Raw genomic sequence first — 71,708 nt, forward strand, 5'->3', positions numbered from 1 at the left:
GAGATTCCCAAAAATCGGGAGCGGCTGCTGTCAGTTTCCTAAGAAATCAAAAAGAGCCAGGCACCTAACCAGTCTTAGACACTGACTTCTAAGACTGGCAACGAGGTCAAGAGGCCATGCTCATGGCCCCGAAACGCAAGACCCCAGAGGAGAATGCAAATCAGTTCCCTCCCGAGGGCAGGAAGAGCCAACGAGAGGAACTTGTCTCTCAGAAGAGAGTCAGTCCCTTAGAAGTCCTGCAGGACTTCCGAAGGGAATCCCTTCCCTGCTTCTTCTGGTGTTTGAACCAATGGGATCGAGACACCAGGATGGGAACCCAACCGAGCACTGGTAAGCACTCAGGGAGTGCTTGTAGTGCTGGCAAGAAGAGCTGATACACCTGGGTGCCTTGGCCCTTTCTCTCGCACTGCTCCCGAACAGGGCCAGGGAGAGTACTCTCCAGACCAGATTGGGATACTCGACATTCCACAGAGTCTCGAGCACTCAAAGCGGCCTGCGTCTTAGAGGCAGAACCTCTAGGACTGGGAACGGGATCGCAAACCGAGGTCTGCCCGCCCACGGCTCCCAAACCACAAAATCCAGGGGTGTGCGAATCGGTTTCCTAACCCAAAGGTCAGGAAGAGCCAACGAGAGACTCACTGCCTCCTCAGGAGGAGGCAGTCCCTAGATGTCCAAGGGCATCAAGGGGAAAGAAGCAGCCTCCTTCAGCCGACGGAGATTTATCCGGTTCCCAGGAGCCCCTCAATCCTCCAAAGAGGAAGGGAAGAGGCAGCAGAAGATGAAATCTAAGATAAGTTGAAGATGACGGCGGCTACTTCCATTGGCCGACTTCCTTCACCTTCACTCCAACATCTTCTACAGGATGGTGGACACAAAACATCATAACCTCCAGGCCAGCTAGGCAGGATCACAACAGAAGTGGCCCAGGACCAACCACCAGGAGAAGCAGCAGGCACAATCAGGACAGCTGATGCAGGAGCTAAGGAACCGATTCAGAAGGCAGGAGCTACAGCAATGGCCAGGAACGTCACATGAAAGTCACCAGCAGCAACAGGAACGATCAGGATGGCTGCAGCAGGAGACCAGGAAGAGCCGCCCAGGGATTGTCGTCGAGTCAACAGGAGCATAACACAGGAAACAGCAGGAGCAGATGGACCAAAGATACGCCAGAGGCAGTGCCATAGCATACATGAAGGCCAGCAATGACAGCGATTGATCCACATTGGTGGGAACAGAGTCGGAACAATCCCAACGTGGAACTATGCCATTCCAACCAGGTACTGTGGTCAACCCTGAAGCAACACTAAATGAACATCTGGGACTCCTTTATGCAAAGATATCCCAACTGAGATATCCAGCCAACTACTGCTGTGCCTGTGATGCTCACTGTCAACCTGAGAGAAAAAGCAAAGATGATTAGTAGAGGGAGACTCCTCTCACTACAAGAGCAACTGCCCTACGCAGGAAGAGGAGGCCCTTTAGAAGAGGTCGCCCGACCACCCGCGCCCCCCCCGCCTTGCAGTCTTCACCCGATGAGTGAGCAAAGAGGGCGAAGCCTACAGGGAGACAGAAGGAAGGAGGGGAGGCCACCAAGGGCACTGTAGAAGCAAAACTTACAGACAACGCCCGCAACTCTCTATAGTGCAGGCAGCGAAAACAACACTCAGCACAAGTAGAAAGCATGTAGTCATGTCCTTGTACACGGAGGGCGGGAGCCCAAGGAGGGGAACGAACTCTTACATCCTGTTCTGAACGTACAGGGGAACACCTTCAATATCTAAATAAAGGTCTACTGGGAGAGAAGCATTACCACTCAGTTACACCCCTCTAAATATGCCCTTGGCCATCAAACCCAAGACCCAGATGCAGGGGAACGATGGCTTATACAAGGCTATCACAAATCGTGGGTTTGAATTAATAAATATCAAACACATGCAATATATACACAAAAATACAGAAAGATCCCACCGGGATAATAAAGAGCTTAACGACAGTCAGGCAAAGATCCAAAAACACGTCTGCAATGCATGACGGCCGAAAGCAAACTGGAATGTTTACACCCGGGCAAGCGGGTATTCCCGCCTGCCTGATGGTAGTTACTGCCTAATCACCTTGTTTAAAAGTTTAATGGCTGTGTCCAGCTTCGCTGTAAGTAATTCCTAGCAGAAAGGACAGATGGTTTGTATATCGTGTCGTAACAAAATCAATTTCCGGACAGATGGTTTGTATATCGTGTCGTAACAAAATCAATTTCCAAGGTAATAGTCCATGCGGAGCTTCTGCTTAGATTTAATGTGATGTATCCTAACATAACCAGACCTTACCTTCTTGACCTGATTAAGGACGCTGTGCCCTGACCTGGCCGAAAGAGGGGAAGGGGCCAAAGGTCCATCCCCATCATCCCAAGTAACCTAGGCTAACCTTTAATAGGCCTAGAGTGTTGTGTCCTGACCTAACCAGAAATTACCTTTCTAACCTAACTTAGGGTGTCATGCCCTGAACTGGCTCGGGGGGAGGCTTCGCCAACTTCCCCAAAGTAACACATCAGATACAGGCCGGCGCAACCAAATTTAGAAGGCGAAATTACCAGCATCTAACCCTGTCTCCCTAGGCTACTCTTCATGGATAATGTTTGTTTCCAATCTGGGTAATTCTAAGTAGTAGCTCTGTGCCTGTTTTTACCTTGGAAACTGGTTTTTTCTACACTTTTAGGGCTTCTGATACTGGCGGTGAGTTTGTTTGTTGTCGGCCAACTGTTATTTGCCCCCTAACTCTACTCAATAGTAAAGGGGGACTGTGGGAATTCGGGGTTTTGGGTGGGGGAGAACACAGAAATGGAGCAGACATGTTTACGTCAGGGAGGCACCCTCTGAAGGGAAAAATGAGAGGGAGCCATTTGCCAACAGGATGGAGCTAAATGCATTTCACCGTGTTTAGTACTGGCATCGGGGGGATGGAATGTCCCTTCGCCGTGTTTAGTACTGGCATCGGGGGGATGGAATGTCCCTTCGCCGTGTTTAGTACTGGCATCGGGGGGATGGAATGTCCCTTCGCCGTGTTTAGTACTGGCATCGGGGGGATGGAATGTCCCTTCGCCATGTTTAGTACTGGCCCGGGGGGGGGGGTTTTACCCATATGTTATCAAGTTATTGTACTTGCCGGATGGGATATGAACCGTTCCAAACAGACGTACCCATGCTCTGTCTTGTGAAGATCACATATGGAAACCCCAATCGGTACATCCCTAGGCTAGCCCATTCGATTTTTTAATTATATCTTTCGAACCTTCATAAACAAATGTAAAAATATTCTGTACACATAATTCCTGCAAACTAATATTTATCACAATAAAAAATGATAATTCTAAGCCGTAGTTCCGCGGTGACCTAGACTATGGCAATTGACATTTTCCTATGTTACTCTACTTGCTATACAAGAATTTAAAGTAATATTTTGTCAGCCGGCTGTAACTAAACCGTAATTGACTTTTGAAGACTACACGACAGGGTAGAACTAAGCTGGCATTCCGCAGCGAGCCTCCATCCCCCTCCATAGCTAATATGGCAAAATTGTAGGTATTATTTTAGAAAGAAGAACCAGCCCAAAATGACATGAAAATATGTTTTTCTAGGTGATTTTGATGTGTTTTGCACGAATATCACCTTCATTTTCCTCGGAAATTAACGGTTTTAGACTTTACTCGGAGCACCTACAGTTTCCCGGGCCCACTCGACTGCCGACCAAAATCGGCGGAAGAACGCGGCCTTATTGTAACCCCTGTGGCTAGCGCGGCGCAGCGCAACATTACCTCTTGCCAGAAAATGTCGTGGCTTGCCAAGAATCTTTAAATATGCGGATAAGGCGCGGCGCCGTTCCATGCCACGGCCTTACTGACAGCACACAAACAGGACGACATGTTGGTTTTGGTGTTCTTCCGCTGATTTCGGTCGGCGGTCGAGTGGGCCCGGGAAACTGTAGGTGCTCCGAATAAAGTCTAAAACCGTTAATTTCCGAGGAAAATGAAGGTGATATTCGTGCAAAACACATCAAAATCACCTAGAAAAACATATTTTCGTGTCATTTTGGGCTGGTTCCTCTTTCTAAAAATTTACCAAATTGTAACCAGTAAACACCCCTAGGGTGCTGTCAAAATATTACTTCAAATTCTTGTAAGTTAAGTTAAGTATACCTTAGTTTTACCAGACCACTGAGCTGATTAACAGCTCTCCTAGGGCTGGCCCGAAGGATTAGACTTATTTTACGTGGCTAAGAACCAATCGGTTACTTAGCAACGGGACCTACAGCTTATTGTGGAATCCGAACCACATTATAGCGAGAAATGAATTGCTATCACCAGAAATAAATTCCTCTAACTCTTCATCAGCCGGTGGCGGGAATTGAACTCCTGCCCATCGAATGACGGTCCAAAGCTCAACCGACTCGGCCAACAAAGGGCTTCAAATTCTTGTAAAGCAAGTAAAATAACATAAGAAACGTCAATTGCCATTGTATAGCTTACCGCGGAACTGCGGCTTGGAATTACCTATTATGTTAATAAATGAGGATTTTTTTTAATTTTGCGAAATGCACTCTGGGGCATTTGATCCCCCAGGGGCTAGTACTAAACACGGCGAAATAAATTTCACCCCCTACGGTCTGGGCCTAGTTCTAAACACGGCGAAACTGTAGATGAATCACTGTTTCGCCATATTTAGTACTATCCTGCATGTGGAACTGGAGTTCGGAAGGGAAACGAACTTTTGCCCTCTTCACACTACCCATTAGGTTTAATTTAGCCCATCCTACTCCGAAAGCCTATTTCCCTAAAAATGTCTACCATAATTACCACAACACCAATGACTACTTCGCTCGTATCCGGTTAGTTGCTTGAACGTCCGTCGCAATTAGGCCTAGTTAATTTTTATAGTTGGCTGCGGTTCACAGAAATCGCCGTAGATTAGTAGTTGTAACATAAAGGATCCGCATATGAAACGGCTCCCTCTCTTATCCTTTGGCCTGTTGAATGTACATTACAAAAAATACTGCTAGGGGCATAAAGTCACTCATTATTATACTTTTAGTTGTGTGCAGGGCTTTGTGGCTCGAGATGACGCTGTATTATGTCTACGCGCGCTTTCCATAGTTTTTTTTTACGATGCGTGTTTTATCCCTGCAGATATGACACGGATTTCAGTTGTTATCCAATGTTTTTTTTAATTTTAATAAACTTTAAGTGACTTTGCTTATTAAAATTTATCTCTTTATAGATGACGCCTACATATTTAGTTTACTGATACGGATGTATGGCTTTCTCAGCCAGAGCTTCCGGGCTAACACAATTCTTAAATCTCATTACAATAGTTTTATGTACTTTGCTAAATCGTTTGTTAGATTTTAAGATCTATAAGGTTATGTCCAGAGCTTTTATTGAATAGAATGTAGAATTTAGGCCAAAGACCAAGCGCTGGAACCTATAAGGTTATTCAGCGCTGAAAGGGAAATTGATTGTCAGTAAGGAGGTTTGAAAGGTGTAACAGGAGGAAAACTCGGAGTTACACAAGGAAACAGTTTTTTAAAGAGAGCGGAAAGTCAAATGGAAGAAAGAGAATATTACCGGAGGTATGCTAAAAGAAATGAGAGTCGTTGCAGCTAGGGGCCGAAGGGGCGCTGCAAAGACCCTTAAGTAATGTCCACATTGCACCATGTGGGGTGCATTAACAGCACTACCTCCTTAGGGGGAAGATCTTTTATTCTCATTAATTCTTTTAAAGGAGAATCAGACTTCTAGAGATCATACAATTCACCCTGGTGATTTCCCATGAAGTTCGCCGACAGCTATAACTTACTAAGTCTACTTTTTATTTTATTGCAAATGCCTCATTATATGATCCCCGAATCCATTTTTCTCCGAGTTTTTTTTTTAGTGTATTTAGAAACAAAGCTGATGTAGATTCCTGTTCCCTGTTGCAGCTGCTTTTGTTTCCTCATCTTTGACTTCGGGCGTCTCCTGATTTATGATGGATTCCCTACCTTCCTCATTTTCCTTCTGTTTAACTTGCCCTTGGTTAACGACTACGCTGTTTAGCATTCCTTTTCTAATTGGGCTCATTTCTGCCTTATTGGGCCTTTCCACGCTTTTGTTTTAAACATCACCCACTAGATTTTTATTTAGGGTTTGTATGTCTTCTATGATGCCCCATTGGTTACTGATTGTCACCTTGCTTTCAGCTATTTCTTCAATTCTCTCTTTTATCTTCGTATGATATGCAGTCTTTCCGTAATGCTTGTAGTTCTTCTCCCACTGGTTTCTATACTCTTTTTTTATTTTCTCTGTATTCCATCAAACACCATACTTTCCAAGTTCTTGATGTTCGTAGATTTTTCTTCTATCTCCTTTCTCATAGCACTTTCATCCTCCTGGCTTGTTGCCCATTTGTTCCTTATATCCTCTCTTACATTTTACACATATACTAAGGTTCTGGTTATTACTGTCACCCCAGTCTCTATCTTCTGTCTCTTTTACTTCCTCACAACATCTGCAGAGCCAATATACGCATTTTTCGTAGGTTCCTGGTTCTCAAGTGCTCACTCCACAAACACAGTTGCGGGCACACAACACAGTTCGTGTGAGTTGTAGAGCTTTTTAATTATTGATACTTTTACTTTTCAGCTCTTCTCTTTTATACTGTTATATTATTTAAACTGCCACTGAATTCCCTTGTTTTTTACAATTTTAAACGTCTTTACTTTATATGATAGTACATTAGACTGTTTATTTTAATCCTTGACCATTACCCTTTTCTACAACAAAGATCACCCAGAAGTTTGAGATGTTTCTAAATAAATAGTAACTAAATATTGTTAATAAATTTCTACTTTACTTTTAACCTTCCCCCTTTCATTTTTTACTGAGGCAGTACCATATTACTGGCTTTGACAACCAGCGCTTCCCAGGTTAAAAAAATTCTTAATTTTTAGGTCTAGTGTTATGTATTCCTCCAGTTTTTTGTCAGGGGATTTCAGGGTCTAAAGTAATGTCCTATTCTTTTGTTTTTTTGTAGGGTTTTACTGCTGAATAAATGTTCGGGGCTGTCCTCCACTTTGCAGATATCACAAATTTCGTCCTTTATTTACCCCGGAAGTTAGCCTTGAAGTCCAACATATTCAGCCTGACTCTCATTATCATACATGCATCATTTGTTTCAGGTTCCCTGATGCAATCAGTTTCCCAAAGTTTTCTGTGAGCCTCGTCTTCATTTCTTTCCTCTTCTCTTCCAATGTCTCTTCAACACCTTGCTTATTTTTTTATCTTTATTGCCTTTTCAATGCTTTTTCGACGTACTCTCTTATTCCAGTAAAATCTCTATGCTCTATTTAGTACATATGGTTCCTGGTTATGGTTACTGTTATTTTGGTTTATGAAGAGCTCTTCTTCCGTTTATTTGTGTTAGGAATGTTAGACTAATACGGCTGTGATCGCGAACACTATAGAACGAGGAACGAAAGTACTTCTGCAGTTTAATGGCTTGGTATCGTAATAATTCAAGCTTGCAGCCAATTGCTGTATTATTCCATGCTTACTAAGTTTCTGTAGAAAGTACGGGTGGTGAAACTGATACCTTAGCCAAGGTCCATAGGTAGCCTAACAGGCAAAGAGATGGTTAACTTACGGTCCCTAGCCTGTCTTACAGTGCAGTTCTGTTAAAACCAGCCTTGGATGAATTCTTTAACGTAAGGGCGTGTGATGACCATCAGCCTTGTTTTCCTTGTTAATTCATGCCTTGGATTTATTTTACCTTGATTTTTGTAGCCTGGCTAGGCTATCCTATGCTAAGCTTAGTCTAGAGTAGGCTGTAAGCACATTTAATTTTGGTACTCTGCTTAACCTGAGGGCTATCCGAAGCGTAGTCGGACGGTAGAACGTAAATTATAAAAACTACAGGGTAACTCCCCACAGATTATTACCTTGGAAGTTGATTTTTCCTATAACCTACTTTTAGTCTTGCTGATGATGGAGGTGGTGTTGTTTATTGTCAGTCAAATATTAATAGGCTAACTTCATATCTACCCAACATGGTTGGGTACCCTTTGGGAACGCAGGTTTCTGGGAGGGGGAAATCGTTGGGAGAAGGACTGGACTGTCATGTTGTTATGGAATGGGTCCGCACATGCACAAGTCATTAGGGAGCTATGTGTTCAAGAAGGGATTGGCTAAGGAAACCTGTTATAAAAGGAACTATACCAACCTAACGTACCCTAACCTAACTTAACATAGCAGGCTGTGTTACTTAGGCGTGCCCCAGTGAAGGAAACTCCACTTTTTACCAAAAGCTCCCTTACAACACTGCACATGTGTGATAGCATTCCAGGATGGCCAGCATACAAAAACATATCAGTTTTGATGTTAATTACAGGTTAATTACAGTCGACCCCAAAAGATAACAGTAAATTGTTAATAAGCAACCAAAATACTATAGGAAAAGTCAGTTTCCAAGTTAATACTCGATGCAGAGCAACCCCACAGTTCTACCCATAAATTTAGCCTCAAGTATTCTATTAGTACATTTACTTATCTTGTGGTTCATAGGCCTAGGATAGATAGTCTTATACATAGCCAGGTTACAAAAATTAAAGTCATATTAGTCTAAGGCATGAATTAAGAAAACCAGACTGGTGACTAAAATTCGGCTATGCCAGCTCACAGTAATGCCATGAGGCTATTAGAGCTAGGGACAATTTGTCTAATAATTAACCATGTATTTTCATACTACTCATCTTGTGGTTTACATATATTTGACCATTTTTGGAGCAAACCACTGGCTTTTAGGTTCCCTAATTCCTTTATTATATATAGTAATAATTGATGGGGAACCCCAAAGGGAAAACTGGGTTATTTAAGAGAGGTATTCAGATAAAAAATTAAAAACTGCATGAACAGGGATGATCTAGGAAGCATAAACCACAATTCAGGAAAATAGAAGGTTCATGGTCTTAATTAGTATGTCTCTAATACATGTTAAAATACAAACACTTCTCAAGGCCAGTTATTGGGATGCATCTCAGCATTACAGTACTGCACTCTGCTTATTCAGAATCTAACCTAACCTTGGGTGTCCTATCTTTGCCTCATAAAAGTGAAGTACAGAAATTCATCTCAACCTAAACTCACACAGGGTTCTCACTGGCAAGTCGTCGGGCATCCCCTGTTCCCGTCATAACTTTGCACAGAACATGTTCCTTTCTTTCAGGGTGTGAAGTACCTCTTGTCGTAATACTAATCATTCAGCTCAGTCAGAAGCAGCTTATATCACAGGAGGAAAGGGATTCATTAGTGAGAGGGATTATGGAACTTCCATTTGGATATAGTTGTTTAGTCATGATTTTGTAAATAAAGCTAGTGCCCTCACCATTAGCAAATGCAAGTAATACAGCCTTTGTTAAACTGAACATAGTGTATTGAAAACTGGGAGGAGTCAAGATACATCTGTGTACATTAGCATGAAAATGTATCTAGTTTTAATTGGTTGAAAATGATAGGTAATTATCATGTAACAGAAAAACAAAAATACTCCCATAAGTGCTAATGAATAGATCATCTGCTACAAACTTTTGTCACCCCAACTTCTTAAGAATTTACAGACCAGAACACCTCATAACAAGAACAATTGATCTAGAAAATAATGCAAATCTTCATATTTTTATCCTCAATACACAACTTACACACGTGCCTCCATTTTCCTATGAAAAAACATTGTGATCACAATTTGACCATTTTTAATACCAACTCAGTGCCGGTTAGGAATTAATTCATTGCAGCATTACTGAGCCAGATTTTCAAGGCATTCAAACAAACCACTAGGTATTTTGGGATATCTTAGGTTAGCATAATTTGTTTAAGGTGCATTATTTACAGTACTGATCATAGCTAACCTAAGGTATGGAGTCACATGCCATACCAAGGCTAGCCTATATCTGTTATACAGGGAATCATTGATAGTTTAACTATTAGACTAAAAGCTGCCACTAACATTCAGGTATAGTACCTGTGCAGGTTTGCCTGCAAAGTCAACCTGTACAGGCACACCTAAACATTGTTGTGAACAGCCTGCACAGTTTTTTCTGTCTGCGCAGGCAACCTGAGTAAATAGTTCATCTCAATTGATATGCCTGCGTCAAAATGACCTGCGCAGGCGTGCCTGACTGTTAGCATGGGGAAGTCACCTGTTTTGCTCAGTTCTCTCCCGTCCTAGAGTGGGGAGTTTGTTTATTGAATATAAGTGATTATACCTAAATTACTGATGTATCAGATTTGTTTTTTTAATAACTGATTGAAATTATTATACAGTGTTTATAATTTTGCAGTTTTTCTACAGGAAAAATAATTGTGTATAAGGAAGGCAGAAAGTGACAGGGTCATTCCAGATTGGTTTGAGATTTCACTGAAATCTATAAGAATGAGGCTTGTCTTGGGCAAGTAATGTATATAAACCATATATGCAAGGTAGTTTTAAATTAGGTCAATTATTCAATATACAGTAGCAAAGTACTGTAATGTAAAACAAGGATGGGCCTACTTTTGTTGATTCATGATTGTACATCATGTACATATTTCAGTTTTAAAATTATATTCATGATACAAAACAACAGTAGACTATGTACAGTGTTTATTCATTATTAACATCGTATCTTAACAGTGAATAATAACCATGCCTTCACTGGACGTCTTTTTTTAAGTGTTTATTATTTTTCGTTGCTATCAGTGAGCCAGTTTTTGCCAGAACATCATCTTTTGTCACAATGGCTGCTTCAGGGAACTGAGTAAAAGAAACTGTATTGTTAGTGGTGGAGCTATACTTGCACAAGTCTACCTGTGCAGGCAGACCTTCACAGGTATACCTGAATGTTAGTGGCAGCCTGAAAAGGTCGGTTATCCAAAGGCAGTCATATTAAAATCTAATATGTAGCAAAACTGAGCCAATTAGGTGAGGAGCTCTTTTTCCCCAAAAATGCTTAATATACCTATTTACACCCTTAGCTCATTATTGATGTGGTAATATTGGTTAGGGCAGGTGTAAATGATGATGAAGGATGGTTGTATATATAGTAATTTCTAACTAGATAAATGAACCACTTGGTTATCTTGCATTTTATGTATTTTGACCATTACATTCAGTGCAAACCACTTGATCTTGTGTATTCTCATCCCCACATATGTAATAATTATGGGAGAACTCCCATGGGAAACATGTAAAATAGCAAAATTAAACTTAGGAAATGATTGAAGTCTTTTAAAGTACTTAAATCTATAATTTTGGAACTTTGTATCCCCTTGGCCCGACTAAAAAAAAAGGAAATATTATCACCATATTTTAAATAAATTCACAAAAATTACCATCATTCAGCCCATGGTGATATTAAATTGTGCTGTCAAGAAATTGAAGTATTGTACACAAATTAAAGTGGGTTATGTGTAACTTTACCATTGCTAGATTGTATATGTGAATTGTTTGGTGTATCTTGAAACTATAGAGATGTAATATTTTTTCTTCTTTGTTTACATCTCTAGATAGCAGCACCTTTTAATATGCAGTGTATATTCATCCTGTGATGCATTCAAAATAAATATATACATAAGGCCTGGATTTTGGATATCTTTTATTTTAGAGTACAGTATATTTCACATAAAATACAATTTACGGGTATAAATTGTATCCATTTTATGAACAATACCCATTTTATTCTGTAATGATGTAATTTTGCTCATGCTTTAAACAATACCCATTTCATTCTATAGTGGCATAATTTTGCTCAGTGCTTCTCAGTTTGAACATTGTATTCCATAAGTATGGCAACTTCATTACTGTAATGAATACCTGTACTACATTTATGAATTGTAGTGGAAAGTAACAAAACAGAAATTTGTGGTTTTAACATCCAAAATGCTCCAGTTTCAGTTGTAATGAAGATATCCAGCTTTTCCCGAGAATCCCTGGACTCAGGAAACAATTACTGGCTTCACATGTAACCACCAGGTTGCCAGTTATTCCTCCAAAGAGAAATATCAGTTGCAAACAATGCATGGTTCCCTGTTTTTAATTTTTCTAGGTTTATATATACAAAGATGAGTTTGGTCCCTTGAGTGGTGTCAAACACAAACGCACACCCAGGCACTTTGTTTAGATGTTGTTTCAACATTGATCATAACAGGTATCCAGTGACAGCAGTTTTTACCCAATATAAGACAGAATAAGATGTATTGAATGAAAAAGTAACAATATTTATTCTACTGCTGTACTGTACTAAGGTAATAACTATTTCAGGAAACTGTTAAAAAAATTGTTGTTTACCATCCCTAAGGAAATATGAAGTATTCTTATACTTCAAGGAGTATAAGACTCTATAGAAATTTTATGTGGGGTATGATGCAATATAGATTTAAGGACACTTTGTGATAGGATATTAAACTAAAAAGGAAAAGAAAAACTTAAACTTTGCCATATTGCAATAATGTACAGTACCTTGAATTTGTATTTGATATTTACTCACTTTTTAATTACTCACTTTTTAATTTTTCTTGATTTCTCAAAATTCTTCATTAAAGAAAAAAATAATGTGAAAAGTCATGAACATTTTTTCCGTATAAGTAACTTAACAAGTAATTATATAGGTATAGTTTCTAACTCGCACAGCAGCTTAAATTTTGAAATTTGCAGTAGCGCTTCTATTGTTTTAGTGTAGGTGACTAACCCTGCCCACTTTCAGGGAGGAATAGGTACAGCACAGCTGAAGAGCTCAATTCGTTTCTGCTGGTTAACGACTGAACTCCTGTTATATGAGCAGCTTGATTTTGGATTTTTGTCGCTGGATGGTTGTATTTGATCTCCATTTTGGTGAAGTATTCATCTTTTTGGTAGCCTTCATGCTATTTATAGATACTTTAGGGGTTTTTTTGGACCTGTTTTTTCACTGATTAAGACATTTATTTATGGACTGTGTCTGACTCTAGTGCATCCAGTATTCGTTTTTGCAGTCTATGCAATAGTAGACTGACAAAAGCCTCATACGATTCACATACTATCAGTATTAATTGTAGGGGACAGATTTGCACAATTGATTTGACTTGTGATGAATGCAGGGACTGGGATCAGGGAAAATGGAAGGTGTTAAAAGCTCATTTAGACAAGCTTGAGAGAGACAGGAAAAGAAAGGCAGATGCTAGAGCCGAAGCTAGGAATTTAGCTAGCCTAGAATCTACTCCTAAATTGGGTGTAGCCGATTTGCCTGTTGTGTCTTTTCCTGTAACTGTCCTTCCTCTCATAACCAGCCCTCCGACTATTCCACCTAAACGTTTACCTGGCTTCCATGCTTCCGACCCCAATCCCATTTCCAGTCTTGAAGCCTATTTTGACCAGACATTCTGCCTGATTATGAATACTGTTGCCCAATTAGAGGCATCCATCAAGGTTCTCATGGACAAAGTGAGTGAAAAAGGTGCAAGTGCAGCGTCAGTGGAGGAGGTGGCTGCTTGTCCCGCTGACACTCCTAGACGAAGGTCCCTGCCAGACTCCCCTAAACCTAGGAGGAGGCATACTGGAAGTCCAAGGGAGGTCAGTGGGGTTTGCCCACAGGTAGTCGCCCCCTCAGTCGAGCCTGTTGTCCGGTCCCAGGTCTCGGTGGACACCCATTGGAAAGGCATCCAAAAGGATGTACATCAATTATCCTCTAGTGCTTCAGATTCCAGTCAGGACAAGAGGCGGTGATGGCACTTTCCTGATGAGTCTCGGCCTTTAAAGAGGTGGGTAGCAGTTGCAGATCGCTCATCTCCGCTCCCCTGTAAGCGGTTCAAGGAACCTGAGCACAGCCCCCAGCCTTCATGTAGCTACCGGGACAGTCCGGAGCGCTTTTCTCCTGAGTGTCCCGTTGAAGAGCGCCAGTATTTGGCGCCAAATCACCTATCCAGTTCCCGGAAGTGTCCATTGTCTTCCTCTAAGCATCCATTGTTTGTAGAACGACCATCTGCTTCTCCCAAGTGCCCAGCAGCTCTTGAGCTCCCAGCAGTTCCTGAGTGCCCATCACCAGCTTCTGAATGCTTGGTGCCATCTCCAGTTCGCTTGGTGCCAGCTGCCAAGCACCCGGCGCCATGTTCCAAGCACCCTGCACCACGTTCCAGGCACCCAGCGCCACCTCTTCAGTTGTCTGCTTCAGTTTCTCTCGCGCCCATGGTGCAGGACTCTTCGCTGGCGCCCATTCAGCACCAACTCATTGACATTCTGGGCCTTTTATAGAAGACGCCTGCAGTAGCAAAGGACCCTCCGGACTTGGCTCCTCCAATTTCATCAGATGATGAAGTTCTCAACCAGGAACCTTCTCCCACAGCTTATGCACCTCTCCCCAGATATTTCTTGGTCTCTTTTCTGACTTTCTTCACTCCAGCTGCCCCAACTTCTCTTGCTTCTACCTTTATGATGAGGAATCAGCTTGATGAGAGTTCCAGGCTTCCCATGATGGTTCTGTCCTCCTCGTCCAGGAAAGCCTTGAGTGAGATCGGAGTGTGGCTCTTGGAGAAGAGGGAACAAGGCAAGGCTGTCTTCTGTTCTCCCTCTCGACTTTCACGAAGGAGGTACTTCTCTTACGCCACTGGAGAAGTTCCTTCTGTGGGAGTCACTGCCTCCTCCCAGGGGGACTTCTCTGGCCTTACTGATTCGTTGTGCAGAACGCCTTTCGCACCAGTGAAGATCTTGTTCTTGTCGACGCAGCTTGACCATCTAGTGAGGAATATTTTTAAAGTGTTTGAAGTGTTAAGCTTTTTAGATTGGACCATAGGAGCACTTGCAAAGAAGATTGGAGACTGTTGTGATCTTGCATGGGACTTGTCTTCAGCCTGGCTGGGTGTCCATTCTTACACGGACAAAGCCCTGGAATTGGTTTGCTTTGTTTTCTCTGGGGGCGCTAAAGAAGAGGGAACTTTGGTGTTCATTCGCCACCAAGGGATCACTACCACCCAGAAATCTGCTCTCCTTTCTTCACTGCTGGATCATCATCATCTTTTTCCTTTGGCCACAGTACAGGAGATAGACTCAGACCTCAGAAAAAGTCCACCCAAGATCTGGTTCAGTCAGCCAAACATCCCAAGGAGTCAACCTCGTTTGTCACCAAGATGGTCTCTCCTCTCCAACTCCAACAGCAGTCCTTTCATGACAGTAGAGCAAGGTTCAAGTCCAGCCTCGTTCAAACTTGCGCTTGGTTAGATCAGTTAAAAAGACCAATTCCTCTTCTCGAAAGTGAAAATTCAGTCCGCATAACAATGGGAGCCAGACTTCTCCATTTTTGGGAGAAATGGGAGGTCAGAGGTGTAGAACCATGGGTTTTGAAGGTTTTGAGAGAGGGCTACTCCATTCCATTCAGGGAGAAGTCTCCCTTAGTGTCGATGCCCATCACACTGACAGCCTACTCAGTGGGTTCAGAGAGGTATTCAGCCTTTTTGGAAGAGGTCTCTTCCCTTCTCAGGAAGAGAGCTGTAGAGATGGTTGAGGATGTCAACACAGGGTATTTACAACTGTATGTTTGTGGTCCCCAAGTCATCGGGGCTTGGAGACTTGTCCTTGACGTCAGTGCCTTGAATTTCTTCATTCAAAAGACAAGATTGAAGGTGAAAATGAACCAATCAGTCTTATCCTCCATTCACCAGGGCGATTGGATGATAACCATTGATATGCAGGATGCACATTTCCATATCCCCATGCGTCTGGACTCCAGGAAGTATCTCAGGTTCGTGTTCCAGGGCAGAGTTTTTCAGTTTCGAGCTCTGTGCTTCGGCCTCTCTGCAGCTCCTCAAGTCTTTACTCATGTTTTTGCCCCTCTCATGAAGTGGCTCCACCTCTTGGGCATCACCATCTCCCTATATCTAGACGATTGGCTTCTTTGCTCTCCATCAAGGGAAAAATGCATGGAGGACCTACGGAAGACGCTCCTCCTCAGCCAGGAGCTGGGTTTACTTGTCATCTTACAAAAGTCACAATTGACTCCACTTCAGATGGCTTGAAGTTTTCTCTCTCCCGTCCTGTTCAACCAACAGGTGGATGAGTCTCTTGGGAACCCTCGCATCCATCGAGGGTACTGCAATTCTTCCTGAAGGCCAGTTGGAACAGAAAAACGCATCCAGACTCGTTCATCTTTCCAATAACTAGAAATCAAGGACTTGCAGTGGTGGCTATCAGAAAGAAGGCTTTTAGAAGGGAAGTCACTCCTTCCTTTGAGCTCCAGCCTAGCCTTGTACTCAAACGCATCAGATCTGGGTTGGGGAGCTCTTGTGGAAGACTTGGAAGTTTCCGGGATTTGGTCCCCAGAAGAGAGGAAACTTCACATCAACGTAAGGGAATTGAAGGCAATGCATTTAGGCCTTCAATCATTTGCAAAAGCGACTTTCAGCAAAGCAGTAGCGGTCCACTCAGACAACACCACCGCTCTGTCTTACATCAAGAATCAGGGAGGCACTCACTCTTTCTCCCTCTTTGAAGCAACGAAGGACCTTCTTTTTGAGTGAAGAAGAATCAGACCAAGATAGTCACAAAATCATTCAGGGCAAGTTGAATGTTCTAGTGGATGAGCTAAGTCGTCGCAGACAGGTCCTTCCCACAGGGTGGACTCTAAACCCATAGTTCTACACCAACCTGTAGAAACTGTGGGGAATACCCTCTATAGACCTGTTTGCAACGTTGAGAAACCACCGCCTCCTGATGTTTTGCTCTCCAGCTCCAGACCCTCTGACATGGGCGACAGATGCCATGCTCTAGGATTGGTCAAACTTGGACCTGTATGCCTTCCTGCCATTCAGCATGGTCAGGGAAGTTTTAAACAAGATTTTAAAGCCATCGTAATAAATCTATGACCCTCGGAAGGAGTGGTTCCCGGTCCTCTTCAAGCTTCTAGTAGGCTTTCCAAGACTCCTGCCATAGAGACCGAGTCTCCTCAGACAGCCGCATTTCTGACGATTCCACCAAGGACTATTCCCCTCTTGCTCTGACAGGCTTCAGACTGTCAGGAGACTTGTTAAAGGGAAGGGCTTTTCAAGACCAGCTGCAGAGGCGACTGCAAAGTTTAGACGTCAGTCTTCTTGTAGGGTCTATCAGGCCAAGTGGGCTGTCTTCCATGTCTTTTCTTCTTCTCAAACCACTGTAACACAAATTGCAGATTTTCTGCAATTTTTGGGACTTCTAGAGGTTTGTCTTCTTCTACTATCAAAGCATACAGAGCCATGCTGGGCTCTTGACTTTAGACACGGAGGCCTGGATCTGTCGTCTAATCAGGATATTAGCAATTTAATTAAGTCCTTCGACACAGTTAAGCAGAGGAAGACAGACTCAGTTGCCTGAAACCTGGACATAGTCCTTAATGGCTTTTGGGCCATCCTTTTGAGCCCCTTTGTTCCATTTCTTTCAGAGATTTAACAAGGAAAACTTTTTCTTGTTGCTTTGGCTACGACCAAAAGAGTCAGCAAGCTGCAGGCCACAGATAAGAGTTAGATTCTCTCAAGGGGATGCAGTCTGCTCATTTACTCTTGGTTTTCTGGATAAGAACGAGACTCCCTCCAAGCCCTGGCCCTGTTCTTTCATCATCAAGAATTTGATGGAAATTCTTGGCCCAGAAGAAGAAGAGAGAGATCTTTGCCCTGTAAGGACATTGAGGTATTACCTGAATAGGACTGAGAGGATCAGAGGCACCTCTAGCAACCTTTGGTGCTCTGTAAAAATCCTTCCCAACCACTTTCCAAGAATGTATTGTCATTATTTTTAAGAGACATTATCTCTGAGTCACACTCGAGAATTTGGGAGGACTGTTTGCTTGCTTTTAAAGTTAAAGCCCATGAGATTAGGGTTGTTGCTACCTCGTTGGCTCTTAGACATAACTTGTCTATCTCTGCGATTCTACAGTCCACCTATTAGAAGTGTAAATCAATATTTGCAACACATTATTTATGTGAAGTGGAGACAGTGTTCAAAAACTGCAGTACCCTGGGTCAGTTCTCTGTGGCTGGCATGGTGTTGGGGGAGGATGCATAGGGGTTATTCCTTCTATGCTGTATCTCTTCACCTTGATATAGGGTGTCGAGTCTTGGGGAGCCTGGGAGTACTGTGTACCTGGAGCACCCGCCAGATTTTTAGTGGACGGGTAGTGGTTTTTATTTTATGTGTAGGTGGCAGCTTTGTCTGGTTTTATTTATTGTGGTACTGCACCCAGGGCAAGGACACTTATTGATGCTTTGCTAGCCATCAGAATATTCCATTGCTGCAAAGCTCCCACCTAAGTAGCGGCACTCCATGGCTATACCACCACACCACTACAGGTTAAGATAGCTCTCTTACCAGGTAAGGTTACAACAAGCATCTTACCAATGCTAGCTACCTTTCTATTTCAAATTCATTACCATTCTTGAATGGTTTGGGGTAGAATATGTCCATGTATCCCACCTCCTATCAATATGGGATTCAGCTATATAATTACTGTACTTGGTAAGTTACTTATATGAAAATGTTATTTTCATGATAAAATTAAGTTTCATATATACAGTAAATACCAAGTAATTATAAAATCATAGCCCTCCCTCCTCCCCTCTCATGGACATAGGACACAAACGAGCTGGGCTCTTCAGCTGTTTTATAGCTATTCTTCCCTGAAAATGGGCGGGGCTAGTCACCTCCACTAAAACAATAGAAGCGCTACCGCGAATTTCAAAATTTAAGCTCCTGCATGAGTAAGAAAAAGTAATTATGTATTTAATTGCCAGGTGAATGGAGTGGTTTTATGGACTTGGGACCATTATAATTGATGGTATGGTTGTCATAGGTTGGCATCGGTTTAAACGCAAAGTAGTACATCTACTGATTGGATTTGTGAGGCAAAAACTTGGGGATAATGTATCACCTACAATACAAGATATAAAGGTAAGGCTATAGCAACCAACTTTCTATATAGTGTCACCATTGGCTTTTACTCATGTGCCTTACTACAAGAACATTGTGACAATATCTATAAACAGTATTTCTGCAATCAAAATACTGTATATTTAACAAATAAAAATAACACTAGTTCAAATATTTTTTTTTACAAAAAACAAAGATAATGTAGGTACTATATTGCAATAATTTTATTTACTGATTGTCAAAAGATTAGTATAGTTGTGCAGTATTTAATGACTGTGAAAAACATGTTAGGAAAATTTTTTTAATCACAATGTGAAAAACATGTTAGGAAAATTTTTTTAATCACAATGGAATATTTTGTGGAATGTTTTGCTTATTTTGAAAACTTTCTGAAGTACATTACTTTGCTTAATTTTTTGCTGTATTTTGTTATCTTTCCAAAGTAAATGTTTATATGTAAGATTAATGATTAAGATAATATAACTCCATCCTATTTGAACACATGCTGTAAATGTAGTGAGCTCTAGTTGAAAAAAATGGTTAAGTGTCATAGGCGTACAGGGTTTAAAGTAGAGCATACATGCGAGATTATTTCTTGCCATCTGTTCACTTTCTTTGTTATTAGATTTTTAAAATTTTATGAGGACCCTTAAACATTTGTAGGATTTGATTCTGCAGAATTGTAAGGGATAGGATATTTTTCTAGAGTAATTTCATTACATGGGACATGTAAGCCATTCCATCTTTTCTCAACAGGTGATGTACCAAAGTCCAAACTACATATTGATTAATAAACGATATGATGTCTTAATCAATAGCGATTCACCAGAAGATGAGGTAAGAGTTTGTTGACTTGTAATGCACTGCCTGTTTTCAACAATGTTCCTGATAATTAATGAGGTTTTGAGATTAAGTATATTGAATGATATGAAAAGATAATATATTGTAAAGTCATTTTCCATACTTACGGCAGTATATTGAACTGTTTGCAAAGATAACTTTTTTAGAGTTTATGGTAATCAGGCTGTTGATATTGTCATGAAGGTTTTCTCGTGTAGAATGTGGAAATTATGTTCAACAGTTGGTAATGTTTTAGAACTCCTGTTCAGTCTGTGGACAGTATGTTGAACAATTTGCAAAAATTATCTCTGAATTTGGACAGTATATTGAACAACTTGCTATTTTATTTTCAAACTTCTTGAAGAATTTTAACAGTATACATTGAACAGTTTCGTAACAGTATTTTATTGTAAAGCCTTTTACTTATGTTTTGGATAAGATTTTTAACAGTTTGCAAGGCTCTTAGCCTTTTTTTGTCTTTATGTGCTGTATAGAATTTGAAATTTAGATATTGTAGTGCACTTTTAATGCTGAGTAACCTAGCATTTAGTGCAGTGCTTGGTTTGTAATCTTGAGTGTATTTTTCCACATCTGTAACTTCAGGGCTTTACAAACAGTGTCATATAGAGTACTATACATATGTAGATTTTTTGTATGATTACTAACTCAATTTACAGGTGACTGTACAAACTCAGTTGCGACGTATTTTTCCTGACTTGGCTAACCCAAGGCTTGGTCATGAATTTATGTTTGCTCATCGTCTAGATTATGCTACCAGTGGGCTGATGTGCATTTCGGTTCATAAGAAAGCTGCTGGAGCTATTACCAAGTGCTTTGTTCATAAGCGTGTTGATAAATACTACTTAGCTCTTGTAAGAGGCCATGTATCAAAAGAGATGCTTGATGTTTACCTTCCAATTGGTGAGTAATTTTTTTGAGATTTGACCTGTGTAGTACTTAGTATTACTGTATTTGGAATTAATCTTATCTATTGTTTAGGTTAACTTATATCTTTGCACCATTATGTGCGATTGGCATACAAAATAGAAAAAATATCGCTTGGCAAACCAGCTAGGACTGTCTCTGTAATCACCTGTTTCCCACCAGGTGTTGCTGGAAATTTTATGTTCTTGTCAGAATTCTTCATGCTGTATCTTTATGCAGACGGTGTGAATTGGCGTCAGTAATAATTTGATAATTTCTGGCTAATTTTCCCTTGTACGGTATTTTGCCTTTTTTATGTTTTAGCATTATGTCACCTACAACAAGCAGAGATGAAAGCATTAGGCTATATAGGAAAGTTTGTGGAAATCGTATGTTTTGGTTTTACAGGATGACCATGTAGCCAATGTTAGCCTTGCTGTTGATGCAGGAGTGTGGTTTTCTTTATGTGAAGATAATGAGTGATTTGATGAGAGGATAACAATTTTGTGAAGTATTGGAAGATTCTAGAGGCCAATAGTTTACTTAGACAGTTCGCTGGCCTGTAGACCTCAAGAACCTTTACACTGTCTTAGGATGTATTGGAGCAGATTAGGGGCCATTCTGAGAAACATTTGATGCCAGGGAGTTGAAAGGTAAACAACCTACAGCTTTTGCAGTTTGGAATGGTCTTACACAAGCAGATAATCTAGTCAGAGACAATAGGATTACAGTCTTTCCTGACAATTCAACTTCTCAACTCTTACCTAAGATGACAAAGAAACTTCTTTCTCCTTTGGACAGAGTCCAGCAACATGATTCCTTTACCTTGTTTTGTTCTAGGGAAAAACATTGTTATTGAAGACCAACTCAGCTGAAAGGGCAAGGTCTTCAGTCAGATAGTCTCCTCTTCTTCAGGTTTGCCAGAACCTCTGGGGAGACCCAAACACCAGTTTGTTCATTACTGCCCAAAATACTTCGCTCCCAGGATCCTCAGGCATGGGTAGTTGATACCTTCCTTCAGAATGGTCAAATCTAGACCTTTATACTTTTCCTCTGTTTGCTGTTTTGAGGAAATACTCAAGGTATGAGCTTTACAGAACACAAGGATGATTTTGATAGCTTGTTGGTGGCCCCAAAGGGAATGGTTACCCCTACTTTCTTTCCTGGTGGTAGATGTTCCTCGTCTTCTTCCATTCAGGAAAGCCCTTTTCAGACAGTCTTATTTGAGAAAATTCCATCAAACCTCTGCTTGCTTCATCTGATCACATGGGGATTGTCATTGTCTGTTACAAGCTAAGGGCATTTCTAGCAATCCTTAAGTCTAGAAGGCCCTCCACTGCTCGACTTGTGTATCAATAACAGTGGTCAGTTTATTGATCTTTGTGTTGGTCCAGAGTAATATCCAGCACCCATTCACTAGATAGCCTGTTCAAGTCCTGCCAATATCTCAGGTATGTAAAGCAGTTTTCTGTCAGCAGTCAAAGGATACTGCTTTACATTGCATTCAGTTCTGCATCATGCTGACTGGAATATCGCCCACAATTTAAAGTTTGAAGAGGTTTTCTATCTTTTGCGCTGGAAATTTCAACCCTCCTATCATGGTTTACGATGAAATTTAAGACGCAGTCACCTTTCTTTTGGCTCTTGCTGTGGCAATGTGTGTTAGTGAGCTTCAAGCCCTTTCTTGTATGTAGGCTTTGTTCTAGTGGCAACTTCTCTCTTTTCTTTCCTTGCTTAGGAGAAAAGATATGTAAATGAAAGCCTTCCCGTATTTGTGACCGTGCCTGATTTAACTGATTTGGTAAGCAATGCTGAAGTGGCTGTCTTATGTCCAGTTAGAACTCTCAAGGGTTTATATTAGTGAGCTTCAAGCCCTTTCTTGTATGTGGGCTTTGTTCTAGTGGGAACCTCCCTTTTCTTTCATTGCTTAGAGAAAAGATTAGAAGTGAAAGCCCTTCCCATATTTGTGGCAGTGCTTAATTTAATTGCTTTGGTAGGCAAGGAAGAAGTAGTTTTATGTCCAGTTAGAACTCTTAAGTGTTTACCTGGACAGACATAAAACTTTAAGAGGAGGAGTCAGTGCACATAGAGTTTATTTTTACCAACTTTGAAATAATCCTCATGGCTTCCTTACCACAAGCACATCTTTATATCCTTTAACACCTTTTGCTAGAGAAGGATGTCATGCAGCTCAGGGGAGGTGTAGCTGTTGTTGACCCATATTTGCGAAATGTTAAAATTGAGCATGAGGTGTAAAGCCCTTAGTCCTATCGTTGCAGCAGGGACACTTTCTCCTGAACAAGATATGATAGTAACCTTGCTTTCTGTCTTATCGTTAGTTAGGAAATCCCACTATTGAATTTGGGAGCATGAAGGTACATTGGTGTATAGGAATGCACCTTCATATATGAAGGTGGTAGTTTTCTTTAGTTCTGGACTGTCGGTTATGGGCTTTCGACTCAGGCACAGGAGTCACAAGTACCCTACAAGGTAGAGTCCCTTTTTCCCTGTAAGGATCCTCTGACAAGTCTCGCTACTAAGTCCTTACAATCTGTTGTGGTTCCATCTGATGACAGTACTTGCCAAAAAGGATCACACAACAGGCAGGAATGTTGAGAAGCTATTTTCCCCTCATTAAAAAGCTTTTAGTTCGCTTGGCTGAACATTGTTTCTCTGGCCGCACTAACCCAGCATCCTCATTCAGTGTAGTACTGTAGTCAGCTAACTTTAACAGTAGGCAAGATTCATTCCAAATAATAATAATTTTGTTCATGACACTTACCTGACAGATATATATATAGCTGTATTCTCCGAAAGGGACTGACAGAAATTCAAAACTTACGACACACGCAGATGGGCCAGGTGGTTAGTACCCATTCCCGCCGCTGGGAGGCGGGCATCAGGAACCATTCCCATTTCTATTCAGATTTTTCTGTCGCGGTATTGTCAACACCTGTTGTCAATACCTCCGCCCCTTTCGTTTAAACTTTTCCACTAAGTATTCTGATTGTCTTTTGGTTTTTGACGTTGGCTTTGTGGATAGGCATACGCTTCTTTGGACTGTTTTGATTTTGGTTTTGGCTTTTCCTTGAACAAGATTTCTGGATCTAGTTCTGCTAGTTTCAGGGTGTGTGTTGTGAAGGAGTGTAGGTGAGGCTACAGCTTGTTGACCCTCACACAGTGCATGAGATGTAGAGGGCATGTCTGTATGTTGGATGATCGCTGCAAGGAGTGTGAATCGTTGCCTGATTCTGATTGGAAGGCTTACGATTCTTATGTTCGCAAAGCTAGAGCGTGATCGTAAGGAGGTCTTCTCCAGGAGTGTGTCGGTAGGTGGGAGTCAGGGCATTAATTTATCTCCTGTTAACCCTACTAATGCTTCTCCTTTCCTGTAGAGTCGCCTTCTAACCCTGTGATTATGTCTGCGGAAGGTAATGCCCTTGCGCAGATTTTGAACTCCATTCGTACTTTGGAGTCTAAGGTGTTGGCGATCAAAGTGCAGTGAAGTGTAGTGATCCCCAGTGTTGTGGAGGGGCGCCAGATCGGCCCTATAATGCCTCTGGGCTAGACCTCTGCCGAACTCCCAGGACTTGGGAATGGGCATGTCGAAAGCCGCAGAGGGTTACGGGGACCCCCACCGATCTGGCGCCCCTTCGCAGGCCTTGTTGACGTCTCCCAGGCTGCCATGATCGCGCTCGCGCACGGATCCTTAAGATTGCTTTTTCGTCCTCCGAGGCGCCCTCTCCCACTTAAGGGGTCACGTTCGGTTGGACTCTTCGTCCTTTCAAGAGGAGCCGCGTTGAAGAGGACGCTTTCTCCTTTTCTCGTGCCTTGGAATCTTCTCCACTGGCTGCGAGATTTGCCGCAGAAGAGGACCAGATTTCTTCGGAGGAGGACGTTGCTGAACGCCCCAGCCGCACTCAAGAAGAGAGCCCCTGTCGCTTTGGATAGAAGGAGGAGGACGTCTCTTCCCCTCTTCTTCTCATAAGAGCAGCCCTTCTCCTGAGAGGGCTTCCTCTCCCTTCAAGCGTCTTATCCAAGATATGCAGCGGCAGTTAGCTTCCTTCGCTGCTAAGGAGAAGGAGCCTCGTGGCGCCGCAAGGATTTGTCGCTGCCAGTTAAAAAAGATCTAAGAGGTCTCCCTCTCCTTCTCTTCGCTCGTCTCTCCCCCTGCGGTTTCTCGTAGTCGCCCTCATCGTTCTCTGCGGATCATCAGCTCTCCTTGCCCCGTCGTGACTCGCTGGTTGATCAGGACGCCCTCTTGCAGCTAGGCTTGCCGCTAGTAAGAGTTCGCGCCAAGACGCTCTTCTTGCCTCTCCTCCTGCTTCTCGCTCGTTTTGACGCTCGCAGGACGCTCCCCAGACGCTTCGTTATTCCCGATCCCTGCATGACGCTCTTCAGGACTCTCGTCAAGAAGCTCGCGGCGCTCGCCAGGACTCGCCAGGGCGCCGGCAGCTTGTGAGACAGGACGCTCTTCAGGACGCCGGCTGCTTTATGAAGCAGGACGCCATCAGGGCGCTGTCGCCAGACGCTCCTCAGGGCGCTCGTCAGGGCGCCGGCAGGGCGCTCCTGTACGAAAGTTGTTCCGAATTTTCTGCGGCTTCTTCCCACGAAAGAGGTCTCTGGGCCGAATGGGACCCAAAGGTCTTTTGTCTCTCTAGCCCCGGAAGACTCTCCTGTCGCTCCTGTCGAAGAGGCTGATTTGTCTCAGGAGTCGGACTCTGCAGAACAAGAACAGCCCCCTCTTTCGTCTTTCTCCGACTACCGGGTTTTGGCTAGCATGCTTAAGGAGCTTTTTCTGATAAATTTCAGCCTTCTGCTCCTCTTCCCCTCCTTCGCAGTTAGCTTCTTCGAAGGTGAGGAAATCGCCCGGCTTCCTACAAATGAAGACTTCTCTGGCTACTAGAAAAGCTCTCAAGAGAGTCAATGCGTGGATGGAAGATAGGAAGTCTCAAGGGAAATCTTCCTTCGCTCTCCCCCCGTCTAGATTGTGCGGGAAAGCTGGAATGTGGTATGAGACGGGAGAGGAAATTGGCTCAAGAGTTCCTTCTTCCTCTCAAGGTGATTTTGCGAGCCTCGTTGATGCGTCAAGGAGGTCTCTTCTTTCTTCGGCGAAGGTGTCTTGGACTCTTTCTGAGACCGACCACCATCTGAAAGGCCTTTTCAAGTCTATGGAGGTTTTTAACTTTCTGGACTGGTGCTTGGGGCCTTGGACTTAAGGACTCGTAGGTCAGGATTCTATTTCTCTGGGGGAGCTGTCCAGTGTACTGTCGTGCATGGACAAGGCCGTCAGGGATGGCGCTGATGAACTGGCTTCACATTTTGGTACAACCCTCCTAAAGAAGAGGGCTTTGTACTGCAATTTCGCTGCCAAGTCAGTTTCTCCTGTTCAGAGGGCTGAGTTACTTTTTGCCCTCTTTCTAGCCATCTCTTCCCCAGCCGCTTGTCAAGGATCTCGCCTCCAGCCTTAAGGAGAAGGCTACTCAGGATCTCCTTGCTCAGTCTTCCAGACGCCCTAGTGTCCCTTCTACGTCTTACGCAGGACTTCCCCGAAGAGACAGAAGCCCTTTCGTGGGAGATCTTCCTCCTCTAGACCCTTTTCGCGAGGAAGAGGTCTCTCCAGAGGCGGAGCCCCTTCTTCCCAAAGGGGCAAGAAGTGACTTTCTCACCTCCAGACACCAGTAGGAGCCAGGCTTCTCCTGTTTTTCGGAAGCCTGGAAAGTAAGAGGGGCGGATTCCTGGTCCTCAATGTAATCAAAAAAAGGTTACAGGATCCCGTTCCTCAAAACCCCCTGTCCTCTACTCCCAGAGATCTGTCGCCTTCTTACCATCCGGAGAAGCAACAGATCCTTTTAGATCTGCTGGAAGAAATGATCCAGAAGAGGGCCATAGAGCGAGTCCTGGATCTGGAGTCTCCAGGTTTTTACAATCATCTCTTCCTGGTTCCAAAACAGTCAGGGGGGTGGAGACCAGTCCTGGACGTCAGCAGACTGAACAACTTTGTCGTCAAAGAGAAGTTCAAAATGGAGACGCCCCAGTCGGTTATCAATGCACTGCGACCAGGCGATTGGATGGTCTCTCTCACCTACAGGGCGCGTATTTTCATGTCCCCATTCATCCTCAGTCGAGAAAGTATTTGAGGTTTGTCCTTGGGGGAAGAGTGTACCAGTTCAGAGCTCTCTGTTTCGGACTGAGTACAGCTCCTATGGTATTCACAGTCCTGATGAGGAACGTTGCCCGGCATAAGGATATCGCTCTATCTAGACGACTGGCTCATCCGAGCCACATCGGAACAAAGGTGTCTGGAGGACTTGCATTCAACTTTGAAACTGACAAAGTCCCTGGGACTTCTTGTGAATTTAGAGAAGTCGCATCTGATCCCTCTCAGTCCATTCTTTATCTGGGGATTCGGATGGATTCAGCGGGTTTTGAGCCTTTCCATCCCAGGAACGTCAGCAGCACTGCTTCAAGTAAAAGTTTCAGCCTTCCTGGGGAAAGAAACATGCTCGGTGAGGGAATGGATGAGTCTGCTGGGGACCATTTCATCACTGGAGAAGTTTGTTTCCCTGGGGAGGTTGCATCTCAGACCCTACAGTTCTTTCTTGGGACAACTGGAAGAACAAGGAGGACTTAGACGAGTCTCTCAGGATCTCTCTCTCTGTCAAGGACCATCTTCGGTGGTGGCTCGATCCTTTAAAGTTGGCAGAAGGGTCTCTCTCTATCTTCAGAGCCCCGACCTAGTGTTGTTTTCCGGCGCGTCCATGTCGGGATGGGGAGCAACACTAGGGGAGGAAGTGTCAGGCACCTGGAAAGGGGAACAGGTGTCCTGGCACATAAATCTAAAAGAACTGAAAGCGATTTTCCTGGCTCTTCAGTTCTTGAAGATCAAGTTGCAGGTCGGGTGATTCAAGTCAACTCCGACAACGCCATCGCCCTGGCGTGCCTCAAGAAACAGGAGGTACTCATTCTCGGTCCCTGTTCTTGATCGCCAAGGAGATCCTGCTATGGGCACATTCTCGCCAGGTGACGATTCTCACTGCGTTTTGTAGCAGGGGTCGAGAATATGCACGCCCGACCTTCTCGAGTCGACAACATCAGCTTCTGCCAACAGAATGGACTCTGAACGCAGAAGTGTGTCAGGATCTTTGGAAGCTTTGGGGACGCCCCTGGTGGACGTTTTACGACTTCAAGGACCACAAGGCTGCCCCTTTACTGCTCTCCAGTTCTCGACCCGGAGCCCTAGCAATAGATGCCTTTCTCTGGGACTGGAAGGGTCTAGATCTGTACCTTTCCCATTCAAGATTCTGGGGGAAGTCGTCAGAAAGTTTGTAGCCTCAGAAGGGACGAATGACTTTAATCGCTCCTTTTTGGCCTTCAGCAGAATGGTTCCCAGAGGTCATGTCTCTCGTGGTGGACTTTCCAAGAACGCTTCCTTTGAGAACAGATCTTCTCAAACAACCCCACTTCGAGAGGTACCACAAAAATCTTCCCGCTCTGAGTCTAACTGCATACAGACTATCGGAGTTGCTCAGGCGAGAGGTTTTTCTAGACCAGTGGCTAAGGCGATCGCTAACGCCAGGAGAGCCTCTTCCAGCGCAGTGTACCAGTCCAAGTGGATCATTTTCAGGAAGTGGTGTAAACTTAAGGGAATTTCCTCCACCACGACCTCTCTTTCCCAGATAGCGGACTTCCTTTTTTATCTGAGAAAGGATTTGAACCTGGCAGTCCCTACCATCAAAGGCTAGGAGTATGCTGTCAACGGTCTTCAGGCATAGAGGCCTGAACTTATCGGACAATAAAGACCTTCATGATCTTCTTAGGTCTTTTGAGACGTCTAAGGTAGCCTCCCCTAAGTTACCTTCGTGGAATTTAGATGTGTTCTAAAATTCCTGATGTCGAAAGAGAGGTTTGAACCTTTAAATTCTGCTTCCTTCAAAGATGACAACCAAAGAAAGCTATTTTCCTAACTGCTCTGGCGACGGCGAAGAGAGTTTAGTGAACTTCAAGCGTTCAGCAAGATTATAGGTTTCAGAGGCCCTGATGCTGTCTGTTCTCTGAGCCCTATTTTCTTGCTAAGAATGAGAACCCGTCTTCCCTTGGCCCAGGTCCTTCCAAATTAAGGGCTTGACAACATCACTGGACAAGAACCTGAGAGAACCCTGTGTCCTGTCAGGGCTCTAAAATTTTATTTGCAGAGGACCCAGGATTGTAGAGGTCCTTCTAGCAATCTTGGTGCTCCGTTAAGAGGCCTGATATACCTCTCGAAAAATGCCCTGGCGTCTTTCTGAAGCACCATCATAGACGCCCATTCCAGTGTGCTAGACGAAGATTTGAGAACTTTGAAGGTTAAGGCTCACGCAGTGAGAGCCATTGCTCCTCAGGGGCCTTCCAGAAAAACCAGTCTCTCAATGACATTCTGGGTGCCACTTTTGGCTACAATTCGGTCTTTTGCTTCTCATTATCTCACAGAAGTGAAGACGTCCTGCGAGAATTGCTGTGCGGCTGGGACCTTACGTTTCCGCAAATACGATCTTGGGACAGAAAGCGACTCCACATCCTCTCCTTTAGTTTTGTTTTGGTGTGTTTTTAAATATTTTATGTGTTGTTTTTATGGTCGTTGGGTCTCCCCAGTGGTGGTCGCCCCAGTCCTTAGTTTATGTTAATCTTTTTGACGTAACTAGGCTTGGTCAGGTGGTTGTTAGTTTGTCGCTTACCCTCAAAGTAAGGTCATATGGTCTAGTCACATTGTGGTCGCCCCCGTTGACAGATCATCTAGATTCCACCAGCTTTATAGGTCTCACTACCTCGCTGGAGTTTTCTAGTAAAGCAGAAGCAGGCTTGGGTGACAGTAATCACGAAGTCAGCAATGCTAACAGGTAAGGAACCAAGGCGCTAATCGCCTACATAGTTTTGTTTCAAATCCTATTCTGTCTCTTCCCACACCCAATGGTGGGATTCAGCTATATATATATCTGTCAGGTAAGTGTCATGAACAAAAATGATATTTTTATGATAAAATAAAGTTTGTTCATACTTACCTGGCAGATACATATAATCATAGTACCGCCTCCTCCCCTCAGGAGACAGTAGTTCTAGTTTCTAGAAAATCTGAATAGAAAAATGGGAATGGTTCTGATGCCCGGCTTCCAGCGGCGGGAATGGGTACTAACCACCTGGCCCATCTCATGTGCCGTAAGCTTTGAATTTCTGTCGGTCCTTTCGGAGAATACAGCTATATATATATCTGCCAGGTAAGTATGAACAAACTTTATTTTATCATAAAAATATCATTTTCATGATAAAATTTATTATTTGGATACTTACCTGTTAAAGTGGGGAACCCAACCAGTCTCCCACATCTTAGTGGGTGGTCATGAAGAATTCTGACAAGAATGTAAACATTCCAATGCCTCCTGGTTGGAAACGGGTGATTACAGAGACAGTCCTAGCGGGTTAGCCAAGCTATATTATTTTTATTTTGGATGCTGATTGCACCTAATGCCACTAAGATATAAGCTATTATTATTATTATTATTAAAGTAGTTTAACCAGACCACTAACTTCAACAGCAGGTAAGTATCCAAATAATTTTATTATAAAAATTATCATTTTGAAGTGGATCAGGATGATCTAAGTAATGATGTTTAGATATTCATTTTGATTAAGATGTATTAGTTGGATGTTTCGATTAATCTAGCAGGAAGGAGTGTTGTCATGCAAGTTACAAATCTGTGTACTTGATGAAAGTTTCCATGACACAGATGGCTAAACTTTTACAGCACACATGGCTAGCAGTAATTCTGTCAGCCTGGACCCAGTTACAGAGGCTCTTGCATGGAGCCTGTCAGCAAGAATGTAGTCAGGAAAAACCTTGAAAGATCAAGTTCAATAGCCACCAAGCCGTGCAACATGGATCTGCACTGGAAGAAGCAGGTACCAGACACATTTTGGTCAGTTTGGACTCATCTCTTCAAGTTGGACCACAACAGATGTATGACCTGGTCATCAAGGTTGGAAATGGGATGAACCTCCCTGCTGCAGTGAAGAGCATCAAGGGATAGTCCCATATCAATAAACAGGAGTACATATATTTGCAGACCGGATACAATTTTCACTTCAACTGAGGCCACATAAAATTAGGAGAGGACTACAGAAAGGATTCCCAAATGAACAACCTTCAGATTGATTCTTAGGCCTCTTATTTAACTTGTCCTCATTAAATAAAATTCACAATGTCAGGATTAATACAACAATAAGAAGAATAAAAGTAATAGGTTGCAGACATTTTTAAAATATGGAAGAGTGCTATAGAGAAGAGGACTGAAAGTTAATACTGTATGCAGTAATCAAAGCTTATGGAGAGTGTTAAGGAAGCAATCGAAAATATACTGTCAGTAGGGTGGCCACATGGGTGTTGTGCGATAGGTTTAGGGATGAATTCAAAGTTTAAGTTGAGTAAGGGGATTTTATGCCCAAAATCTCCTATGACGAACAGGTGAAGAAGAGAGAGAGGTGATGCGTGATATAGTGCAAGGACAGACTTGAGAAGAAGTAGAACATTTCTGTTACCTTGAGGGCATAATGGACTGTGAAAGAGGTATTGAAAAGGTTTCAAGAAAATATCAGTATGAATGAAGTGTTGAGAGATTGCTAGATTACAGTATAAAAATCTCCCATTTGTTAACAGAGAAAAAACTTATGATGCAAATACATAGGCATTATTATAAAAGATGGAAGAGATTTTGAAGAGGTTTGATTACTGGAAGCTGAGACTCATTGCTTTAATGGTGTCATAGTATAAATAAAAATGTTGCAAAGAGATGTAGTGACCAGAGGCTTGCAAACACACCAGTCTCAAAGATTCAGATGATTTAGGCTTGTGATGAGGAAGCAAAGAGAACATTATGTAGCAGAAAGAAGATTGTCAGGAAAGCCCAGAAAACCTTAGAGAAAGGTATAGGGGGAAGATAGAGACCATATTAGTATTTAAGCAGAAAGTACAGAAAACAGAAGAGTGGAGATTTGTCTTGCATCTTATCACATTGATGGGAATCTTTGTTAACTTTTACATTATTAAAGCATGTCAGCAAGTTACACTGGCTGTTGGGTGAAATAACCCAAATGAAATGATGGTTGTTGTGATCATCTTTGACAGGAGACTAGTGAAAATTCAGGCTCTGGATAGAGAGAGTAACATGAAAGCACCTTTTTCAATTACTAATCTGAAAGATTTGGTATGAAAGACAATGCTCATGACCCTCTTTCTTTAGTAGAAGACAAAGCTACATCTTTGTGAAGAATATCATCCTGTTTTGGCTAAGGCAAGTGATCCCCAGAGCCTGCAAGTTAGATCCACAGGATTAAGATCTTACATGGGTTGATATGCAAGAGATTGAATCTTTGTGTATGTTTTTAGTATTTAGATTGAATTTCTTGTTTGAATTGTTAATGCAGGTTGTTGGAGATAAGTCAGCATTCTTAGTAGTGCTACTAGTTGTGGGCTGTGAGATAGTTCACTGTCTCCTAATATCACCTTTATATTACTACTTAACCTTAAGAGCATTGCAAACAGGGCCATTCTGCATCCAGCACATGTATCACATGCTTATAGTAAGTTGATTTGACTTATGGTGCTATGTTCAGAGTAGGTATTGATAGTAGAATACCACAACTCTAACAAGCTCCTAGATAACTCTGCATAGCTATGAAAAGTTTTATGACATAATTGAAGTTGATGCCAAAGTCTTTATTAACATACTGGTACCATATTATTGCTGGATGATGTTTGGATGAAAATAGTAAGTAAAGAGCTTAGGAATTATCTTTTTCCCAAGCAGTCATCTACCTCTTATGAAAGGAGGAGGATTCAGTTGGTACACTTTTGTGGTCTACAAGTAGTGCGACATGAATCTTTCCTCGTAGTGGAGTTCATCATGATCATCTTGTTGCTTATTCACTCATTTAATCAGTATTCTGCTCTTGGTATGTGTCCATACCAGATATTGAAGTCAGTAAAATAAAAGAGGTCTGTATGTATGATACAGAAGTCTAAGTTTCTTTTTTTTTTTTACTTTTGTAAATTTAAATGAATATTGTCACCTAAAGTTTAAATTTTTCATTGACAAAATCTTCTGTATCTCACTTATAATGATTGATTGATTATAGATTTTAGGCATAAATGCCAAGCACTGGGGCAACTAAGGCCATTCAGCACTGAAACGGAAATTGACAGTGAAAAGTTTTTAATGGTGCAACAGGAGAAAAACCTCGCAGATGCACTGTGAATCAATTGTTAGGAGAGGGTGGACAGTAAGATGGAAGAGAATATGAATGGAGGTACAGTAAAAGGAATGAAAGAGGCTGCAGCAAGGGGCCAAAGGGATGCTGCAAAGAACCTTAAGTAATGCCTACATTGCACCGCATGAGGTGCACTGACAGCAATACCCCCCCCTACAGGGACATCATTTATAATGAGAAAAATATAATTAATGATGTGGTGCATCTGTTGCTTGGTGCAGTTTTTTTTACTACTGTATATTCTCTCTTATTTCATTCCTGGTGATCCTTGAGTTATTCTTGTTATTATTTACCATCATGGAGGATTGCTAAGGATCCTAGTAATGGTTAGAAAAGACAAATATTCTTTGCGGCACTCTTTTGTACAGGTAATGATATTCGTGAAGAATGGGAAGGGATTAGGATGGCAACACCATTGAGTCCTTATGCTGGTCGATGTAAAGCAGCTCACACTCGTCTCTTGGTGCTTCAGAAAGGGCTATATAACAGTAAGTTGTTAGCTTTATGAAGACTGGATTCTAATTACAAGATGTATTAGATACATTTTGGGGGATTTTGCTGAAACTTTAATATTCAGAAATCATGGTTACTTGTTAAATATTTGGTTTTAGATATTATTCTATGAAAATTTAGTATTGATCATTTCATTTTTTTCTCTCCAAGTGTAATTAGTTTTGGGACTTTGAAGAATGTTGAGATTGTAACTTAGCCACGCTTGTCATCAAAAGCAGCTGCTCTGTGTATTCATGTTTATGTGGAAAATAACTTGGTTTGGTTTAGCTATTCAACTCTCACAGTTGCTGTATTTATCATTCTTACACAGGCAGGTTTAATCTGCACATGTAAGGTTTCTGCAACTTTTTAATAGATTATGAATTTTACTAATTAAATCATTGAATATGATTCACAGATTTTTAATACACAGATCAATAGTAATCTCTTTGATATAAGGAAATAAGTGCAAAAAAACTTTTTATTCTAATAAATTACCTGAAATTCATGAAAAAAATGTTTGATAACATAGTAACTCTGTGGTAGTATCTGCAAAAACTTTAATTTTAGTGTTTTGCAAATAGATTTTGTCAGTGTTTTAGTGGTTTTCATGCCCAATCCATCTGTTTTTAGATTATCCAGCAACAAAGCTTCTACTAAAGCCAATCACTGGAAGGAGGCATCAGCTTCGTGTTCACCTCTCAGAATCTGGCCACACAATTGTTGGAGACTTCACTTACTCAAATCGTCGTGATCTCTTTCCTTATCGAATGTTTCTTCATGCCTATAGGCTTGTTGTACCAACTGAATATGAACATATTGATGTGAGGACAGATGATCCTTTCACAGAAAATGATCCTCGAAATAAATGGACTGTTGTCGAGACACTGAATGCTTTAAATGAGGAAACTTTTACAAAGTTAAAGTTAGGTAGAAAATGGTATAAAAGGTGAAATTATCTAAAGTCTTAGATGTTCTTTGATACATCTAAAATATATTAGGTAGAAAATGGTATAAAAGGTGAAATTATCTAAAGTCTTAGATGTTCTTTGATACATCTAAAATATTACTTGCTTTGAAATCTTGTTATGCATGTTATTGTGATGCTTTCTTGATGCATTTTTCTGTACATACTGTAACAAATGTTGAATATATACAGTTTGTGTATATATTTATATAATTAATGAATAAAACAGAGTGATGCTTCTTGTTGAAATCATCATAATAATGATAAAAAATTTATAGATATATTTGCTTATATGCCACTAAAAATGAGCTTTTTACCTTTACAAGATACAGTGCTCAAGACTATCATCTGTGATACAATGAATTGTTAATGTTGTTAATCTATTTATTAAACTTTTTTATTCTTCTCTCTTTTTTTCCCCATGCATATATTAGCCCCACAAATGGTCAGTTCAAGTGTTTTATGATTTTTTTTTTGTGTGCTCTTTCTCAAAGACCTTGTAGCTTTTGCTACTTCTGTGGTTGCCACCTTGTCACTTTCATATTTCTGAATCCCTGGTTGCTCCTTTCCTTTTCAATAAGTACCCAAGCCATTTCAATATCTTGTATGTAAATCTCTCACAAGTTTGTAAATGTTTAATCTTTTAGTTATTTCCTCATTTGCAACACTACCCCCTGTGCACACAGCCATGAATCTCTGCCTTTTGTGGTCATACCTCTTCAGAGTTTAAATTTTTTCCCAGTGTTCTTGTCTCTGCTGCACAGGTTATCACAGGTTTTAAAACACCAAATATTTTGCTTTTTATTTACTAATGATTTGCTCTTATTCACCAGTAATCCAGCAGTCTATTCCTCTGTATCCAGGCTGTTGGTACTCTCAAATACTGCTCTTTCTTCTTTGCTTCCTATCCAGTAACCATGATATAGTTTTCCAGTACCAATTATGGAAATATCTAGTAATTCTACAAATCTACCTTTGAAGTACTAATGAAACGATCATGTCAAAGGGCTAAGATGAATTATGTTAGGATAAAGTAGTGTTGAAATACATTATCAAATAATATATACGGTATTTGCTTTGAAATTTCAGTTTGTTTGACATTTATCTTCTTTGTCACTGCTATTCTAAAAATATACTATAGATACCCTAAAGGTCATACAGAGTAACAAGGAAGATGAAGACGCAAATACTGTGCTAGCCTTGTGACAGCTGCATGTAAAAACACTTGCCAGAGGAAAATTTTGGTGGAAGTATTCACAGTTAAATCTTCCTGGTAAGGCAAGTTTTATTACTACTTTGTATCTGGAAATCCATCTGTCCTCACTTGTGTCTAGTGTTTTCCATATGAGGCTACAAAGTGAACTGTTGAATACCACAGATGCGCACTGTTTTATACTGTGAAATAAGCAGGACATCAGGTGTTTTCACAGTAGCCTAGTTAAACTACCTGGTGATTTTTCAAGACGTAGGAAAATAACATTGGTCAGACCTCAAAGTGTTCCTATGTGATAATGGGTCAACAGCAAACAATCATATAATCAATCAACTTGATGAAATTGTCATGCAGTACCATTTGTGCATTTGCTGGGTTACATTTACAGTATTTATTTTTGCTTAATGCAACAATGCTACCTTAGGTTTTACAGGTCTATGTATATACAATCTTATTTGATATCATCACTTTCTCATGATCTTAAATGGAAAAATAAAGTCTGCAGTTGTATGTAGTATGTTGCTATATATAGGAAGCTTTCGCCAACTTGATCAGTTGGCCTCTTCAGCCTGAACCTTCAGGCTGAAGAGGCCAACTGATCAAGTTGGCAAAAGCTTCCTGTATATAGCAATATACTACATACTTACTACTGCAGACTTTATTTTTCCATATACAGTCTAGTTCAGTGCAGTTGCATTCTGATGTAAAACAAGGTCAAGAGTCCAATCAGAACTATTAGAAGACATTGCAGCATAAAGAATACAACAAATTTTTGAAGAAAATTGTATTTTCCTTTGGTACACAAACCAGAGCCTTTCATAATTTGGATGAATCTTACATACTGTTAGATTAGTTTACATCTTCACTCAAAGTAAACAGAAGGATGATGCTTGGCTGACCCGAATGGACTGTCAATAATCACCTGGTTCCCACCAAGTGGTGTTTGAATGTTTACATCCTTATCGGAATTCTCTCTGCCATATCCTTGAGCATATGTTGTGAATTGGAGGTACAGTAATCATTTTCATTTTTTCTGGCTGATTTTCTCCAGTACAGTATTATGCTGGTTTTCGGTTTTTGCATTATGTCATCTATGGCAAGGAGAGATAAAAGCTTTAGGCTTTGTAGGAACAAGTTTTGTTCCAACCAAATGTATTTGGTTGTGCATGATGATCAGAGTGTGTGTGTGTTACCTGTAGGAGTAATAAGTGTGATTTCTGGATCGGGGTCCCGTGTCAGCCGGTGAAAAAGTCCATTCAGCACTTATTTCTAGGGTAATCCTGTTGCTAGATACCAGAGAAAGCTAAATGAAATGCTGGAGTTACTACCCAGAGCGAGCTCCACTAGATGGAGTCGTGTATGGAAAAGGGTGAACTACAAAAACACGGAACCTTATCCTATAGAGATTCCCAATGTCAAAAGTCCCAACGAGAGAGGTGCCGATACAAGCCCATGCACTACTCGGGACTGTATACAAGGCAACACTAGCGCATTCCATTTTTAGCAAATACGTTTTCGTTCACACGTAATTTCGTTGTGATCCTTATTTTGTGCTCTATTTTGGATTTTTATGGCATCCTCGCAAGGTTCTTCTTCAAAACTTGAGTACCAGTGTTTTATTGTTTTTAGGCGATTGAGGCTCCTTATTTTCCTTTAGTTTAATAATTAAAAGGGATTTATAACGCCTGTCTCGATCTCCTCTCACGGCGTCTCTTGACCTCCCTTGGTCTTGGGTCGGCATGTTTGTTTTGTGTTATTTATTAGTATCCCTTTTTATTTGGGATATTTTACCAATTAATGATCCCTAACTTTAGTGGGTTTGTTTAATTTTATGTTTGTTCTGTACCCAGTTACTACGAGAAGTGCTGTTTAGCGTTTAGGCTACTTTAGCTACCCCCTTGGGCCCATTCGCTTTTTTATCATGGCTTCATTCTCGAGAGTGACATTTAATGTTTAGGCTACGAGCTACCCTTGGGCCCATTCGCCTTTATCATGGCTTCATTAAAGAGTGATGTTTAGCGTTTAGGCTATTTCGAGCTACCCCCGGGCCCATTCGCTTTTTATCGTGGCTTCATTACTTAGAAGTGCTGTTGAGCATTTAGGCTACGAGCTTCCCTCTCGAGCCCATTCGCTATTATCATGGCCTCATTATGCTTTATTTTGTCCCTCACTTCTTTAGCCTTTGGGGATCTTATTTTCATTGGTACTGTTACGGTTTTTACTTTGTTTTTACTTTGTTTTTATAATTTTGTTTATTTTGTGAATTTTGTGTTCCCTTCCTGGTCAAGTGCTGTCTTGCTGTTTAGGCTACGTGGTTCCCCCTCGGGCCTATTCGCTTCTTATTTTGGCTTTATTTTGCCTTGTTTTAGACTCACTTCTCTAAGCGTATGGGAACATGATTTTCATTGGTACATTTAATTTTTGACCTTGTGCTTGGATGCTTCTGAATTTTGTTAATTTGGGGTACTTTCATTTAACTGGAGGTCGGTCATATCCCTTCACGTTCATGTCCTGTTGGGCCTGCCTATCCTCCTACATGTACCTTATAGAAAATTTTTGTTTTATTATGAATTATTTGAGTTATTGGTTAGCCTTTACCCCCTAGGCTTCCTTCCTTTACATCGCCTCAGTTAGGTTAGCCTAGGGGTTGGCTGTAACACTTTTTCCCTTCGGGGAAAAATCGTTAAGGGAGGGACGATCTCGATCTGTACGTATGAGTTTCATGTCTGTGATCTCGTTCGGTACATGTGTGTTTTATGTCTGGTGCTTCCCTTTGTTTGGTTTTGACTTGGATATATTGCCTCGTCCACCCTCTCCCCTGTTTCTGGCTTTTCACTTAGGCTAATATTCCTAATAAGTTAAGCTGGAATAGCGAGGGTTTACCTCAGTAGCCTATCCTAGTTCAATCCTTCTTTGGGTTGCTTACCAATGGTGACCGGGAGTGCTCTCCCACCCTGTTCACACTTCTTTACCGACTATATATATATTTTTTGTGGTATTGAGAATCCCCTTCTCTCCCTTTTATCCTTTGCTCTTCTCTCCCCTTGGTTTGTTAACTTTCCAAGGCTTGAGAGCAATTTATCCTTATTTTATGTTGTAGCCTACATCCCCTCCCTCTGCATTGATTGATTGTCCCTCGGTGTGTCTTGAGTTGGCACTCCACCTGGACCTGGAGGTGACCAGGAGTGCTCTCCCACTCCTGTTCACAGACAATCTTTCTTTGCTCTCCTGGCCGTAGAGGTTTTTGCCCTTCCTCTCCTTTCTCTCGCTCTTGTCGTGCAACACAGCTTACATAGTGAGGGGATCTATGAGAATCTCTGGGCGCCCGGGAGTGCTGTCCCACCCCTGGTCGCTACTTTGGGTTACCAACCTCCTGGCCTATCCTTCCCCCTTCCTTTTACGTCGACTGTTTCCTTCGTGGTGCTTCCTACATGTTCGCACCTCACTGTTGGGATCTCATACGAGGCCAGTTAGCGTTTTCCACCTAACAACTGTCTTCTGTTTTATTTACTTTCAACAGTTCCCCCTCCTTTTGCTACTACCTGTTAGGTGTTCTGAGAAGTTATCTTGTTGGGCGCTCTCCTTGCTTACTGCTCCAGGGTTTTAGTGTTTTAGCGGTCATGTTTATCCCCACACGCTATCACTTAGTTCAGGATATCCTCCTCCGGGGTTTTCCTCTCTTGGCTCGAGTGCGCCCACTTCGAACAGTTCATAACCTTCCCACATATTGTTCAAACACATGATCACTTCTTAATGTTCCGTTGACTCTGTTTTTATGTCTATGAGTTTTGTCCTGTTAGCCCGGTTTTCTCTCGGTTTTCTCCAGGGTTTTCCTGGTCTGACTAGGCTAAGTCTGCTGCTACGGTACTCTGCTCCGGCATCCGTTCCAGCATGCCCTTTTCTCATACGTTTTCAGCTGGTTTTTGTCAAGTGCAGGAATGTTCGCTATCCTGCAACAAACCAGCGATCACGGAGTCTATAGTTCCCATTCCGGTCGCAGTCTGTTTTGGAGATTTTATAGTTTGTACGGAAGGTTATGAAGTACACTATGCTCCCCCGAGCAGACTTCTTGATGAACCCGTAGGTTTTATATATACCTGTCGGTTTCGTCTCCACCAAACTCCGCTTCATGCGACTTATTCTTGGCTCGGAAGGTTGTAAAAGTACGCTATGCTCTCTCCACAGGCTACTGATGAATCCGTAGGTTTTATTTACACCAGTCGGTTTATCTCCGCCAAACGCCGCCTCATTTGGCTTATTATTAGTCGGTTGGCACCCGGCAGGTATTATATTATGCGCTATGCTCTCCTGAAAAGCAGGCTACCTGATGAATCTGTAGGTTTTCATATACACCCGTCGGTTTTACCTCCGTCAAGTTCCGCCTCATGTGGCTTATTAATAGTCGCTCTTTCGATAAAAAATGGATTTTGACAGAGGAAAAATCTATTTCTGAGAAGGTCCTGTGTCACCGGTGAAATTCCATTACAGCACAGAATTTCTAGGTATAACAATGCTAGATATACCAGAGAAAAAGAGCTTTCAGGAAAGCTGGGTTACTACCCCCCTAGTCGGCGTCTTCTAGGAAGACGTCTGTATAATGAAGGGTGAGTGAAATATCACTACCACGAAAATATACTCCCAGATCTCCTCATCAAAACCCCGGAAAAGAGCGGTGAGCCGTTACAGCCCCACACTCAACACCCGCCAGACGGCGACACCAGCGCCACCTACTTCATTCCATGCTAGCACTAACCCCAGACTTGGCATGTGCAAGTAGGGGAGTACTAGATGAGTTAGGGAGGGTCACCGGGTGACATGGGACCTTCCTCAGAAATAGATTTTTCCTCTGTCAAAATCCCTTTTCTGAGTCCAGTCCCGTGTCAGCCGGTGAAATAGTGATAGAGAATCATGCCAAGACTGCCACTACTTAGGAAAAAAGGGGTAATCTGAAGAAAATGCAAAAATTGTAACGAAAATAATTTTAATCAAGGAATCTCTTTCATGAAGCAAGAATACTAAAAGCAAGGTATCTTAAATCTAAGGCACATCAAAAACTTAGCACTATAAAACAAGGGAGGTCCCCCTTGGGGGGAAAAACCCAAAAATCTTAAAATTACTTAAAGGTAAGTGAAACATGAAATGTGCACAGAACAATTGGAATACAACCTTAATACTATACACACGTAAACTTAGGCTAAACACGTAAGAGACAAGACTAATGAAAATTAACACATACACATATCTGGGGTATGTGGAGCCAAATAAAACCAAATCCAGTACCCGTAAGAGAAAAAACAATTATGGCTTGTCAGATTACACTTTTCCATCAGTAGATACAAGATACATCAATATGAGGGGCTAGGCAGTGAGGCATAAACAACCAGGAGAATAAGCAGAGGAAGTAAATGAGGCAGGCGGGGGGGGGGGGAAAGGAAAGGATAAGGAAATGATTATTTAAGGTGGGGAGATGACACTTCCCACTGCTATTGTAGAATATTTCAGGGCTTGAGCGATTTTAAATAGTGGCGTTTAAACACTAGAGGTGATTTCCAACCCGTATATTTTGATAACTCTGAAAAGTCCATATTATGAAAGTAATTAATAGAAGTAGCAACTGCTCGAATATCATGAACTTTAGGAACTGAGTCTGCTTGGCTTGTTTAATGAAATACAGAATTTGTTGCCTTATAGCGTTCAGAAAAGAGTACCACCTTTCTCCCTGATAAAAAGAGGACCCGACTTACTCTGTGGAGTTCTTAAGAGTTCTTAAGTGTATAAACTGGACATAAAGATTGGTCTTGAGGAAGGGCACCACCTTCCAAGGAGACCACCTGTCCTGTGGGTCTTTGTTCTTAGCTAAAAATCTAGGTCAGGGGAAAGGAGGACCTCCAGATGGGAGGAAGTTAACAAAACTATCACCTCTAGTGAGAGCCGACAGCTCTGAGATTCTAGCACCTGAAGCCAAGCTAATCAAAAATAAAGTCTTCCTTAACAGATCCTGATAAGAGCAATGGAAGTTATCCAACTCTGATGCTAACTTAAGGACGTCATTGAGAAACCACGTAACCGAATGTGGACGTGATACTGGTCTCAGACGAGCGCATGCTCTGGGGATGGATGAAAATAGGAATCTGTAAGGTCGATTTTAAAGCCGTAAAGAAATACTTTCTTCAATGCCGACTTGACTGTGGTAATAGTGGCGGGAGCCAGGCCTTTCTCAAACAGTGACCTAAAGAAGGAAACTCCTAAATTAGTCGTCATGATTTTGGCTTCAGATGCTTTCAGGAAGGAGGCTAATTTTTGACTGCTGAGTCATACTGTCTAAGAGTAGAATCTCTTTTTATCTGATTCTAAAACAGAGTGTTGACAGGGTCAATGTTCGCTCCTTTTTGGGCTGCGAACTTTATAAAGTCCATAAAACTAGGGCATTCTGAATCCTTGAGAAGCTGACACAGTCTTGGTTTGTACTGTCTGGGTCAGAATGGGCTTGGGAATCTGAAGACTCCGTAATCCCAGTTCCTGAAGGAGAGGGAACCAATTGCTCTTCGGCCAGTAGGGGCTACTAGGGCTGGTTGACCCTTGAATGTCCTGAGTTTGTGTAATACTTTCAGCAGTAAATTTATTGGAGGAACAGATAAATCTTCTCCCAATTGTTCCAATCTACTGTCATTGCGTCTGTGGCGAACGCCTGAGGGTCCAGGTTGGGGGCCACGTAACAGGGGAGCTTGAAGTTGCTCTCCGTTGCGAACAGATCCACTTGGAGGCCCGAACCCGGCAAATCCATTTGAAAGATTCCGCATCCAGGGACCACTCCGTCTCCAACGGGGTAGTCCTGGACAGGGAATCCGCCACCACGTTCGGACTCCCGCTAGGTGGGTGGCTGACAGGTGCCAGCCGTGCTTGTTCGCCAGGAGAAGATAGCTACCATTACTTGGTTTACTCGACCTGATTTGGAGCCGCCCCTGTTGATGCAATGAACTACCACTGCGCTGTCTAACACCAGCCTGATATGAATCCGGTTGGGAGGGCTGATTTTCTTCAGAGTTAGAAAGACCGCCATAGCTTCCAGGGTGGTTTATATGGAACTGCTGAAACATTGTGGACCACGTTCCTTGTACTTTCTGTTTTGGTGAATATCCCCCAGCCGCTTAGAGAAGCGTCTGTGTGGATAACTAGTGCCGGAGGGGGAAATTGAAGCGGAACTGTTTTGGACAGGCCCTTGACTGTGGTCCAAGGCTGCAGTCTTGTCTTTAAGATTCGAGGGATAGAGGAGACCTTGTCCCTGAGCTTGGCATTTGCTCGACTCCGCCACACTCTGTTTATGTCTTTTAATTTGGCTTTCAAGAGCAGGTCTGTCACTGAGGCAAATTGAAGAGACCTGAGGACTCTTTCTTGGGATCGACGGGATGCCGATGGATTTTTGAGAAATCTCTTGGTGATAGATGCTATCTCTTTCCTCTTGGGAGGCGGGAGAGATAACGTGTGGGAGGACAGATCCCACTGGAGACCCAGCCACTGAAACCGGGACTCCGAGTCAGGCGGGACTTCTCTCTGTTCAGCTGAAAACCCAGTGACTCTAGGAAATTGATGACTATGGACGTGGCTTCCTGACACTCCGGAACAGTTGGTGCCCAGGTTATCCAATCGTCCAGGTACGCTGCTAGGGAAATTCCTTGGGACCGGAGCTGCTGTACTACCGTGTCCGCCAGCTTGGTGAATACCCTGGGTGCAATGTTTCAGACCGAAGGGCATGACCCTGAAGGGGTAGGCTTGATTCCCGAGTCTGAAACCGAGGAACTGAGAGAAGTTCCGCAATCGGGTCACGTGATAATAAGCGTCTGAAAGATCGATAGAGGTGGTGACGGCCCCACGCGGAAGTAGAGTCCGCACCTGAGCTACCGTAAGCATGCGGGTACTTGTCGCATTTTATGTAGAGATTTAGACAAGCCTACAGATCCAGGATCACTCTTTGCTGATCGGAGTCTTTTTGGGAACAGTGAATAGCCTGCCTTGAAACTTTAGGTGCCTTGCTTTCTTTATTGCTCGTTTGTTGAGCAATTCTGTTAATCCTGTAGGATTGATGTGGGTGGCTGGTAAAATCTGGTTAGAGGGGAGGGTTCTTGATCCAGCTCCACCCCAGTCCCTTTGACACAATGCTGTGTGCCCAAGGGCTGAAGGTCCATTGGTCCCTGAACAATACAGGCGACCGCCTACCTGTGTTCTCTCAGTGGGAGGGAGCGGGTTTATTCCCTCTACCACGTCCAGGTCTTCCTCTTGGGGTGGTGTTAGACCTTCCTCTGTGGGGACCTTGCCCCTTCCTCCCCTGCAACCCTATTGAGGCCGTGAAAGAACCCACGGCCCTCATATGTGGGGGTTGTATGCTGGTGAGGACACATAAGAGGGCGCCGCTGGTTGGACCAACACGTACTGCTGGGGTGGGCCTTAGAAGTGAATGGTTGGGCCACTGCCGAGACCCCGGACGGCTTGGACTACCGCCTGATGGGGCCTCTTATGCCTCCTGAAGCGTTTGCCTCCTCTCGTCTGGGGGCCGGCCGATTCTGGGGTCTTGCGCTTTTTAAGCGGAAATGCCCAGCGAGCGCGCAGACTCTGATTGGCCCGTGCAGCCTCAGACATAACGGATGTAACCTCGTCTTCAGGGAAGAGGTTAGTCCCCAGATCGAGCTTTTAACGAGCTTGTTAGGCTCGTGGCGGATAGTAAGCATCAGCAAAGATGAACTTCCTGCACTCCAGTCTGGCCATGATGAACTCATGCAAGTCCGACTGGAAGCTCGCCAGGAAGGACTTAGCTAGAACCTGGAAAATGGGTTCGTCTGAGCAGGAGACGGCAGTAGTTTCTGTAAGACAGCTGAGCTCAGGACCAGGCTAACTTAGTCCGGGCCTCAAACTCCGCCTTCAATAAGGATTCCGGCAGCTTAGGGAGCTGTTCACTAAACTGCGTGGGAAGCGCAGAGGGGTCCAGCTTCCCGACGGTGAAAGTGGACGGGGCGTCCACCCAGAACTCATTACTTCCTGGGAATACCAGGGAAGTAGGATCTGTTTCCCTTAATTGTGGTAAGGGATTACCTTCAAAGCATGCTCGGGCCGTAGCCAGAGCAACTTTGTCCATGCAAGGAGTGGGAAGGTCTTCCCAGGGCGAACATCGTAAAATTGCCCTTGAAAGGGGTCAATTTCCTGTTTACTGCCTGCCACTCCGTCCAGAGTGCGCAGGGAGAGCCGACTGAGCCTGGTCCTAGGGATGATGACAGTCTCCTAGGAACCTTGTTCGACCGAATCCAGGCTTCTTCTGTGAGCCTCACGAAGCCTGGATAAGGGGGCAAGAGATCGGGGGGGAAGAACTCCAATTCCTCCAACCGTCTCGTGCCCAGACCCTCCACTGTAAGTTTGCCATCATGTTGGATGGCCCGGAGTGCGAAGCGCCAAGGGTTACCGACATCGAACGCGGCGGAGGTCCGCCGTGTCGGGGATAGTATACTGTGGTTCTGCCGGAGGTTGGCGAGCCAAACCTGCCAGTATGTTGTCATAATTGGCAAACTTATCGGTGATTTTTTCAAACCTAGAATCTAGGTCCTCCATAAACTTTTTGTAAAGTTCAGAGGCAATAGCCTGTGCATCGAAAGAGTTAAGGAGGAGGGCTTGGTTTGCAGCCCTTACTCACGCCTTTGCCGGAGGAACTAGATTTGCTCCCGAGGCTACCGGTCCTGAAACCTTAGCCTTCGACGGGGAAGGGCGATGCTTTCTTGGAAGTCGAGGACTTGTAGCCCCGCCTTCCATGAAGTCTTCAACTTCAACTTGGGGATAGCAGACGGAGCTCTATCACCCAAGGAGGAAGACTTCACAAAACCTGCAAATGAAGACACTGATGAAGTAGGGGAGTCAAACAAAGGGGCCCGCCCAACATCCTCACTTACCTCACCACTTACCACCTGGTCCGGCTCCGATATTCATTGGTTCCAGGTTGAGATTTACAAGGCAACATCCTCCGAGACTTCAGCACGTTTAGGATATCCACTTGAGGTGGCTGGGTCGCATCCCGGTTTGTTGGATGATTGGGGTGGCAAGATCTTCAGGCACTGCAGCCGCACCCGTGCGCCGGGTAAAGCAAGTCCTCAACCTGGCGTCGAGGACGTAGGGCTTCCCGGACGGAACATTCCTGCCGAACCCAGCCACCCAGGCCCGGAGGGATTCCAAGGCAGACTTCTTGGAAGCTTCGTCCGCCTGCAAGGAAACCAGCACTTAGTTAGGAACGAAAAGTCAGACCGGAATATAAACAATATACAACATGAGGAGCATGAACCGGGGAAGGAAGACTGTCACTTACCGACTCATCCTGGATGGTTGAGCAGAGAGCAAAAGCAAACCTCACAACCATCGGGGTGCCAAACAACCAGGTTGTCAAGTTGGACCGCACAACCAGCGTGGTCCAGCATACTACATGCCCGGGAGGGTTGTTGAAGGAGGCGGTACACCCCGGCTCCTCACAGCGAACAGTCTGTAAATATAAAAGTACATGAACCTCACCACTCTAAGCAATCTAAAGCCCATTCGCAAGGCCAGGAAATCTCAACTACAACCGGAATACTCCGGCAGAGAAGAACTCCTTATCATAAATTGGGCCAATAAGCTCTAAATGCACAGAGTGGAAGGTAAGGGTTTTTTAGACCGGAGGACTCCGGGAATGAAGGAACGAGAAACCAGGAACTAACCATAAGGGCTGCCAGAAAAATAACGGCGGAGCCCCGGGTGTAGGACCGGACTCACGTATATATGGATAAACAGATTTATCTAAAATTAAAAAACAAAATAATAATAATAATAACAAGTGATGGTAATTACTCCGGAGACCGGAGGGGTCCGCTCCTCACATTACGTGATATAGAAACTTCCCACCCTTACCTCCCGCCGGAGAAACAAGACGGGTAAAGTGCTCATATGTTCGTTTTTTAAACGGAGCAACACATATCACCCTAACTACGAGCCCGACGGGGAGACGAGAGGTATGAGAATGATTCGAACACGTTTTTGAGCAAACAAACCACCCACCCCCCACCACAGCGAAGCTAGGGACGGTATGGGAGGGAGCGAATCCTCTACCAATAGGAGGAGTCCCTGAACTGGAGAAACGCCATCTAGCGTCACCCGCACTCGAGTCGCAAGGCTGAGGGGGTAGGGGGAGGGAGGGGTGGAGCAGTGGAGAGGAGTAGGCTACCCGGAAGGGACAGGAGACAGGGAGAAACATATGTCACCCGCTCAACTGCATCCTTCCCTCCAAATGAACTTGGAAGGGTAGCCTACTCCAGGGAGCTACACAACCCAAGCCCAACTCCTTGCTTGGCGAAGCCTAATATGGAGCCTAACCTAGTATAGGTTAGGAAAGAGGAAGGAGTGTAAAAGGGGAGGAGGAAGCAGCAGGGAGAGAAATTTTGTGCCGAGAGCCAACCGGATCGAGAAGGGGGTTAAGGAGGCGACTAGCCTGAGGAAACACATCCAAAGAACTCGATTCCCCAAATGGAGGAAGAGAACTAAGGGGCTCACTCTACCCACCAAAAACGACCCGGAGGAAACAGCAACCAAAACTCCTCAACCTGATCTCCGCACCCAGGGCAAGGGATGGAGCTTACTACAAAATACCATCACACATAAACAATCAAAATCAAATTAAGTTCATTAGGGACGTAGCCCCTACCTCGGGGGAGAGGCCGATTGGGGCTGTCGCTACCACCAGAGGCAAACCACACAACCAAAAAACAATAAAAAATAAATAAATATACTAAAAATAAAAGAAGAGCACCATCTTCAAGTATAAAATAATAGCCTACTTGAGACCAAAATGAAAAATGAATCCAACCTGGGGTACTTGGACGGGGCATCACCCTAATAAAGGCCGATAGGCCGATAATGCAATTCAAAAACTAAAAAGGGAGGGGAGCCACCGCAGGAACCACCAGGAAGGAAATCAAGGGGTTAAAATCTTTCTATAACGACGAGACAACTCCAACCGAAGAACAGAAGGAGTCGCCCAGGGTCGACATGGTTGGCGGGGACGCCGTGGCGTCATAATAAGATCTCAATATTTATGAAAACAGAGACCAAAACAGCCAATAAAAACAGAACAAAAACCCCACAAGAAGATGGTACTTAACTTAGAGATGGAAAAGGTGCTCGATGCCATTGTAGATGATGAAAACAATCCAAAAAGGGGACGAGGACACAAAAAGAAACGAATTTATCACGTGCTAGAAAATGGAATGAAGTAGGTGGCGCTGGTGTCGCCGTCCTGGCGGGTGTTGAGTGTGGGGCTGTAACGGCTCACCGCTCTTTCCGGGGTTTTGATAAGGAGAGATCTTTCGAGTTTATTTCTGTGGTAGTGGTATTTCACTCACCCTTCATTATACCGGCGTCTTCCTAGAAGACGCCGACTGGGGGTAGTAACCCCAGCTTTCTGAAAGCTCTTTTTCTCTGGTATATCTAGCATTGTTATACCTAGAAATTGTGCTGTAATGGAATTTCACCGCTGACACGGGACTGGACTCAGAAATCGGTAGGTTTCACATATACGCCTATCGATTTCCTTCCGCCAAACTCCGTCTCCAGGCGAGATTCTCGTTAATTCGGTAGGTTTCATATAAACCTATCGGCCTCCCGCCTCATGTGGCTTATTAATAGTTACTCTTTCGGTGTTTGAGCTCTCTGGGCGAGATTCTCGGTGGATCGGTAGGTTTCATATACGCCTATCGATTTCCTCCGCAAACTCCGTTCGGGCGAGATTCTCGATAAATTGGTAGGTTTCATATACACCTATCGGTTTTTCCTTCGCCAAACTCCGTCTCATATGACTTATTAATAGTTGTTCCTCCGGTGTCTAGGGTCCTAATTTTCCCCCTCCTGGAGGCCGGCGCAAGTCTCGTAACTCTTCGCCTCAAGTTAACTGTTTACGGAGAGTTTTCTGAAGACGTTGCAGGCCTTCTGTCTCATTCTCGAACCTGTGAACATCGTCCCGGAGCGATAAGTAGGTGGAGACTGAGGGAAACCTTTTCCGCTTAGCTCGGAGTTAGGTGAGGCAAACTTTTCCTTTAGGGATTCGTTAGCTTCTCATCCCTTTTCGACGGTTCCTGGTCTACCGTCCCCTAAGGTGAAATCAGTAAAAAAAAAAAAAAAAAAACTTTTTTAAACCAAGAAGACCCGCTCCGGGCCCCCTCGAGGACGTCTCGGATCTCTAATCCAGTGCCGTCCCTGAGTTTAGCCTCATCTTCTGGAAAGGGACACGACCCAAGCAAAGCAAGGCGGTTACCCCTCCTTCCTTTGTTGAAAACTCCTTTACGGGTCTCCTTATAAGGAGCTCGATTTGAGGGTCATTGTCAACCTATTAAACTATCTACCTACCTCATGGTCCATGCCTTCCTTTCCCAGGAGCTTAAATCCCAAGAGATTAATCTCAAAACTCATTGTCAATGGATCACCTGTTCAATCCTGCTCCGTTCCGAATTCTATCGTTCGACACCTCCACCTCTTTTCCTCCAGTCTGAGGAACCTTGGTGCCTTCCCTTTATGCTTCCTAGCATGAAGGCACCCTCCTGTCAGTGTGGGGCACGGTGGTTGGTGGAAGGGCATTTCTTCCCTTCCGGTCTGGTATCCCCTTATCCGGGTTTTACCAGACTGTCAGAACGAGCATGGCATCTGTCTGGCAGGATCCATAAGTGAGCCCTCATTTATGTTTCCTCGCCCCTTGTGCTCCGACTGTAGCCCCTCTTATCAACAGGCTTGTTTTGAAAATGTATCTCTTAGGCATTTCCGGGAGACAGATTTCATGATACGTTCACAGTGAATCTTCTAACCCCCGGACTACGCTTCTAATTTATACAGCGCACAGCTCCTAAGCTTCCGAGTCAATTTCCGGAAGCTGAAACAGGGTGTGTCAGGCTTGCCCGTTCCGCCTGAGCCAAAAAAATCTTATGAACAGTTTCACCTGGAGAATTAATCTTTTCCCAGGTGGGCGTTGTTACTGGCCCGTCTGGGGCTACTAATGTTACTCAGAGCCTCCGTTCTCGTGGGTGTCTACCTTCTACGAGCAGAAAAGCGGTCTGATCTTGCCGGGCCCTGTCCCAAGTCCGCAAGAAGTTCATGTAGTTCAAGAGCCCCTGCTCAGGCGGTGGTGCAGGCTCTTCAGGTTTCTGCCCCTAGACAGCCGTCAGCCTCTCACCCCAGCCTCCACCTCGATGTGTGCGGGTTCATCCAACACATCAGCCCCTTGTAACACCCCGTGTCTCTGCCTCCCCACGTGCCTCCGCCGTGGAGTTTTCTTTGCTTCATACGAAAACCTAAGGAACGAATTTTCACTTAGACATTTGGCCAGAGGCTCTGACCCTCGGGGTTTTCATAGGAGCAGGGAAGCATCCTACCCTCTCCGAGAAATTGGGAAGGCATACGCTTCAGAGGAGGCAACAAGAAGCCTCCTCCCTGTAGTATTTCTCATGTGGGTGGGAAGCTGTACCATTTTCGGGGCCACTGGAACTTCAGTCCCTGGGCCCAGAGTATAGTTATCAAGGCCCGGGTGGAGCTGGACTGTTGTCCCCTCCCCAATCAGGTTCAATCAGCCTCCGGCCAGAGTTCTGGGGTCTTTGTGAATGGCCTGTCAGGCTTTTTCAGTCTGCCAAGGAAGTTCCCTTCCACTGGAAATTTTTTCCGGGCGTGTCCCGTTTATTTTCCTTATTCAATGCGGTGTGTCTCGGTTGCTTACAGTCTTGTGGGTTCGGATCCCATTGCTCGTGGAGCCGTAACCGCCTCTATAGACCTTTCCGACGCTTCCTTTCACATCTTGGTTGCAGAAAGGTCCTATCCTTTCTTGGGATTCAGACTCGGGAGCAGGCGTGCCCTTCAGGTTCGTGCCCTCCTCAATGCAGCTCCAGAGTCTTTGCCAGTTTGAACAATACCGTAGTTCAACAGCTCCGGTATTAGAAGGCTATGCTAGCTGCATATCTAGTTGCCTGGCTCATTTAGGCACCCAGCGTCAGGAATTGCCTGAGGGTGCCGGTCATTATAATCGGTTTTCTAGAGTCTTTGGGCTTCTAAGTAAACAGGAAGGAATCCCACCTGATTCCTGAGGGTAGCCTTCAGTAGTTGTGAATCCAGTGGAAGCGGAAAGAGATAGCAAGGGCGACCTATCATTTCATCAACTCAAGCATACCTCGCCGTGCCCAAGAAAGGTCTTGTTCTTCCAGTTTGCTTCAGTGACGGTTCTCCTTCTGAAGTTAAAGCTGGAGTTTATGATCGGGTATGGCGGAGTCAGGACGTGTCTCCTTGATTCCTCCTGTTTGAATAGTGGCCTCCGCCTTGCACAACTATCAAGTGCTTACCGAAGTCAGTTCCTCTCCAGCTTTCTCCCGCCTCAGTATTCCACACCGTCACCTCTCTGGGCGGGTGAGGTGGATATTTTTGGCCCAATGAAGTACATGGAACTTAGTCGGTCACGTTCCGCAGTTCCATATCAACGCTTTGGAGGGCGGTGACAGTCTTCCTGTCCTTGGGAAACTTCTTCCCCAAGAGGTTTCATTTAGGCTGGTTCTGAACAAAACAGCAATAGTGCGCTGCGTAAACAAGTGGTTTTGGACTCGAGTTGCTTCATTCAGGTTATGGTTCATTCTTCTCCATAACCAACAGACACAAGTGCCTCTGTCTACCACCCTTCTCTTCGTAGGGGTCCAAAAGGTCACTACTTTTTCCCTACCCAGGGCCTCCTGGTGTCGGAGTAGTCCTTAGACGGAGCGTCATTCAGGTAGTCTTGTGACCTTTTCCTGGACCTGGAAGTAGGTCTGTTTGCAACCCAATTCAGCCACAAACTATCAAGCTGTCACGTCTGGTATAAACTCAGCCTGCGTCAGCCCCTCAAGCTCTGATGTCCTGGCTTTGGGTCTTTGTGAATCTTACAGTTTAGGAGGAAACTGATATTGGTCCTGTTATTACTGTTTTCCTGAAATCAGTTAAGGGATCCTACTCTACTGCAGTATGGTTCTGCAGTTAAATAACTAGCACTCTTTACATAGTTTTCAAGCTACAGCAATGATGCGGCCACATTGGCCTCGAGGAAAGTGTTTTGTTGGAACCAGACTCACAGGCTCTTAACTTTCATCCCTAAGGTCTGTGTTCGTCTAAGAACAGTACTCCGTCCACATTCAGTTTCCTGGTCTTTGAGTAATGTTTCGGAGTTAGCTTCGGTAACCAACAATCATCTTGTTCTTACCTTTCCTTGTTGGGGAAGACCCTAGTTTTAATCAGCTTAGCTTCTAGTGCTAGTATTCGTGAACTGTCTGCCCTGTCTAGAGGAACCAATCATTTTGGTTTCCTCATCAGGGTAGTGTTGCGAATTCTCACCCTAACTTTCTATCTACAATTGAAGGTCCTCATTTTCGGTGGTCACCTTGAAAGTACTCCCTTTTACAAGGTCTGTTTCTGTGCCCAGTTTTCTCCTTACAGGCTTTTTTAGACAGGACCTCACAATTTTGTCAGATCCTCTTTTTAAAAAAGGGGTACTTTCATTGGGTCTGCTATTAGGCAGGAAGTATTTTCTTAATACAAGCCTATTCAGGTTCTATTCTAAGCTCATGATCTTAGACGGTGACCACTTACATTATTTTCATTACATGAATTTAGAGGACCTTACTAATGTTCAGGTAGAATTCTCCTAGTTTTCAACGTCTCTATTTAAGTCTTTAATAGCATAAGAATGATGTTTATTTCTCTGTTATTATTTCACCGGGTGACACGGGACCCTGATCAGAAAAGGATTTGACAAAGGAAAATCTATTTCTGGAGAGGGGCCCGTGTCACCCTGTGACCCACCCCTGTTTTTTTTCATTCTCTCCTCCCATGGTAAACATCATTCTAGTGGGGTGGGTGCTAACATGGAATGCGGCTAGTGTTGCCTTGTATACAGTCCGCAGTAGTGCATGGGCTTGTATCGGCACCTCTCGTTGGGACTTTTGACATTGGGAATCTCTATAGGATAAGGTTCCGTGTTTTGTAGTTCACCCTTTTCCATACACGACTCCATCTAGTGGAGCTCGCTCTGGGGGTAGTAACTCCAGCATTTCATTTAGCTTTCTCTGGTATCTAGCAAACGGAATTACCTAGAAATAAGTGCTGAATGGATTTTTTTCCACGGGTGACACGGGCCCCTCTCCAGAAATAGATTTTTCCTTTGTCAAAATCCTTTTTTTCTTCTCATGAAGGATGGAAGGAGTGATTTGATGAGAGGATGAATAATTTTGTGAAGTATCAAAAAATGCGAGAGCTTACTTAGACAATTAACAGGTCGGACCATAAACCTACCCAGTCTTTTCCTTCTTCCAGTGTTGCTCCTTCTACTCCTCCAATGCCTGATATATTTGATTCCTCACACTTTCTCTGCTCTGCCTTCTTATGCCCCATGTGGTTCAAGATAAAAGGATAGGTAAAACTGAAGAAGATATTAGTTTACTTCTTTCATCAGTTGGACATTTATCTGAGTATATTGTAGTTAAGGATTGTAGTTCCCCTCATCGACCTATTTCAGTTCCCCCATGAGAAAGGTGTCAAAGCCTTGTTTGTCAGTAGCCCACTGTCTGGACTGCCTTGTGTTAGTAGGTGTTCTCCTCTGCCCAGAAACTGGCTCAAGTGTGATTTTCTTCTGGTGAGAGTGACCCATTGGAATTATCTAGGGATTATAGACATTACATTTCAGTTACTTCAGTAGTTTCTGAACTACACATCAGTTATTTGGTTGTCCAGTCGTTTACTTGCCCTGTATTACCATTTATTCCTTCCATTTCTGACATTAGACCTCACCCTTTTACTCAATTACCCCTCCCTATTGCCATATTCCTCACCTTTTGACAGTTGTACAAATCTGTACTACCAGCTTTTCTTATTCTGCCAATTCTAATGTTTTGCAGACAGCTCTGGTTGTTATCTCAGCAGTTTTCTCTCTCAAACTGAAGTTTTCACCTCATTTGGGTTTGTTGTGGAAGTGCTAGGCAGGGGGTATGTCTACCGTAGTGAAGTCATGTATGGCCCCTCTTCCTTTTCCCATCCAACCACCTCCCTCCCAGCCATGTTGTGAGTCACCCGCTACCTCTTTATCGCCTCATCATCTCAGTTGGTGGATTTGCCGATTTCTGCTGCCCAGGTTCTTCCTTTAGACTTCACGGATTTTGACCCCAATGTAGATGAGTCTCCCTCAGTTTTTAAGTGTTGATAGATTGCACTGCTGTTTTTTACCCTAACCATTTTACCAAGGTTGAACCTGTTGGTCAGCATTCACTTTTGCCTGCTTCTACTCGGCTCCTGTTCTGGCAAGTAATTAAAGTTATCTGCTTCTCTTAAGATGCGTTTGGAGGCAATCTTGAAATTATTATCCCTTAAAGCAAGTTCTCAGAATCAAATGCTTCAGTCTCCACTTTCAAGAAGCTTTGTAGAGCTGCTCATTATGGCACAGGAACTTCTGTTCCTGGCGCAAGTTATTTCAAGCTGCTTTTCCCAATGAGGCAAAGGGCTCTTGAAACCAGGAAGAATCTTTGGCCTAGCAGTGAGGCAGAAGTGCTTATGAACTCAGCATATCATTTCACTGAAGAACTTTCTTTTGCAGAACTCACATTTGGCACAAATCATTTATTGCACTAGGTTAAACATATTAGTCTTGAAGGGGCAATGGTTCTTGATGAGGCATTGGGGTATTTACCTTGTCTGGATAGGGCTATTTATAAATCTGGTTGGTTCCTCTAGACAGGGCAGACAGTTCACGAATACTAGCACTAGAAGCTAAGCTGATTAAAACTAGGGTCTTCCCCAACAAGGAAAGGTAAGAACAAGATTGATTGTTGGTTACCGAAGCTAACTCCGAGACATTACTCAAAGATCAGGAAACCGAATGTGGACGGAGTACTGGTCTCAGACGAGCACAGGCCTCAGGGTTGAAAGTTAAGGGCCTGCGAGGTCAATTTCAAAAACCGCACAAAACATATTCCTCGGGGCCGATGCGGCTGCGTCATTACTGTAGCTTCAGAAACTATATGAAGAGTGCTAGTTACTTAACTGCAGAACCGCACTGCAGCAGAGTAGAACCCCAGTCTGATTCTAGGAAGACAGTAATAATAGGGCCAATACCAGTGTCCCCCTAAACTGTAAATTTCATAAGGATCACAAAGCTAGGGCACCAGAACTTTGAGGAAGCTGGCACAGGCTGAGTTTGTACCACTTGTGACAGTTTTGGGTCGCAGATTTGGAGCACCAAGAACCCATGAAAGTTCTGAATTGTGGAGGACTTTAAATAACAGGTTCATCGGGGGGAACAGATAAACTAACTTCCACCCGTTCCAACCTAACGACACTGTGACCGTGGAGAGAGCTAGAGGGTCTAGGTTGGGGGGCCATACAACAAGATAGTTTGTGGCTGAATTGGGTTGCAAACAGACCTACTCCTAGGTCCGGAATTAGATCGCAAAACTACCTGAATGACGCTCCATCTAAGGACCATTCCGACACCAGGGGGAATGCCCTGGATAGGGAAACTGCAGCGACCTATTGGACCCCTACGAGATGGGTGGCAGACAGATGCCACTTGTGTCTGTTAGCTATGGAGAAGATTGAACCATAACCTGGTTGATTCGATTCGACTGCGAACCCCCTTGTATACGCAGCGCACTACTGCTGCGTTGTTCAGAACCAGCTTTATATGAATCCTCCTGGGAGGAAGAAGTTTTCTCAAGGGCAGGAAGACTGCCACAGCCCCCAAGGCATTGATACGGAACTGCCGGAACGCGGCCGACTAAGTTCCATGTACTACTTAGAGTTAAGAATATCCACCCCACCCGCTCAGAGAGGTGACGGTGTGGAATACTGAGGCCGGAAGGGGAAGCAGGAACTGACTTCGATAAGCCCTTGACTGTTGTCCAAGGCCGGTGAATGGACTATGTCACCCGGTGAAATAGTCACTTTCACCGGGTGACACGGGCCCCTCCCCAGAAATAGATTTTTCCTTTGTCAAACTCCCTTTTATAAATCTTTAGGAGAGATGTCTCATATTTTTGCCAACTCAGTTTTTAAGAAATGGGAACAGCTATGTTTGTATTTATCTTGTAAAGTAGCTCCAACTTAATGGTCTGTAGTTGTTTTTTGATGCGCCTCATCATTGCCTCCTTAACCCCCAAGTATTTAAGGCTGTTGCTGAGGATATTTCAAATTAGGAGAGTAGGGAATTCTTAGCACTATCTTCAAAGTCTCCCTTCAAGCGGCGTGTGCCTGCAACTGTAGCCGATCTTGCACCAAAGTTCATGCAGAATATCGACCTAAACAGTCCTCAAGTTGTTCTGCTTCCAGTAGCCCCTTTTGAGGTGCTCAAGCCTCATGGTATGAGAGAAATCCTCGCAAAGGTAACCATGAATGATGTTTCTAACCCTCTATGGAGGCTATCTACAGTTTTTGGAATGTCTGTCAGAGCTTCAGAGCAGAACCTTGGATAGTGAAGGTTCTCTGGGAGGGATATATCATACCTTCTCTTACACTTCCTCCACTGTCGGCATCCCTGATGTCCCTCCCTGTGTACCTTCATCATACAGAGAAGTTGCGAGTTTTGCAGGAGGTGATAAGACTATTGTTATGCAAGGAGGCAATCAAGCCAATTTCAGAAAAGTCACCTGGGTTTTACGATCTCCTTTTTCTTGTTCCCAAGGCCTCGGTGGGTTGGAGACCAGTTTTAGACATTTCCAGCTCAACAACTTCATTCACCTGACTCCCTTTTAGCGACTCATCCAGTTTGATAATCAACAACCAAGGCACTTTCTTCCACATCCCAATCCATCATCAGTCAAGGAAGTATCTACACTTTGTCTGTGTTTTTCTCTGAGCACAGCACCACAAGTATCCACCTGTGTGTTGGCACCATTAGTAGGATGAAGTCATCAGCTTGGTATCAGAGTCCTACACTTAGTTCTTGCCAATTATTCGTTGGGGCTGGGCATTTTGATCAATGCTGATAGGTCTACGCTTAGTCTGACCCAGTCGAATGTTTTTCTGGGAATGAAGACTGACTCTTTTCAGGGTTTTCCAACAGGGACAGATATGTAGACAATTTTCTACCACTTGAGAGAATTTCAACCCTAAGAAAATCTTCTAGTCAAGAAGTGACTATGTTGGGACACATGACCTCTAGAGAATTCTGTCAACATGGGTCATTTAAGATTGAGACCAATTCAGTTTTATCCCAAGAACTCTTGGGAGATGTCTCGTCTTCTGGATTCCACTCAAGTAGTAGTTCCTTCAGATCTGGGTTCTCTGTGTTGGTTGGGAGATCGGTCAAGACTGCAGATGGGTTTGCCTCTAGACCTCAAGAATCCAGACCTCATATTGTCCTCAGGCATGTCAGAGAGCCGTTCTGGGAAACATCAAAATGTCAAGGATTTGAGCTGTAGGGGAGAGCAAGCTGCATACAAACAACCTAGAGCTTTTGGCAGTTTGGAAAGGTCTTATACAAGCAGAACATGTAGTCAGAGACAAGACAATTGCAGTCTACTCTGACAATTCAACCTTTCATTTTTAACATGAGAAACAAAAATCATGAGATCTGTTCAGGCAAGCAAAGAAACCACTGGGTAGAGGCTAGGAACATTCCCTCAGTTTTTCTGAGGGAGAAACAAATTTTTTTTTTTTTTTTTGCAGACGAACTCAGCAGGAAAGGGCAAGTTCTAACATCAGAGTATTGGCGCTGAATAATCCTGATGGGTTCAAGACCTAAATATCATAATCAATAAATCAATCAACATCAGAGTGGTCTCTTTATCCACCAGTTTGCTAGAAGTTGTGAAGCCTTTTGGGAACTCCTAACATCAATCTGTTCGAGATTGTTCAAAACACAAAACTCCCAATTTACTGCTCTTCATGCTAGGATCCTCAGGCGTAGGCAGTTGATGCTTGCTTTTCTTCAAGAGTGGTGGAATCTAAACCTTTATACTTGTCCTGTGTCTGTTGTTTTGAGGAGAGTACAAGTCGCAAGCTTCACAGACACAAGGATGATTCTGATAGCTCCTTGGTGGCCCCAAAGGAAATGTTTTCCCAAGCTTCCTCCCCTGGCAGTAGATGTTCCTCTCCTTCTGCTGTTCAAGAAAGATCTTCTCAGACAGTCTCATTTGAGAAGATTTCACCAAGACCTCCTCATGCTCCATCTGACCACGTGGAGCCTTTCAACTCTTATAAGCTGGAGGGTTTTCAAGTGTGGCTAGGGAACCAATCCTTAAGTCTAGAAGGCTCTCCACTATTAGACTGCATCAACAACAGTTGTCAGTTTATAGATCTTGGCACTTGTCCAGAGGGATATCCAGCACCTGTGCCTCTATAGATAACCTGATTAAGTTCTTCTAGTATCTCAGGTGTGCAAAGCAGCTTTCTGCCCCAGCATTCAAGGATATTGCTCCATGTTGCTGTCAGTTATGCTAACTTGAATGTCACTCACATTTTAGATTTAAAAAATGTTTCTGATCTTTTGAGCTGGAAACCCCAAAATCTTCTATCATGGTTTGGGATAGAATTTGGATGTCATCCATAAGTATTTAATGTTTCCTCAGTTTGAGCCTTTTGATAAGGTTTCTTTTAGTATATTTAACTGTGAAGACCCTTTCTTTTAGTTCTTGCTATGGCAAAATGTATATTAGTGAGCTTCAAGCCCTTTCTTGTAATGTGGGCTTTGTTCAAGGAGGTACCTGTCTTTTCTTCCATCGTTAGAGCAAAAAACATCAAAGCAAAAGGCCCTCCCAGACTTATGACAGTGTCTAATTTAACTACTAAAGTAGGCAATGAAGAAAAGACTTTATGTCCAGTTACAGCTTTAAGGGTTTACCTGGACAAAGTTAAATCTTTAAGAGCAGGATTTAAGAATTTATCCTGTGGTGGTAGGAGGCTGATCACTATGTCCAAGAATCCAAAATCAGGCCTCCAATAGGTGGGACAGAACAGGTATTGTGACAGAACAGGTATTGTGACAAACTCTCCCACACAATAAGATTAGATGGCAGTGGCTGCTTACCCTTACGCAACCGAAGACCCCTGAGAAAAAATCAATGGGCTTGCCCAGTGTAAGCGACTCGCTGCCCACACCCACCATACTGCCCTCACCATCATACCACCCACACCCATTTTGCCATTGTGCTGAAATAAATCCAAACCTGCATGGATGACAGATTTTATATGTTAAGATTAATTGGTAATTTTGTTTGTTAAGAAGATTTTCTTTAACCAAATAGTCAGGAGTGAATGTCAGGATTTATTTTAGTACGTGCTTGCACTGGCTAACATTCCCGATCGTTTATTACAATTTTTTTTTTTTTTGTTTCTCTGTCCTGTCTTAAGATGTCTGTTTAACAATTATTTTTTGTGCATAAATCGAGGCAACAATGGTTTGGGAGAAACTGACGGAAATATATGTATGGTAGAAGTTGCGTTCCTTGAGAGAGAAAACAGGATGTTCTTGCTTTTGTCTCGTTTCCTCTGATGGATGACGCACACACACGTGCGGCTGAGAGACCGCCAAATGCGGTCTCTTACAGTTTCAACACTGATGCTAAAAGGAGCACTTCATTCCTACCGGTTTTTTGAAACTCGTGTGCCCTTTTACCACATCCAGCAATTTACTGATTACAAATCCTGAAAAGTGAACAACTATAGTTGGCTGCTGACTTTGAGTATCGGTCTGTTGTTTTGATGACCTTGATCATAGTGGGTCAATGAGGGGGTGTTATCTGCATACTAGTATTGCGTACTTCGGTGTTCTTCCAGCAAGGCGGCGCTGCAGAGCCTTACGGCCATCTTGAAAATCTCCGGAAACCACGAATATTAAATAGGCGCTTAGTGTGTCCTACAATATTTTGTTCTAGTTCATTATCTTCATGATGGTAGGGTGTATTGCTTCTTATCCTTCAGAAAAAATAGAATAATATTTCAAAAAGACGATCTTGCCCATTAATAAAAGGCTTAGTAATCAGTGGGTCCGTAGGGTACTAATTGTGTCAACAAGTGTAGTCTCAAATATGTTTCTGTGAGACTATTTCAGGACGACTTAACCAATCCATAGAAAACTACTCTATTACCCTATTCGATATGAAAAATAGCTGTATTTTTTCGTAGAACCATGTCTCATATATTGGTAATAACAAAAAACTATAGCTTAGGCTAGACCTATGCCCCAATTAATTTGGTAAATTGTTATCTCATGTAACCCTATTCTAATTAAAACTTCATTTCGAATACATGAATATGATTTCTGTTTGGTAAAAGTTACCAAATCATCATGCCAAGAAAAAAAACCCTACAATGATGGTAAAAATGAGGAAAAGAATCTTTGTCATCCGAGCGGTAGGCTTAGCCTATTGATTTGGCAGCTATTTTCATCGTTTTGTCCATTTTTGAAGAATCTCATTCCAAATTAGCCAAAATTACTTTCTTATGGTAGCCTCCCATTAATAGTTCTCTGTATCGCTCCACTTTCTAACTGGGCGACGGTGGCGCCTCTACCGGCGGGCGCGTAATTGGAGTTTGGAGTTGGAAGATGTCGACAACGTGACAGGGACGCAGTTCTGTGCTGCAGTTCATTGCTGTAATTCTGTTGATGGTTAGCCTATTCACTCGTTGTTCCTTTGACCAAACAGTATACTGTACTCTAAACTCTCTGCTTTGTTTGTTCCATTAACCATGTTTTGTCTAGACACTACAATGGTTACTGGGTGTTGTTATAGCAAATCAGGCATTCTTTTACTGCTCAAGCTGTTTCATATAGCAGTGTTTGTTTGTTCAATTGGGTTTTCCCGGAAACTCTCAGTCAATCGCTTAGATTTCTTCTTGATTCTTCTTTCGCTGTCTTCTTTCTTGCATTGTTACATCATAATTCTTCTGGTCCTGTTGTCACACAACCTTTCCTGTTTAAGAGGTGTCAAAGAAATGAGCAGGATAAGGTTACTGCTATTTAATGTGGACACAGGCAGTTTATACAGCGGCGGACTGACGTCACGCTGAGGAATACAATGGGAACAAGGGTGACCTGAGGTCAATAACATTTGACAATAAAATACACTAAACAAACACACTGAGTTACACAAATGAGCAATAGTAGAGTTGAATACATTCTGATACCTGAAAGAAGGAACACATAATCATACAATTTGGTAGCAGGTAAGTTTTTACATAAAACAATTTAATTGATCGGGTATGTCTGAATTTTGCGTGACCCGTTACCCAGGAACGGCAATCCTAGGAGAAGCGAAGAAAACAGGTCATCACCACAGAAAACCCGCTCAGCGGGGACTTTATAAATACTCCCCCCCCACCGCCAAGACGTGGGTAACGTCTAATTAATCGGCATATCTGCTGAGGCATTGCAGAGTGCCGCGGCTGCGTGAAGTGAGCGGGGTTTTGCTTTGTGTGCGGGAGCGGCTGGCTGAGGGTGTGGGCGGACGTTTACGGGGGCGGCCGCGTGCCCGTTTTCTGCAGTGGCCTGGCTGTGAAGGCGACTACTCAGGCGCAGGGTGCAGTGCGGTGACGTCTGTGCCCTCCTCCAGGAGGGCGGGCTTTATGCAGTCGACCGACACCCAATCGTCCTTTCCGTGGAGGGCGAGCCGGAAAGCCTTGACATTCCTCTCCAGCAAGCGGAAGGGCCCCCTGTAGGGCCTGGTCAGGGTGAGTGGACGGCGTCATCCCTGACAAAGACGTGAGTGGTGGAGGACAAGCCGGGCGGCGTGAAGGCAACTGACCTGTCGGTATATGTCCGCTTACAGGGGGTGAACTTGCCAACTACCTCGCGAAGCCTCTGGACTGATGGATTGTGGCAGTCCTCTGTGACTAGTTCGCCCGGGACTATGAGGGGCTCTCCGTAGATTTTCTCAGCTACGGACGGGTCGCCGTTGGCTCTGAGGGTGGTTCTTAACCGGAGGAGGACCCATGGCAGCTGGTATTTCCAATCCTCAGCAGTGCAGCGGGCCATAAGGGACGCCTTCAGGGACCTGTGGAAGTGCTCAACCAAGCTGTTGGCTGCGGGGTTGTAGGCGGTGGTGGTGTGGTGAGATGTCCCCAGCAGGCGTGCCAGGGCGGACCACATTTGGACAGGAAGGCAGGGCCCCTGTCGGTGGTTATGTGGTCCGGGACGCCAAAGCAGCTGATCCAGCTGGAGAGGAGGGCCTCAGCGCACACGCTGGCGGTGGCTTCCTGCATGGGCGTAGCCTCAGGCCACCTGGTTGAGCGGTCGACAATCGTCAGGAGATATCTGGCCCCGCCTGACAGGGGTAGAGGGCCGACGACGTCGATGTGTATGTGGCTGAACCGCCGGCTCGGCTGGGGAAACTCGCCTACCCTGGACTCGGTGTGACGACCAACTTTGCTGGTTTGGCACCGAAGGCACTGCCTCACCCAGGTCCTCACGTCCTTCCACATTCCATGCCAGACAAACTTCTCTGTCAGCAGCTTGGCCGTCGTCCTGCCGGAGGGGTGGGACAGCCCATGGATGACGTCGAATACCTGGCAGCGACGGGAGGCGGGCACCAGGGGGCGCGGCTGGCCAGTGCTGACGTCGCAGAGGAGGTTTGGACCCCCGGGGGTGAGGGCTACATCCTGCCACTTCAGGGATGTGATGGCGGTGTGGTAGGCTGGAGTCTCCGGGTCGGCGGTCTGCTCTCGGGCAAGGTCCTCATAGTTGATCCCAAGCTGCACCGCGTTGAGCTCAATTCTGGAGAGGGCGTCTGCTACAGGGTTTTCCTTCCAGGGAGGTACTTGACTGAGCAATTGAACTCTGCGATGGCCGCAAGGTGCCGTTGCTGCCTGGAAGACCATGCGTCCCCCTGCTTGGTGAAGGCGTTAACCAGCGGCTGGTGGTCCGTGAAGATTGTGAAGGGCGTGCCCTCCAGGAGGAACTTGAAGTGCCGGACTGCCCGGTATACCATGCAGAGTTCCCTGTCTAATGTGCTGTAGCGGGCCTCCGCGGGGTTGAACTTCTTGCTGAAGAAGGCGATGGGTTGGGGGGCACCGTTGACGGTCTGCTCTAGGACGGCTCCGCAGGCGACGCTACTGGCATCCGTCGTCAGTTGGAGGGGAGCGCTGGGGTCCTGGTGGGCCAAGGCGGTTGCCTCAGCAAGGGCAGCCTTCGTCAGGGAGAAGGCCTGCTGCTGGCTGGGTCCCCACACTAAGGATTTTGGTTGACCTTTCAGGACCCCCGTCAGGGGGGCCATTGTGTGCACGATGCCGGGGATGAACCTCCTGTAGTAATTCACCATCCCGAGGAACTCCTGGACAGCCTTGACAGAGGTGGGGACGGGGAACCCGGTGACGGCTGCGACCTTCAATGTGAGCGGGCGGACACCTTCCGGGGATATCTCGTGGCCTAGGAAGTCAGCTTTCTCGACGCCGAAGATGCACTTGTCAAACCCGACAACGAGGCCGTTCTCCTGCAGGCACTGCAGGACTGCCTGGATGTGCCTCTGGTGCTCTTTATGGGACCTGGAAAATATAAGGATATCATCCACGTAGCAGACACAGAACTTCTGGTCCCCCAGGATGCTGTCCATGAGCCACTGGAAGGTCGCCCCCACGTTCCTCAGGCCGAAGGTGGAGAAGGCGAAGACATAGGACCCGAAAGGCGTGATGATGGCGGTATTCGGGATATCCTCTGGAGCAACTGGTACCTGAAAGTAAGATTTTAGAAGATCCAATTTAGAAAATATTTTGGCCCCGTGGAAGGAGGCCGTGAGATCCTGCATGTTCGGCAGGGGGTAGTGATCAGGTTCAGTTACGAGGTTGAGTCGCCTGTAGTCGCCGCAGGGCCTCCAGGAGCTGTCCGGTTTCTGCACCATGTGGAGGGGAGAGGCCCACGGGCTGGCGGCCTTTTTGCATATTCCCATCCGCTCCATTTCGGCGAAGGCATTCTTGGCCTCCTGAAGACGCCGTGGGGGAAGCCTCCGGAACCTTGCGTGTGTAGGGGGGCCCTTCGTTTTGATGTGGTGGTAGATGTCATGTTTTGCTGGGGCACCAGGGACCTGACGGAGCTCAGGTCTAAATACGTCGGGAAACTTCAGCAGCTGGGCGTACTGGTGGGGGGCGACAGAGCAGATGGCAGGTGCGCTGGGTCCCGTTGCGAACGGGAGGGACTGGCAGGAGTCGGTGTCGAGGAGATGCTTGCGACCGACGTCGACTGCCAGCCCGAAGTGGGTGAGGAAATCCACGCCCAGGAGCGGGGTCCTTACGTCCGTGACGACGAAGCTCCAGGAATACCTCCGGCCAAGGATGGAGATCGACAGGAGCCTGGTGCCATAGGAGAGGATGGGGGACCCGTTGGCGGCCGTCAGGAAGGCAGCTCGGTCCGGTGAACTCTTGCGGTCCTCCCTGGGCACCGGAAATATTGATCTGACAGCCCCTGTGTCGACCAACATCATCCTGGGTTGATGACGAGGTTGAGGGTGCGGGCGGCCCTCTCGGCGACCAGCAGGGAGCACGTCTCTATGAGGGATGCTTTCAAGTGGCAGTAGGTGAGGGGGTGTGCGGTGGACACCCACGGGACGAGTTTCCTGTAGACCTCCTCCGGTAGGGCATTTATCATTGCGTCAGCCTGTAGCACCTCATCCGTGAGTTCCGCCAGCCTGAACTGACCCTCGACCCTGAACAGCCACGCTGATGGGTTCCCCTGAGTGAAAGGTGGCAGCTTTATGGTGAGGGCAGCTTTTGTTTGACCTGCCGGACAGGGCACCAGGCAGGGCAGCGTGCGGGGCATGGGCAGCAGTGTGGAGGAATGCGAGAGCCTTGGCGCGGGGAGGGGCGCGGGTGATATGGGCGGGAGGTAGGCATCTGAATCCATGAGGTTTGCAGTTAACTGAACGAGGGTGGGGATGTCTGCGTCCTTGCTTGCTCTTGCTCTCTTAATTGGAGTGGAACTCGCTTCAATACACACTTGAGAGCGCACCGTGTGAGTCCATTAATGACGCTGGTGATTTTCCGGTGAGAGTCAGCACGCCCGAACGCTGGTTACAGCGCCGTAATTAGTCCGCTAGGGGCGGGGGTAGTTCCTGGAGCCAAGACTAAGTCGCCGTGTGAGTCTGCTAATGGCTCCGGGAACCACTCCGGGGTCACCACTTTAAGAGGTGTCAAAGAAACGAGCAGGATAAGGTTACTGCTACTTCACTGTGGACACAGGCGGTTTATATAGCGGCGGACTGTCGTCACGCCGAGGAATACAATGGGAACAAGGGTGACCTGAGGTCAATAACATTTAACAAACACACTTTGAGTTACACAAATGAGCAATAGCAGAGTTGAATGCATTCTGATACCTGAAAGAAGGAACACATAGTCATACAGTTTGGCAGCAGGTAAGTTTTTACATAAAACAATTTAATTGATTGGGTATGTCTGAATTTTGCGTGACCCATTACCCAGGAGCAGCGGTCCTAGGAGAAGCGAAGAAAACGGGTCATCACCACAGAAAACCCGCTCAGCAGGGACTTTACACCTGTAAAAATTGAGCACTGGTAGTGTAGTGTGGTATGAGGAGAAATTTGCTAAGTATAAGTTTGTTTAAATTATTTCATTATATATTTAATTAATTTTGTTGATATGACACCCTTTCACAAGCTGTCAAATGCTCATGATGAGGAATGTCTTGTGTAATGATTTAAGAATACACAGACTTTGTTGAGAAGATGGACCAATTGTTCAACTGTTTCAATAGTGGAACTCGTACCAGTGATGTAAAAATGCGACATGCCATGAGTCTGAAATCAGGTCACAAGGAATTTCTAGTTACTGTCTCACCTGGTTGGATGGTATCAAATCACTCGGTCCACAAAAGCCGCCTTGCCTCTCTGGATGGCAGATGGCAATTAAAGGTCTGTTACAGTTGCGGGATGGGTCACATTCAAAGTACAAGATGTCATACCTATTAAACAACAGACTGCTTGGAGAATTTATTTTCAATAGTTCGAGGGAAAGGTGAACACAGGGACAATCCAGATGCACGTCAGTTCAGGAGTGCACTCTGCCAAGCCATGGTGGATGCTATTATGGTTCCAAGTGCTGGTGCTAACTGCCAAGAAGACATTGATACCTTCTTGGTAACTCTGAACAATATAGGTGTAATGATGGAAATCCTTCCTTTGAATTAATGACAATACCCTTCATAATTGGTGGACTGGAAAAACGAATTGGTTTTCAGCATATCAAGACGTTGAATTAACCACTCGAAATTGAGATTGTCTATGATTGAGTGTGCATACAGAAGTGCAAGTTCAACTAAGCCGTAGTTGGGCAAGCTCAAATCGTACTGTTCAAGACATGTATGACAACTTGAGAGGGGAAAGGAATGCAGCTCCCCTTATTTTCATTTGAAATGCCATATTTCTCCCTTGCAAAAGGTATGCACTTATCTTAGTTTATATTGTACATATTGCCATAAAACTTACTAGTGTTCATTTGTATTTTTACCTTGATGCAACAGCAAATTACCGGGAGTTCTTATGGTAATGTTACATAAGTTGCACCATGATGAGCTTGCATGTGGTTGCAGTTCCACCAACCGTAGGCTAAGATGTGAGATATTCTTCCATAATTTTATGAACATGTCAATCCTTGAGTTAAATTCCACCTGTTATGCATGTAAAGCTAAGCTAACTGTCTAATGCAACAGTTATGTTAGGCGTGAGTACAGTATAGCCTAGGCTAAGGACTGCATGCTGTCTGGCACAAGATTGCTGTCCTAAATGAACTTTTCGTATTACACAGAACCAGTGTAAGAACCACTATAAGTACCTGTTAAAGAACCAGTTCTAACAATTTGGAAGGAAAACACCACGTATCTCCTCCTACTAAGCCACATAAAACAAACCACTGGAGCCAGCCTTTCCCTCAACCCTAACCAGAAATGAAGATTCGTCCGTCTATGGCGTCAAGTACCAGTTCCAGCTAAAAGTAGGCCTGGGTTTATTAACCTAGGCAGGTGTATCACACTTGTATTAGCCTATGCCCAAGACTGAATTAGTATGTGTAGGCTAGTCTGAGTTAATTGTCCTAAAATGAATGGTAGCCCCCGAATGTAAGTCAGGACAATTGACATATAAAGCCACAAGTAATAACAACACTGTTATTAAACAATTATTACATAGGGACTTCAGGTTTTGCAAAATCTGCAGTGAAAGTCACACATTCTTCTCTGCCAATTCCTGTATCAGTACAGTGAGTAATGACCCTCCCTGGGGGAGACCTCCTACTCGAGGAATGCAATGTTTTAGCATATATCACAGGTTTCATTGTGCGTAAGATTCGTCACAAGGTTTGTAGAGAATGTAGGACAAAGCTTAAAAGTACTCTTGATCCACACAACCCTGTTCAAGTTTTCCTTTCCAAGAAGACTTATGGTAACACACTACTAAGGGATTCAGAGCCGATGAAACACGGTTTTTCGTCAATAACTTTTCACCGAAACGTCGGATAAAGGTGAAAGGTGGTAAGTGTAAATTTTATGACCCTACCTAATTTTTGGAAGTATTATTTAGTACTTAAGTTCGATAGTTTTTATATTTATAGAGTAAAATGAAGTCGCCAATGCCGGAACTGAGAAAATCACAGACAAGGATCCTAAAACTATTCGTTACGTAACGTAATATGACGTCATGAAGCTCCACCCATCCACCAGGTAGGCGGTGAATGAATATGCTTACTATTATGATCTCGTCTCTCGAGATCAACAGGTTCTTTAAAAAACAAGCAATTGGGCTGAAATGACTTACGAGAGGTGACAAACAAAGGAGAGAGGAGCAGAACAAATACAAAAAGTTACCTAAAATTAATTTATTTACAAAAATTTACAAGTGAGTCAGGTTCAGGAGAGAAAAAAAAACTTAAAATGACCAAATCAATAAACAAAACACATGACAGCAACATAAAATTCACATAAATACAAAAAAAATCATGAGACACAGGCAGCATAAAATCATAAACAACAATAGTAACAATAAATAATAAACAAGCAGCATAAAGGAAAAAAAATCGAGAACTATAAAACCAACACTGCTGGACAACTAAACAGAGCCGACACGGCAACCATCAAGTCCTCAGAAACAGTTCTCCAAAACTGGACTCCCACGACAGAGTCGATGCGACAACCATCGCGTCCAAAAGAAAGCTCTCCGCTGCTCTGCTGCGTGACCTGCTGTTGTCCTGGACCTGACTGGCGAAATCTGACACCATCCACCACACGTCAACTCGTCAGCAAGAAAAACAAAAAAACAAAAGGAGGCAACAACCCACTAAGGGAACAATCGGCAAACGATTGTTCCTAACACCTCCCCACCTAACAGAAAAAAGAAATTTACCATAATTTTTCTTTTTTACAAACAAAATACTCTCCCCCGATGCTGCCACACCCCCGCCAGCCAAAACAGAACCAATCCTGGCCTAAGGTCGCCAATATTATGATCTTGTCTCTCGAGATCAACAGGTTCTTTAAAAAACAAGCAATTGGGCTGAAATGACTGACGAGAGGTGACAAACAAAGGAGGGAGGAGCAGAGCAAATACAAAAAGTTACCTAAAATTAATTTATTTACAAAAATTTACAAGTGAGTCAGGTCCAGGAGAGAAAAAAAACTTAAAATGACCAAATCAACAAACAAAACACATGACAACAACATAAAATTCACATAAATACAAAAAAAATCATAAGACACAGGCAGCATAAAATCATAAACAACAATAGTAACAATAAATAATAAACAAGCAGCATAAAGGAAAAAAAATCGAGAACTGTAAAACCAACACTGCTGGACAACTAAACAGAGCCGACACGGCAACCATCAAGTCCTCAGAAACAGTTCTCCACAACTGGACTCCCACGACAGAGTCAATGCGACAACCATCGCGTCCAAAAGAAAGCTCTCCGCTGCTCTGCTGCTGTCCTGGACCTGACTGGCGAAGTCTGACACCATCCACCACAAGTCAACTCGCCAGCAAGAAAAACAAAAAAAAAAACAAAAGGAGGCAACAACCCACTAAGGGAACAATCGGCAAACGATTGTTCCTAACACTTACAATCTAGGCTTCAAGAAATTCGATAATGGCCAGCAGGATATGGAATTGTCCCCGTGGTTGCAAGACTGCATTTGTGCTACAGCTTGCCACTTTGTATACAAGCGAGAAGACCCGTGGCAAGATTTCCTATAGCATGAATAGGTAATTATTTCTATGGTGGGTAATAGTTACTTGGCTACCCCAGAAGTGTGGGCAGGAGCTGTTGTTAGACAATCCTGACCTCTTCCTCGAGAGTGACGATGAAGACATTTTGTAAATAAATTATGTATAGTGTTAGACATTTTATTTGTATATGTAAAACATACCGTCGTAAATGTTAGTGCATCCGGACCCAGTATAATAAAATAAAGATATCAATTTACAATGTAGGAGTTCCATCAACCTTTTGAATGAAACCTGGTTTAGCACCAGTAGTTATAGTTATATAAAGAGAGTGTGAGGCTCCAAGAAAAGTCAGAGGTACGAGACTGATGCTTTATTATTCTTGACAGGTGTTTATAAGACAAAAAAGGGGACGGAAAGGTAGCGGGTGACCCGAGAACCACCGCAGCGTCCATACAAGATTTCTGTTTTTTGTAGCAAGCATAAAAATACGTTCAACATTTGTTACATGACATATAAAAGATAGATATACATATCGGCAGAAAGGCCGTACAATGATGCATAGGATGAGGTAAACAAGGAACCTGAAATAAAGACAGGTAAAATACATGACGTGATTAATGTACATCTGAAAAGGAGACACACGGGTTTGGCCATGTCCTGTGCTCTCAGAATGGCGGTTTCTTTTTATACACGGCGTTGATGTCGTCTTCCTCCGACAGGTTGCAGGCTCCCAGGGTGGCGGCGGCGTGTGTCAAAACCTTGGTGGCCTCGTATAGTTCCTGGGTGTTGTCGACTAAGGCATCCATGTCTCGGTTCTCGGCATCCCTTATCTGGTGCCAAACTTCCTGTGGGAGGCGCCGAAGGAAGGTAGCTTTTGTCAGATCTATTGTTTTCTTCCTCCCGTTCTCTTCGCGACCTGGGAGTGTTATTAACCCCCGAAGCTGGTCCCGGGCTTCCCTGGGTGATTCATCTCCAAGGGGCTGGGATAGCAGGTTGAATGAGCACTGTGCTCTTTTGGACACGGGCAAGGAGTAGGAATTCATCAGTTTGTTTTTTAAGTCTGTGTATGAGACTTTGTCTGGTTGCGTGTTTAGCCAGGGGGAGATTCTATTGAATACTTCTTCTGGGAGTGCTGTCATGACTATGTCTGATTTTGTAGCATCGTCTGAGATGCGTGCCATGCGAAAATGCACATCTGCATACCAGAACCATGATGCTGTGTTTTGGCGCGAGAATGGGGAAAGTTTGACTGTGTCCGGCTTTGTTGGTGAAAGCGGCGTGCAGACGATGCTCGCGGGTCCACATTGAGGTTCTACCTCTGACATCTTGACTGCTCACGTGCCAAAACGCGGGAAAATGCGCTGTATTGAGTCCGTTAATGGCGCTGATTTGTTCGCGAGGTCGAACGAAGTGTCAAAACATGCCCTTTTGGGTATGCCGTATGTAGTCCTTTACTGGCACAGTTTCTGTCAGGCAGGGTGCTATCAGAGGCCTAAACTTTACGTCGCAGTTAGTCCGCTAAAGGCTCTCTGATGGTAGGGTGCAGCCGTAGTTAGTCCGTTAGTGGCTGGGCCAAAACCCCTGTCCCTGACCCGGGGTCACCAGTGTAAGGTTTCAAGAAAAGTCAGAGGTACGAGACTGAAGCTTTATTATTCTCGGCAGGTGTTTATAAGACAAAAAAGCGAGCAGAAAAGTAGCGGGCGACCCGAGACCCCCTGCAGCGTTCATACAAGATTTGTGTTTTGTAGCAAGCATAAAAATACGTACAACATTTGTTACATGACATATAAAAGATAGATATATATATAGGCAGAAAGGCCGTACAATGATGCATAAGATGAGGTACAAAAGAATCTGAAGTAAAGACAGGTAAAATACATGACGTGATTAATGTACGTCTGAAAAGGAGAAACACAAGGAAAGAGAAGCGCGATTTGATGCCCTTACAAGAGGATAAGCTGTATGTATTTACTAATTTTTTTTCCCAATAGAATATATAAATATCAATCCAGATTAATGCATTACTATATATATATATATATATATATATATATATATATATATATATATATATATATATATATATATATATATATATATATGAAATAATAAAAGATCAGAAGATAGTGTTACAACCCACAAAAGTGCTAACATTCGTCTTAAACATTAGTGTGGTGTATGCCAGCACAAACAAATGCTATCACAGTTTACACGCTCATAGTCGGAAGGCGCCACCGGTCTCGCAGTCTCTATATGCTATTCTTTAGATGAATTTTGACTACGCCAAACCACGGATGACGAAAGTGCACAGGGATTACACAAGAACACTATATGGACTCTCTACAGACAATGTCGGCTTTTGGCTGAGGAAAGCGAGAAGCGTATGAGACTTTTACCTGCGGTTGGCTTCTCATGGTGCCGCCGGAAAAGACTCGGAACGAACCCTTACAAGGTCTCTCATTACCTAGTATTGCTACAATAACTCAAATTCTTTACATCAATTATTTTGTTCAAAATCAATCTTTATTTACCAAAAAGGAGAGTTTCATTAGTATTCGTGATACTGTCTATGTAAGCAAACTCGATGTCAGGAAATTTTCTTCAGTATTTTCACAGAAAGGGGAACCACAGTCTCGGCCGCCTAGTTCTACTTCCTCTTGCTTATCCTGAACGTTGTGAAGGATTGTCGCGAAAAAAAAAAACGGATCCAATCTTTTTTTATGACACTGTTGTTCTTGAAATGATGCCCTTGAATGCCTTAACATTATTCTAGAAAGGTTTTCCTAATTTCAAATGTACTACAAAAATATTTTTTCTGCTGCCTGACTTCACTTTTATGACAGGGTCATTTGTTCCCGTGA

At 44.0% G+C, this 71,708-nt stretch overlaps 2 protein-coding genes across 7 annotated transcripts; one reads left to right on the forward strand and one right to left on the reverse strand.

Moving 5' to 3' along the window:
- The first annotated feature begins 6,588 nt into the window (after positions 1-6,588).
- LOC136840951 (RNA pseudouridylate synthase domain-containing protein 1-like) lies at positions 6,589-34,843 on the forward strand. Of its 6 annotated transcripts, none has more exons than XM_067107935.1 (7): positions 6,589-6,626; positions 18,785-18,941; positions 19,677-19,757; positions 20,438-20,681; positions 33,350-33,469; positions 34,107-34,403; positions 34,475-34,843. In XM_067107935.1, exons 2-7 carry the CDS (start codon positions 18,789-18,791, stop codon positions 34,495-34,497), a joined length of 918 nt encoding a protein of 305 aa, XP_066964036.1. In that variant the 5' UTR covers positions 6,589-6,626; positions 18,785-18,788; the 3' UTR covers positions 34,498-34,843. The 6 variants fall into 6 exon arrangements, with proteins under 6 accessions (XP_066964036.1, XP_066964032.1, XP_066964031.1 ...); XM_067107931.1 differs by lacking the exon at positions 6,589-6,626 and adding an exon at positions 7,393-7,529; XM_067107934.1 differs by lacking the exon at positions 6,589-6,626 and adding an exon at positions 7,438-7,731.
- A 26,512-nt stretch (positions 34,844-61,355) lies between these two features.
- LOC136841176 (uncharacterized) lies at positions 61,356-61,778 on the reverse strand. Its single transcript, XM_067108216.1, has one exon. The coding sequence runs from the start codon at positions 61,776-61,778 to the stop codon at positions 61,356-61,358; it is 423 nt and encodes a 140-aa protein (XP_066964317.1).
- Between the last annotated feature and the right edge of the window lie 9,930 nt (positions 61,779-71,708).

The sequence above is a fragment of the Macrobrachium rosenbergii genome, chromosome 8 (genome assembly GCF_040412425.1).
Source record: "Macrobrachium rosenbergii isolate ZJJX-2024 chromosome 8, ASM4041242v1, whole genome shotgun sequence".
NCBI lineage: Eukaryota > Metazoa > Arthropoda > Malacostraca > Decapoda > Palaemonidae > Macrobrachium > Macrobrachium rosenbergii.

What these genes read in the sequence shown, in the direction of transcription:
- LOC136841176 (XM_067108216.1), bottom strand. Translation starts at nt 61,778, where the DNA reads ATGTGGTCCGCCCTGGCACGCCTGCTGGGGACATCTCACCACACCACC.
- LOC136840951 (XM_067107935.1), top strand. Translation starts at nt 18,789, where the DNA reads ATGGAGTGGTTTTATGGACTTGGGACCATTATAATTGATGGTATGGTT. An exon ending in GCGATTCACCAGAAGATGAG is followed by an intron (nt 19,758 to 20,437) that starts GTAAGAGTTTGT and finishes CTCAATTTACAG; the next exon opens with GTGACTGTACAAACTCAGTT. An exon ending in TCAGAAAGGGCTATATAACA is followed by an intron (nt 33,470 to 34,106) that starts GTAAGTTGTTAG and finishes ATCTGTTTTTAG; the next exon opens with ATTATCCAGCAACAAAGCTT.